This window comes from Oncorhynchus masou, chromosome 15 (genome assembly GCF_036934945.1).
Source record: "Oncorhynchus masou masou isolate Uvic2021 chromosome 15, UVic_Omas_1.1, whole genome shotgun sequence".
NCBI lineage: Eukaryota > Metazoa > Chordata > Actinopteri > Salmoniformes > Salmonidae > Oncorhynchus > Oncorhynchus masou.
The window spans coordinates 30,007,032-30,079,120 of record NC_088226.1 but is presented as its reverse complement, the minus strand read 5'-3'; the positions used below and the strand labels follow the sequence as shown (position 1 = coordinate 30,079,120).

The window sequence follows — 72,089 nt, the reverse complement described above, 5'->3', positions numbered from 1 at the left end:
ACCAAGACCTGGCCGTCCCTCTAAACTTTCAGCTCATACAAGGAGAAGACTGATCAGAGATGCAGCCAAGAGGCCCATGATCACTCTGGATGAACTGCAGAGATCTACAGCTGAGGTGGGAGACTCTGTCCATAGGACAACAATCAGTCGTATATTGCACAAATCTGGCCTTTATGGAAGAGTGGAAGAAGAAAGCCATTTCTTAAAGATATCCATAAAAAGTGTTGTTTAAAGTTTGCCACAAGCCACCTGGGAGACACACCAAACATGTGGAAGAAGGTGCTCTGGTCAGATGAAACCAAAATTGAACTTTTTGGCAACAATGCAAAACGTTATGTTTGGCGTAAAAGCAACACAGCTCATCACCATGAACACACCATCCCCACTGTCAAACATGGTGGTGGCAGCATCATGGTTTGGGCCTGCTTTTCTTCAGCAGGGACAGGGAAGATGGTTAAAATTGATGGGAAGATGGATGGAGCCAAATACAGGACCATTCTGGAAGAAAACCTGATGGAGTCTGCAAAAGACCCGAGACTGGGACGGAGATTTGTCTTCCAACAAGACAATGATCCAAAACATAAAGCAAAATCTACAATGGAATGGTTCAAAAATAAACATATCCAGGTGTTAGAATGGCCAAGTCAAAGTCCAGACCTGAATCCAATCGAGAATCTGTGGAAAGAACTGAAAACTGCTGTTCACAAATGCTCTCCATCCAACCTCACTGAGCTCAAGCTGTTTTGCAAGGAAGAATGGGAAAAAATGTCAGTCTCTCGATGTGCAAAACTGATAGAGACATACCCCAAGCGACTTACAGCTGTAATCGCAGCAAAAGGTGGCGCTACAAAGTATTAACTTAAGGGGGCTGAATAATTTTGCACGCCCAATTTTTCAGTTTTTGATTTGTTAAAAAAGTTTGAAATATCCAATAAATCGCATTCCACTTCAATATTGTATCCCACTTGTTGTTGATTCTTCACAAAAAAATACAGTTTTATATCTTTATGTTTGAAGCCTGAAATGTGGCAAAAGGTCGCAAAGTTCAAGGGGGCCGAATACTTTCGCAAGGCACTGTATGAGGGTGCCCGTGTTTAATGCTTTGGGGAGGTACCTGGTAGGTTCATTGATAATTTGTGTGAGATTGAGGGCATCAAGCTTAGATTGTAGGATGGCTGGGGTGTTAAGCATGTTCCAGTTTAGGTCGCCTAGCAGCACGAGCTCTGAAGATAGATGGGGGGCAATCAGTTCACATATGGTGTCCAGAGCACACCTGGGGGCAGAGGGTGGTCTATAGCAGGCGGCAACGGTGAGAGACTTGTTTTTAGAGATGTGGATTTTTAAAAGTAGTGGTTCAAATTGTTTGGGTACAGACCTGGATAGTAGGACAGAACTCTGCAGGCTATATTTGCAGTAGATTGCAACATCGCCCCCTTTGACAGTTCTATCTTGTCTGAAAATGTTGTAGTTTGGGATGAAAATTTCAGAATTTTTGGTGGTCTTCCTAAGCCAGGATTCAGACACAGCTAGAACATCCGGGTTGGCAGAGTGTGCTAAAGCAGTGAATAAAACAAACTTAGGGAGGAGGCTTCTAATGTTAACATGCATGAAACCAAGGCTATTACTGTTACAGAAGTCATCAAAAGAGAGCGCCTGGGGAATAGGAGTGGAGCTAGGCACTGCAGGGCCTGGATTCACCTCTACCTCGCCAGAGGAACAGAGGAGGAGTAGGATAAGGATACGGCTAAAAGCAATAAGAATTGGTCGTCTCGAACGTCTGGAACAGAGAGTAAAAGGAGGTTTCTGGGGGTGATAAAATAGCTTCAAGGTATAATGTACAGACAAAGGTATGGTAGGATGTGAATACAGTGGAGGTAAACATAGGTATTGGGTGATGAGGAGAGATATTGTCTCTAGAAGCACTATTGTAAGTGGCTGTTCCACTGGATGTCTGAAGGTGAATTCACCAATTTGTAAGTCGCTCTGGATAAGAGCGTCTGCTAAATGACTTAAATGTAAATGTAAATGTAGAATGTAGGTATCGTTAAAGTGATTATGCATATATGATGAACAGAGAGTTACAGAAGCGTAAAAAGAGGGGTTGGCGGGTGGTGGGACACAATGCAGATAGCCCGGTTAGCCAATGTGCGGGAGCACTGGTTGGTTGGGCCAATTTAGGTAGTATGTACATGAATGTATAGTTAAAGTGACTATGCATAAAAGATAAACAGAGAGTAGCAGCAGTGTAAAAGAGGGGTTGGGGGGACACACAATGCAAATAGTTCAGGTAACCATTCTTGGTCACCTTCCTGACCAAGGTCCTTCTTGCCCAGTTACTCAGTTTGGTCGGACAGCCACCTCTAGGCAGTCTGGGTCGTTCCATATTTGTTCAATTTCCCAATGATGAAGACCACTGTGCTCTTGGAAATTTTCAACACTCCAGAAATTGATTTTTTACACTTACCTTACTATGCCTCATCACAATTCTATGTCGGAGAATAAAAGACAGTTCCTTGGACTTCATGGTATAGTTTCTGCTCTGACATGTGTTGCGGGTTAAGAATCCTTGAGTTGGAACCAAAAGTAAAGGGAATACTTTTCTTCTGCTGAGCTAAGTAATATCAATTTCTATGCAGTCACACATTTATTATGCAGTAGATGATGCAATTAAAGTCAGGACACAAGAGGGCGCTCTAACTTTGGTGTTGGACTAGGAATCAAGGGACTTCTGAGCTGGCTTCCTTATTAAAACAGAGTCACTTGAAAAAGTGAAACATTCTCACATTCTACTGCTCTAAGATATCCATTCTGATGGTAGTAACATTTTGGGGGCTCATCTGACCAGAGTTGTGGATCGTGAAAAACCAAAGCGACAAGCATGTGGAGACCAGAGCAAGCTGCAGAAGTATAATGGCTCAAGTTAACATGCGTAAAAAGCTAGTGGGGGACATTCAAAAACTATCAGGTTTCAGGTATGACCCAGGTACAGACAGTGTCGAATAAACAAAATGGTATTTCTAGTACAGGGGTAGACAAATGACAGATCAAAGGCAGGCAGAGGTCAGTAATCCAGAGAGGGTGCAAAAGGTCCAGAACAGCAAGCAGTCTCAGGGTCAGGGCAGACAGGGGTCAATAATCCATTGGGGTGGGGCAAGGTATAGAATGGCAGACAGGCTCAAGGTCAGGGCAGGCAGAACGGTCAAAACCCGGGAAGGACTTGAAAACAGGAGCATGGGAACAAACGCTGGTAGGTTTCACGAAACAAAACAAACTGGCAACAGACAGAAAACACAAGTATAAATACACAGGGGATAATGGGGAAGATGGGCGACATCTGGAGGGTGTCTGGCATGACCAGATACTCATAGTGACTACTGGCCGTGTTGAAGGCAGTCTTCCGTCCCCTTCCCGTATCTGCACCAGGTGGTAGGCATTCCATAGGTCCAGCTTGGAGAACATGGTGGCCCCCTGGAGCTGCTTGAAGGCCAAGGAGATGAGAGGTAACGAGTAGCGGTTCTTCACCGTGATGTCGTTGAAACCCCGGTAGTCAATGCACGGGCACAGGATTCTTGTCCACAAAGAAGAACCCTGCGCAGGGAGGCAGAAATACCGATGAACCCTGCAACTAGGGACTCCTCAATGTAGGTCTCCATAACCTTGGTCTCCGGACCCGACAGTCGTCCCCAGGGAATTGTGGTGCCTGGGACAATGTCAATCCCGCAGTCATATGGTTGGTGCGGTGGTAGCGAAGTTGCCCGTGCCTTACTGAACACCTCCCGGAGGTCCTGGTACTCCGCGGGAATGGTGAAGAGGCCCTGGGCATCTTCCGAGCCCCCAGGATGACATCCCGGGGCAGGCTGTGCTGACTTCGGCAATGGGCGTGGCACCGGCAGTCCAGTCAATGAGGGGATTGTGTTGCTGGAGCCAAGAGAATCCCAATAACATGGGAACCTGGGGAGACTTAAAGAACAGTAACTGGATCATCTGGCACACGTAGGTTGATAGGGGTGGTATTGTGGGTGACCCGGACTATAGAGCTCAGGTCCAGTGCTCTAACGTCCATGGGAATGGAGTGGGGCTGAGTGGGGATATCCAGCTCGGAAGCCAGGGTAGCGTCCATAAAGCTCTCATCAGCCCCAGAGAGATTTCGACTGGTTCCCCCACAGCAACATGGCATGAAAAGGGATGCGAGTAAGAGGAGAGGAAAAGTTTTCCGTATGGCCCACCAGAGTTCTCGCTCCTACCAGTGAGCCTGGTCTTTTAGTGGACAGGTGGAGACAAAATTACCAGTAGTCCTGCAATACAGGCAGCTCTTAGTGTGAAGCCTGTATAGCCGTTTAGCTGGAGACAGCCTAGCTCTGCTTAGTTGCATGGGCTCGGGAACATGTGAATCGGTAATATTTAGAGGAACTAGTGCTCTCCCGGGAACGGAATCGTCGGGGACTTCCGAGATACCTCGGAGGAGAGGTGGAATCCTTGGACAGGCAAGTGAAATCAAATCTCCTCTCCTTTCTCTGTTCCCGTAGTCACCCCCCCGATCCGAATGGTCAAGGCGATGAGCGAGTTGAGATCCGTCGGTAGTTCCCAGGCTGCAAGCTTGTCCTTTACTTCCTCTGATACTCCGTGTAGGAACATGTCGAACAGCGCTTCCATGTTCCAAGCACTCTCATCTGCCAATGTGCGGAAATCCACCTCGTAGTTTGCCACACTATGGGAGTATTGACGTAGCTGGAGCAGCTTGCGAGCAGCCTCTTTCCCGGACAACGGAGATTCAAACACCTTCCAAACCTCCTCCAGACTCAGGCAGACGGTGGATTGTTGCTCCCACACCGCCGTGGCCCAGGCGAGTGCCCTCCCGGACATCAGCGTTATGACGTACACTATTCTTGAGTGGTCCAAGGGGTACAAAGAAGGCTGCAGCTCGAAAATGAGGGACCACTGGGAGAGAAAAGTCCGGCAGGTTCCAGAATCTCCAGCGTAGAGCTCCAGAGGAGCGGGGTTCTCGGGACGCTGGGGTAGGCTGGGAGATTACTGGTGTGACCCGCTGCCCAGTGTTCTGTCAGGGTATGGAGTCCATCCATAAGACCATGAAGTAACCCCTTGTGTCTTCCAAGGGTGGCTCCTTCCAGGGAGACAGCATTGTGGAGTTGGTCTGAGTCTGCTGGGTCAGTCATGGCCAATTTGTACTATCAGGTTTCAGGTATGACCCAGATGCAGACAGTGTCGAAGAAACAAAACGTGTATTTCTAATACAGGGGCAGGCAAACGACAGGTCAAATGCAGGCAGAGGTCAGGAATCCAGAGAGGGTGCAAAAGGTCCAGAACGGCAGACGGTCTCAGGGTCAGGGCAGGTAGGGGTCAATAATCCAGTGAGGTGGGGCAAGGTATAGAATGGTAGGCAGGCTCGGGGTAGGCAGAACAGAACAGAACAGTCAAAACCCAGGAAGGACTTGAAAACAGTAGCAAGAACAGATGGGAACAAGGGAACAAATGCTGGTAGGTTTCACGAAATGCTGGTAGGTTTCAAATAACCAATTCACGTGCTGATGTGAGTTACAGTAGCATTTGTAAGCAAATTAATGAGGGACCAAGAGCAAACAAGACCCCACAGCAATTTGCATATATGCTTATTGGGTTGAAACAGCGCATACAGTGCTGGCCACGAGGGTACAGACACACTAACATATGACAAACCATTGGCCAAGTGTGTGTTCATTCGCACTGTATATCAAGGGTTCAGTGCCAAACATGCAAACATCAGAAGTGATTTAAAAGCATATGTATCTTAAGGCTAAATATGATTTCTTCCTAGATCTAATCACTGAGTCAGCGAGGGAGGAGGCAGAAATTCAAAAGTGCATTTGAGGGTCTTACAAACAACGCTCAGTAGCTGCTAATGTATCACACCAAAGTGATGGGGATGAAAGTGTGACAGAACAAAACCCCAACCAAGGTCACATACAAGGAGATGTACAGGCAAACAGAGTAGCCATCCAAGAGTTACCTAGTCAAGTCCCAGCCATCGCAAAGAACCTGGAAAAAATGATCAGACCAAAAAGTGAGAGTGGACGGTATGCTGACTATGGTAGAAAACACGGCAGTGTCTCTGAAGGAGAATAAGGGTACATGTAACAACTGTGTGAGACAAGGTGTTACATTTAGATAAATCCACTTTGGAAAGGCTAGTCACCGAGCAGTGGCTTGACTGCTGAAAGGACAGAGACTGGGGAACTGGAGGAGGTCTCAGGGTGGGGACGACCAGTGACCTCAAACATGGGAATGTCCCCTCCTGGAGATATTTACTGACCAAACTGGCACTACAACAATGTCTAGTGACAGAGACTTATTCACACTTTATTCAGAAGATGGACAATTCAGTGATGGGCAAAAGACAGAATAATGGAGATATAGGTTGTGTGCCATAGTTAAAACTTGAAAGTGAACCTACGTGATGATACACCTGTACAGAATTCATACAACTCCATTCCAAAACCATCGTACAGGGAAGTGAAGGAGTATTTGCACGCACTACTTGAAAGAGGGTGGATAAGAAAGTCGAAGTCATTGATTTCAGAGGACTGAACAAGAAAACAATTCCCGACATACACCCACTGCCAAAAATTCAAGACTTGCTGGATAACTTGGGAGGTTTCTCATAGTTCTCTATTTTTGACCAAGACTCTGCAGAATACTTGTTGCAGAAGAGTCAAGACACCTCACAGCATTTAGTACACCATGGGTATGAATGGATCAGGATCCCATTAGGCTTGATGAATGCCCCAGTGGCATTTCAGACGTGCATGGAAGAGACACTTCAGGGAATTGGAGATGAATTCTGCTCACCCTATCTAGATGATGTGTTGTGTTACTCCAAATAATCTGAAGAGCATGTGGAAGACCTAAGAAAAGTCCTCAAACAGACGCGTGAACATGGAATCAAGCTTAGGCCTGCTAAGTGTGAGTTCTTCAAAAAGGAAGTGAGACACATTGGCCGCATGGTTTCCAGTGAGGGAGTATGTATCGATCCAAAGGACCTGGAGGCAGTGCAGGTGTTGAAAGAAATATCACCCAGCACAGTGGGAGAGGTGTGGCCTCTTCTCGAATTTCTAGGTTACTATAGGTCCTTCATATAAGATTTCTAGAGACTCGCAAAACCATTGTATGAGTTGCTCCAGACCGACAGAGAAAATACAGTGGAAAGCAAAATGTCCAAAAGAACATCAAAATCCAGAGGATAGCCAAAAACAAAATATTCAGGTCAATTGCCATCAAAGATGCCAATTAGAATGGACAGAAGCCCACCAGGCCATTGTAGACAGCGTAGTGGATGTAGTTACCCAATCCTATCCTTTCACCCTACATACAGACGCCTCCAAGGAGGGTCTTGGTGCAGTACTCTACCAGAGGCAGCAGGGAATGCTATGAATTTTAATGTTGTGGAAATTCCACACAGAGACACTCAAAGTCAATCTTCCTGAATCATTGTTTATTAACAGTTAACTGGAGAGGTTCCAACCAACTTGATGCACCATAGTACACCTTTATCAGGAGCTCTTCCTGGGCAGTCCCGTTAGATCTCTTATATACTGGTTACAGACACGTTACATAGGCATAGTTCATAGGTTTGGTTCCGGCATGTGTCTGGCACCGTCTCCTATCTTAACTTCTAGAACATATTCCGGGAGTTCTGCCCGATGGTCAGAACTCGTATCTTTACCAAGCACAGGCAGGAACCAAGGATTATTTATGACACTAAGACAATATTAACATTTTCAAGGCTATCTCTTCACAAGATACAATGTTCCATAAGTTATGGGTCGAGAACCTTGTCTCCAGCTGAAAATAATGCCCAAGAGGATGATCACGGCATCAAGGAAGTGATGAACTTCAAGTTAAAGGGGTGACAGCAAACAAACACAGAGAAAAGGCAACTGTGTGTGAGAGCCAAACACTTATGCATTTGTGGACAAAACTGCAGACTGAGGACGGAATCATATACAGAAGGGTTGGTGACAGGAAGCAGTTAGTCATCCCTTTAAAAAAAATCACTGTTTTGAAACACCTATATAATGACAATGGGGGATGTGGGTGGTGAGAGAGCGATTTTTACTCTCCATTTATATAACAGGAAGTTGAGGACGATGTCACAAAGAAATGTAGTTGCATCAAGCAGCAAATATCAAATGCGCCACAGAAAGCTCCAATGGGCAATTTCACAGCAAGTGCTCCCTTTGAGTTGGTCTCAGTGGACTTTTTGCACTTATAACTTATAATTGACCGGTTGTTTGGACTCAATCAGAGTGATGAACAGGTGTCACCCCCTGTCTAGGCTCAGAACTGGGCCACCAAAATGCAGGAAGCTTACCAAGTTGCATCTGAAAACATTAAAAAGTCCTCAGCTAGAGGCAAAAGACACTACAATCATGGTGCAAAGGCAGTGGCCCTCCAACCTCGAGACCGAGTGAAGATAATGTCAGAGAGAGGAGGGCCGGGTAAGAAGTGGGCCATACATAGGGAGGTAAGATAAGATTGGGGAAGGACCTGTCTACAAGGTGAAAAGGGAGAATGGTGCTAAGGGCATCAGAGCGTTCAATCGCAACATGCTGATGTTAGTGAACGACTTAACTGTAGAACATGAGACCTTGGATGAGAGGAAACAGCCTGCTATAAAAAGAACATCAAACACAGAACATGGAGGAGATGGGGATGACACTTCAGCAGACTCTGATGAGGAGGAAGACTTCTAGACTCCAGGAGTTAATCCAGTTGCAAGCGCAGAAGAACCAAGACCTAAGACAAAATCACTGCCAGAACAGGCCTATGCATTTCATCCCCATATTCAGGATACAGAAAGTAATCAGGATGAGAACATGGAGCAGGAAGAACCAAACAATGTGGATGGGGACAATGCTGAAGAGAGAGGACCATGTTGAAAGGAGAAATGACGCTCCCGAAACTGAAGTTGGGCCCAATCCAGACAATGGTTCCTCATGTATGAATGACCTCACTGATTCAATTCAGCAGTGCATAGAGGAAGGGATGGATGTCAGAAGATCCCAACGGATCCAAAAACCAAGGGGCATGCTAACCTATGACACACTTGGGCGGCCAACCAACCAACCAGGTGTGTAAACCTAACGTCCATGCCTCATACCAAACTCTACCACCCACTCTGCCAGTATGTATGCCTACTTACCAATGTCAGCAGTGTGGCCAATATTGATACCTGTACCGAAACCTATACAGAACACCAGACATACCCGCTCAGTTATAGACTTAATGAGTAATAGCAGGAGCCACTGTTTAAAGAGCAGGAGAGTGTAGCAGATTGAAAATTCTTGAGTTAGAATTAAAAGGGGATACTTTTTTTTATTTTGCTGGACTGAGTCTATCCATTTCTATGCAGTAGTAGATGCAATTACATTCAAGACACAAGAGGGAGCTCTAAGTTTGGTGTTGGACTAGGAATCAAGGGTGTTCTGAACTGGCTTCATTATTGAAACGAGTAACTTGGAAAAAGTTTAAACAGTCTCATGCACTTTTTCATCACATTTCAGATTACTATCCTACTGCTCTCAGATCTCCATCTGAGGATATTAACACATGCAGTGTCAACTGTGGGACCTTGTAAAAACAGGTGTGTTTATTTCTAAATAATGTCCAAGCAATTGAATTGGTCACAGGTAGACTCCAATCAAGTTGTAGTGACGTCTCAAGGATGATCAAAGTAAACTGAATGCACCTGAGCTCATAGTTTGTAAAATACTTATGTAAAATAGATTAGAAAATGTCTAAAAACATGCTTTCACTTTGTCATTGTGGGGTATTGTGTGTAGATTGAGAGAAAATCAAATTAATCCATTTTGAATTCAGGCTGTAACAAAATGTGGCTTTAAACAGAGAAATTTGACCAGTCAGTCAAATACACATGATAGTTGCTTTGATGATCAGAACGTGCTGTTGATCCATAAACAAGCGTTGGAAAACGTCCAACTACTTCAACGATTTTAATTGGCTAATGCACTTGTGCCAGGATATAATCAGTGCCACCTGTTGAAGTTAGCAGTGGGCTAGCATATGCCATATTATCTAATGGGACAAGGTACAATTAGCAATTTAGCGTTCTGTCATGTGCAAGTAAATCGCCAATTTTAATTGGCTGACACATTTTGAGCTGGAGAATTCATTTAACGAAATGGTTGACTTATGTTCGCAAGTATGGCCCCAGTATGTTCATGTCAAACTGTCAACAGAGTAGCTAGCAAGCAACAAGATATGCCAAATAACAGTCTAAAAACGACTGATGGCAAATACATCAGATTTGATCAGCCCTGCACCTTCAAACTAATGCCCTATATATATAGTCATTGATTATGGTTACATGCACACAACAATACGATTGTGTGGCTAGTCAGATTAATATAATTGTTTGATTAAAACGTTTACATGCTTTGCAAGAAGAATGGTTTCTCTAATAATCCTGTTTACACATCTAAAATCAGGCTACCTGATGGGTCTTTGATAAATGCAGACAATTGCCAATCAAAATAAATGTTGTAACACAATTAACATGTTATTTTAAGGAAGTCTAATTTTTTTTTCAAATTCGGACATTTAAAGTTTGTATGTGAAAACGACTTTAAGATGCACACTTTCAGTTGTTTTTGCCGGACATATTTCACACATGCTCAAAAGGGAGGCTCGCTCAGCTGGTGCTAGCACATGTGCAGATCAAATACACCGCTGGAACTCAGATTAAGGTGTTTAGATGTCCTAATAAGGAGAAGGATTGCTCAGAAAATTAATTGGTGTATGCTTTCTTCGATTATGATCGTACACTGATTAATTAAGATAGACTAAGATGTATACATGACTGATGCCATACTCTGCCTACTACCATAATCAGTTTAATATCAAATTATTAGTATGCATGTAAACATACTCATTGAACACTGGTCACCTCATATTATGTTGTTTACTCACTATGTATGTACAGTGGGGCAAAAAAGTATTTAGCCAGCCACCAAATTGTGCAAGTTCTCCCAACTTAAAAAGATGAGAGAGGCCTGTAGTTCCAGAAAATCCAGAAAATCAAATTGTAGGATTTTTAATGAGGGAGGATAACAGAAAAAGCAATAATATAAGAAGTAGACTGTACATGTTTGGTTTTGGGCTAAATGTATGCATTATGATTTGCCTCTGAACTGTATGTGAACCCCTCTGCAATCTACTGGCACTAACCATTAAAAACTAGGACTTCAACCAGGCTGTCCCTATGCTATTTGCTCTCTTTCTCTCTTAAACTGCTCTACATAATTCAGCAGGGAGGTGTGCAACTACCACACATTATACCCATTATATCAGTGTAGAAATTACGTAACCTACATAGGTATTACCATATCCCTTTCAATTCACATTCCTTGCAGAAAAAACTATTTGCAAACCTTTTAAAATATCCAGAAAGACTGGTCTTAGAAGGGTATTTATACTTTAAAATACCCATTTTATGTGAATGGATTTGAATGAAAGAATTCTGCCACTGTTTTAATGTCCTAGTTTCATATTTTTTTTCTTTACCTTCAACTCTATATATCCAAGTGAGCCTATCAGGACCTTGGGGATCAGATTTACCATTATACCCATTGATCAAATGTATAACAGACCGACACTGCTCAAAATAATTTATTTGTGATATCTACACTCAGTTTCCACTTTATTAGGTTCACCACCATATTCAAGAAAATAAATTGCACCTACATACACCAAGTTCAGTGGTCTTGGCCTTCTAGACACTAAAGCATGCAGAGAAGTATTCAGGTATTCTGTTACTGTTTGTTTGAACTTTAGAATGTGCAAAATGACAGCACAGTCTGTGATGGTCTTTTATAACTCAGAAAAGTTCCAAAACTGTTTTTTAATAATTCCAACACTCAGCTTGTACTGACTATAATACACTCCAACTGCACTTACAAACTTGAACAGTCGATCTCCTTTCCCAGTTTCATCAAGTATTAAACATTTGGCTGTAAGTGATGAAGAGTTGGATCTATTACCTCAGGAAAAAAAGCCTGAAAAAGGAAATACTGATACTAGGAAATACATTTTGGGAGGATTAGTGTACTTTGATGTAGGTTTGATGTACCTACTGTAGTTATTGTAATTCATGTTATATATATTTCTAAGTCCCACATGGAACCTTGGAACCTTTCTGTTTTTTTCTTGGCCACTAGGGGAAGGTGTTATTTTTATTCTACAGTACATTAGACTAACAGCAAATACAGAAAAAAGGAGGGACATTCTCGGAGTTACAGTAGTTTACAACAAGGTTGACTAGGTGTGTTCGAGGTAAACTTTTGCAGAAAGCAGAAATACAATCTTTGGAGAATCCTTTGCTATAGGGTGTGGGAAGGGGGCAAAGCACAGACAGTGAGATAACAATGTAGTATGCAACTGTGAGGGACAGTCTTTGAAGCACAACCTCGAGAACTATGGGTTCCAGAAAGCATCTTTAAATGTGTCAACAATGCATAAAAATGTGGTCCTCTTTTTTTCCAGTCAAAGCAAGACTGCTCAATGTGTGCTTTGCATCACCCAGAGAAAACGATGTCCTGACGAACTGGGTTTGTCTTTGTGTAATATAACAGTAGGCTATGAAAAATCATGTAGTTTCATCCTTCAAACTTTTTTTATCAGAGTTATCCTTGTGTTATTTATGCTCTAATGTTCTATTAATTATCATTACTCTATTTTATTATTCCACTATGAGAGATACTAGATACATACTATGACAGCAATTCATTGTAATAGTTGAACACGTTGCATCTGGCACGAGAGACGATTAAACTGATTTGAATTTCAAAGCCTACGATAATGGGAATGTTTGATATTACAACATTGACATGTGATAGCTTCTTTAGTAACACATTCATCTTTTGCAAATGTATTCCTTTATTACGATATGATTTATATTGCCTGGATACTCAATGATGATTAACGCCTCAGTTATGTGTGCTTCTATCAGGGTTGTGGTCAAATGCATGTGATTTAAAGTCAATTTAGCCATTGAAGAAAAATCCAATTCAATTTGAAAATGTTCCTAACTGCAAAAGCATGTAACAGAATTTGGGTATTCCAGAACTGTTATTTACATGTAAATAAGCATAACCCTGTTTTACAGTGCCTTGCGAAAGTATTCGGCTACCTTGAACTTTGCGACCTTTTGCCACATTTCAGGCTTCAAACATAAAGATATAAAACTGTATTTTTTTGTGAAGAATCAACAACAAGTGGGACACAATATTGAAGTGGAATGACATTTATTGGATATTTCAAACTTTTTTAACAAATCAAAAACTGAAAAATTGGGCGTGACCTAAGACAGGGAATTTTTAACTGACCTAAGACAGGGAATTTTTACTAGGATTAAATGTCAGGAATTGTGAAAAACTGAGTTTAAATGTATTTGGCTAAGGTGTATGTAAACTTTCGACTTCAACTGTACTTCTCTGCAGCTGCCACCACAACATTTATTTTCTATGGCTTACAGTTGATAACCATTGCTATGAACGCTAAGAAGCCAACATTATTGAAACATATATCACTCATTGGGCTATCCTTCTGTTCTGGCACAGCTCAACTTTTCACAGGGATCCTCTCAGAATCACTCACCCTTGATCCACACTCCTGTACTTTCTTCACTGCCTCAGCATACAACACCTTCTGCACTACTCTGACCTTGGCCACCTCAAACTGCCTCTCTCGCACGGGACACCTCCAATCCCCAGCAACACCCCTACAGTTGGCACACACAACTTTCAACCCAAAACTACACATTCCTCTGTCCCATGTCCTCCTACACACTGTGCATCTTCCTCCTACACAGTGCTGCGACATGCCCATAAACATGACTCCTATAACACCACAGTGGATTTGGCAGAAAAGCTCTAACAGCATAATTCATATATCCTAACATTACTTTGTCAGGTAAAGACTAAATCAAAGCTCAAAAGAACACCTCTATTTCACCAAGCTCTCCGCCGGGTCTGCATCGCACCAAACAGTGGGCTCCACAAACACCCGGAATTTTCAACTTCAATTGCTCCACCTCCACACTTAATTCTACCCCAGAAATCACTCCCTTCAATGGTGCCCTGTACCAAAGCGTAAAGTCTGATCTTAAGAAACACAAACAAACATTTCAAGTCCACTTCGGGTTACCTTCACCGACTCAATAGCACCCACCATATTCCACCCAACCTAAAAACGACCCATGGTTCAGCCAAAAGGCGTGGATCCACCCTCTTTAAAAATCTCTTTCCTACTGGACCAAACTTATTTCTATCATAACCTTGTCCATCGATGCAAGGCTTGGGCTCTGAGCTCATCAGCATACCTTCCACCTCTTCCATTTCACCTCGAACTGGTGTCTGGCTCACTCTGTTTGAACTTGATGTAACGGATGTGAAACGGCTAGCTTAGTTAGCGGTGCGCGCTAAATAGCGTTTCAATCGGTGACGTCACTTGCTCTGAGACCTTGAAGTAGTGGTTCCCCTTGCCCTGCAAGGGCCCGCGGCTTTTGTGGAGCGATGGGTAACGATGCTTCGTGGGTGACTGTTGTTGATGTGTGCAGAGGGTCCCTGGTTCGCTCCCGGGTATGGGCGAGGGGATGGTCTAAAGTTATACTGTTACATTGATGCTGTTGACTCGGATGACTGGTTGCTGCGGAAAAGGAGGAGGTCAAAAGGGGGGTGAGTGTAACGGATGTGAAACGGCTAGCTTAGTTAGCAGTGCGCGCTAAATAGCGTTTCAATAGGTGACGTCACTTGCTCTGAGACCTTGAAATAGTGGTTCCCCTTGCTCTGCAAGGACTGTGGCTTTTGTGGAGCGATGGGTAAAGATGCTTCGTGGGTGACTGTTGTTGATGTGTGCAGAGGGTCCCTGGTTCGCGCCCGGGTATGGGCGAGGGGACGGTCTAAAGTTATACTGTTACATTGACACCAATGTTCCTCGACATACCCTCTCCCTTGTTATTGCCATCATCAATGGATTCAGACCCATCCTTTGCCTACCTCAGTCTATTTAACCTCATCTCTGTTTCTCTCTAATCCTCCTCCATTAACCAATTACCCGACTTGAAAATATTTTCCACTTTTCCAAGTCATAATCTCTTTCTTGCTTCCTTGAGGGCCATGCTAAGCCTTGTACTCGACCTAAAGTCATCGACTATCTGCAGGTCCTTTCAGCCATTCCTTGTGCTTGAGTTTTGCCTCTGATCTAGCTGGTAGTTGTAGTCCAGAGCTGGAAAATTACTGGTTGGATAGAAGTTTCTCTGTAAAATACAAATAAACACTTAAGAAATACAGTGGGGCAAAAAAAGTATTTAGTCAGCCACCAATTGTGCAAGTTCTACCACTTAAAAAGATGAGAAAGGCCTGTCATTTTCATCATAGGCACACTTCAACTATGACAGACAAAATGAGAGAAAAAAAACAGAAAATCACATTGTAGGATTTTTTATGAATTTATTTGCAAATTATGGTGGAAAATAAGTATTTGGTAACCTACAAACAAGCAAGATTTCTGGCTCTCACAGATCTGTAACTTCTTCTTTGAGAGGCTCCTCTGTCCTCCACTCGTTACATGTATTAATGGCACCCGTTTGAACTTGTTATCAGTATAAAAGACATCTGTCCACAACCTCAAACAGTCACACTCCAAACTCCACTATGGCCAAGACCAAAAGAGCTGTCAAAGGGCACCAGAAACAAAATTGTAGACCTGCACCAGGCTGGGAAGACTGAATTTGCAATAGGTAAGCAGCTTGGTTTGAAGAAATCAACTGTGGGAGCAATTATTAGGAAATGAAAGACATACAAGACCATTGATAATCTCCCTCGGTCTGGGTCTCCACGCAAGATCTCACCCCGTGGGGTCAAAATGACAACAAGAACGGTGAGCAAAAATCCCAGAACCACACGGGGGGACGAAGTGAATGACCTGCAGAGAGCTGGGACCAAAGTAACAAAGCCTACCATCAGTAACACACTACGCCGCCAGGGACTCAAATCCTGCAGTGCCAGACATGTCCCCCTGCTTAAGCCAGTACATGCCCAGGCCCATCTGAAGTTTGCTAGAGAGCATTTGGATGATCCAGAAGAAGATTGGGAGAATGTCATATGGTCAGATGAAACCAAAATAATTTTTTTTGTAAAAACTCAACTCGTTGTGTTTGGAGGACAAAGAATGCTGAGTTGCATCCAAAGAACACCATACCTACTGTGAAGCATGGGGGTGGAAATATCATGCTTTGGGGCTGTTTTTCTGCAAAGGGACCAGGACGACTGATCCGTGTAAAGGAAAGAATGAATGGGGCCATGTATCGTGAGATTTTGAGTGAAAACCTTCTTCCATCAGCAAGGGCATTGAAGATGAAACGTGGCTGGGTCTTTCAGCATGACAATGATCCCAAACACACCACCCGGGCAACGAAGGAGTGGCTTCGTAAGAAGCATTTCAGGGTCCTGGAGTGGCCTAGCCAGTCTCCAGATCTCAACCCCATAGAAAATCTTTGGAGGGAGTTGAAAGTCTGTGTTGCCCAGCAACAGCCCCAAAACATCACTGCTCTCGAGGAGATCTGCATGGAGGAATGGGCCAAAATAAACCTTGTGAAGACTTACAGAAAACGTTTGACCTCTGTCATTGCCAACAAAGGGTATATAATAAAGTACTTTTGTTATTGACCAAATAGTTATTTTCCACCATAAGTTGCAAATAAATTCATTAAAAATCAATGTGATACAATGTGATTTTCTGGATTTTTTTTCTAATTTTGTCTGTCATAGTTGAAGTGTACCTATGATGAAAATTACAGGCCTCTCTCATCTTTTTAAGTGGGAGAACTTGCACAATTGGTGGCTGACTAAATACTTTTTTTGCCCCACTGTAAATGGTTGTGATCATTTACTCAATTATTATTTTTTTTTATTTCTTTTCTTTATTCAAATATAAAAGCTTTAATGAGGATATCTAGAGTGAGTGGGTCGAAAGCTTCAAGTCTTTCAGTGTCCACATCACTAAGGATCTATCATGGTCCACACACACCAACACTATCATGAAAAGTGGCACGACAATGCCCCCCCCCCCCTGAAAGGATTTGGCATGGGCCTGCAGATTCAGCCACAGCTGCACTATTGAGAGCATCTTGATTGGCTGCATAACTGCTTGGTATGGCAACTGCTTGGCATCTGACCGCAAGGTGCTATAGAGTGTGCATTTGTTCTGCCTGCAGCTATGGAACCCTGACCTGTTCACTGGACATGCTACCTTGTCCCAGACCTGCTGTTTGGACCCTCTCTCTACAGCACCTGCTGTCTCTAACTCTGAATGATCGGCTATGACTGACATTTACTCCTGAGGTGCTGACCTGTTGCACCCTCTACAACCACTGTGATTTTTATTATCTGACCCTGCAGGTCATCTATGAACGTTTGAACATCTTGGTTATGTTCTGTTATAAACTCCACACGGCACAGCCAGAAGAGGACTGGCCACCCCTCAGAGCCTGGTTCCCACCCTAGGTTTCTGCCTTGGTTCCTGCCTTTCTATGGGAGTGAAAGGCACTGTGCTTCTACATCTGCATTGCTTGCTGTTTGGGGTTTTAGGCTGGGTTTCTGTACAGCACTTTGTGACATCGGCTGATGTCAAAAGGGTTTTATAAATACATTTGATTGATTGATTGATAGTGCGTATGGCCCAGTACATCACTGGGGCCGTGCTCCCTGACATCCAGGACATCTATACCAGATGTTGTCAGAGGAAGACCCTATGACTCCAGGTCATAGACTGTTCTCTCTGCTACCGCACAGCAAGCAGAACAAGTAGGACCCTGAACAGTGTCTACCTCCAAGCCATAAGTTTGCTAAATAGTTAGTTAACTTAAATAGTTAACCAGATATCTGGACTATATGCATTGACCCTTTTTGCACTCATTGTGTATTTATTACTACGTGTTTTACTTTTTTATTATTTCTCTATTTTCTTTCCCTCTGCATTGTTGGGAAGGGCCCTAAGTAACGCATTTCACTGTTAGTCTACACTAGTTGATTTAATTTGATTCATACTGCTGAGAGGTCTAAATAATTTACTTTTGGATTATATAGCAAGCTATAAAGCTTTTCCTTGAAAAACTACTGTGAATGGTCCACACCCGTATGTGGCGCTAGAAAGATTTTCCTGATGTTTTACATTTTATTAAAAACCCTCATGACCCAGCCTCCACCGCTAAGCGTTCCTTCCGGTTTGTCCGCCATTACAGAAAGCAAGTAAGAATTTTTTGGAAGAATTACTATCAGCTGAAATCTTTACAAAATCAATGGCATCCTTCGTTTATCACCAATTATGATAGAACCAACATACGGTTTCGTTGTTACCAAAAGTATGGCGCCAATATTGTGTTGACAAACAATATAATTTAGCTGTAACGTCACCGGAAATGTATTGCGCTGACATGACTTTCCCCTACATATGAATCGTATCATATCGCCTTGTTGCTGGATTTTCTTAACGAGCCGTAATGACTGCAGTCAGATGACATGTATGTCTAATATAGACGGACTCTAGTCATTTTCCTCGACAGAAGTAAGCAACTACTAGATATCTACGTTAGTTGGCTATCTAGCTAACATTGGTAGCATTATGCCTGTTATAAGTGATGTTTGGTTTACGTTCGCTAACTTGCTTAATCAAGAGGCTTACGCCTCAATACGTTAAGACTGTTTGTTGAGCTAGCTTCTGCGCCGCTTTTAATATGTGGGTTACTATGAAGTATTTAGAGATGACCAACACCGTTTGTGTAATGTTACCACAAACAGTCAAACCCCGTTCATTCATTTATACAATATATCTTAGGGTGTGTTCTTAAATTCACTCCGGAGTGTCAGTGCGCACTGTGGTTCAATTGTCCGTTTCTAAATTAAAAGCGTTTCAATTTAAGTGCTTTTTGAGTGCACACTGGACGCTCTGTCCGAGAAGTAGGGTCGATCCGAGGGCAGTCAAGCACCCAAACTAACGTTGGCTAGCTACTTCGACACAAATAAGATAATCTCACTCTGACCATTTTACTCACGCTAGCAGAGCTGGTTAGGCTGTTTGGATGTTGCCTGTATCTGCTGCTGGAAACAATTTCATTTTTTTTTTTTTGCACATGTTTAATGACACATGCCATATTTAAATTGAGCGTTCATGAATTCAGCAGTTATTCTGCTCAGTCACACTCAGATGAGAGTGCTCTGAAATCAGAGTAGATAGCCAGCTGTTTGTAGTTTTCTGATTATCCCTGTTTTATTTAGCTCTGGTTTTCTTAGTCTAATAGATGGTCAAAAACCTGTAGAACGATATTATAGTTAGCTCACTCCCAGTATTTTTCTGTTGCTCAAGGCTCAAACTCCCATGATTCCATTTGGCAAAACCACTCCCACATCACTTATCTATTTTGATACCCATTCGCTTTTGCAGAAACAGCAGCTACAAGTGACACCACTGATAGACACATTTGAAATACAACAATATACGAACAATACAACAATAAAAGTAATACAAACAATACAAAAATTGTGTTGAAGTTGCCGCTCTGGCAACCATTGTGCCCTTTCCAAATAGACTGTTTTCGTAGTGAATTACTGTATTGGATGTTATTTTTGAAAACACTTTCAGATGCAGCAGGTTTAGCTACTTAGCTAGCTAGCATTGCTAATAGCACCAAAGATACAGCAGGTATCAAACATAAGAGATTAGAATTCTGTAGTGATTTGCCTGTTTATTTCTACTTTGCACATTCCTCCACTGCAAATCTACCATTCCAGTGTTTTACTTGCTATATTGTATTTACCTTGCCACCATGGCATTTTTTTTTTGCCTTTACCTCCCTTATCTCACCTCATTTGCTCACATTGTGTATATATACACTTATTTTTCTACTGTATTATTGACTAAGTTTGTTTTACTCCATGTGTAACTCTGTGTTGTATGTGTCAAACTGCTTTGCTTTTTCTTGGCCATGTTGCAATTGTAAATGAGAGCTTGTTCTCAACTTGCTTACCTGGTTAAATAAAGGTGAAATAAATAAATTAAGACAGTCACTAAGATTAAACTGGGCTATTGTAGCAAACACTATTTTGGTTGTAGCAGTTGGACTAGCTAGCATGCTAGCTCACAACGTCAGACAAAGTTAACTTATGGTTAGCATTCGTTAGGATCTCTTTTCAAATTATTTTTGAGTATAATGCAGTTGAGTAATTACAATGACATTAACATACATTCCAGCTTGATATTCATGCAAGTATTATAATACAACCCAAAGGTAATGTGAAATTCAGTGCCATTGGTTTTTCCCCACATTGTTACGTTACATTTTAGAATTAGGCTGTATTAAAATACATTTTTCACAATACCGCAAAGACAAAGCCAAAACGGGTTTACATTTTTGCAACTTTGTTACAAAAAACCCCAACAAATTACATAAGTATTCAGACCCTTTGCTATGAGACTCTAAATTCAGGTGCATCCTGTTTCCATTGAGCATCCTTGATGTTTCTACTAAAGGTCGACCGATTATGATTTTTCAACGCCGATACCGATTATTGGAGGACCAAAAAAAAGTCAATGCCGATTAATCAGACGGTTTTTTATATTTTTTTAAACATTTATTTGTAATAATGACAATTACAACAATACTGAATGACCACTTATTTTAACTTAATATAACACATCAATAAAATCAATTTAGCCTCAAATAAATAATGAAACGTGTTCAATTTAGTTTAAATAATGCAAAAACAAAGTTTTGGAAAAGAAAGTAAAAGTGCAATATGTGCCATGTAAGAAAGCTAACCTTTAAGTTAAGAAAGCTAACCTTGCTCAGAACATGAGAACATATGAAAGCTGGTGGTTCCTTTTAACATGAGTCTTCAATATTCCCGGGTAAGAAGTTTTAGGTTGTAGTTATAGGAATTATAGGACTATTTCTCTATACGATTTTTATTTCATATACCTTTGACTATTGGATGTTCTTATAGGCACTTTAGTATTGCCAGTGTAACAGTATAGCTTCCATCCCTCTTCTCGCCGCTAACTGGGCTCGAACCAGGAACACATCGTCAACAGCCACCCTCGAAGCAGCGTTAGCTATACAGAGCAAGGGGAACAACTACTCCCAAGTCTTGGAGCGAGTGACGTTTGAAATGCTATTAGCGCTCACCCCGCTAACTAGCTAGCCATTTCACATCGGTTACACCAGCCTAATCTCGGGAGTTGATAGGCCTGAAGTCATAAACAGCGCAATGCTTAAAGCATTGCGAAGAGCTGCTGACAAAACACACTAATGTGCTGTTTGAATGAATGCTTACGAGCATGCTGGTGCCTACCATTGCTCAGTCAGATTGCTCTATCAAATCATAGACTTAATTATAACATAAACAGAAATACGAGCTTTAGGTCATTAATATGGTCGAATCCGAAAACTATCATTTCGAAAACTAAACGTTTATTTTTTCAGTGAAATACGGAACCGTTCTGTATTTTATCTAACGGATGGCAGCCCTAAGTCTAAATATTGCTGTTACATTGCACAACCTTCAATGTTATGTCATAATTACGTAAAATTCTGGCAAATTAGTTCGCAAGAGCCAGGCGGCCCAAACTGTTGCATATACCCTGACTCTGCGTGCAATAAACACAAGAGAAGTGACACAATTTCACCTGGTTAATATTGCCTACTAACCTGGATTTCTTTTAGCTAAATATGCAGGTTTAAAAAATATATACTTCTGTGTATTGATTTTAAGAAAGGCATCGATGTTTATGGTTAGGTACACGTTGGAGCAACAACAGTCCTTTTTCGCGAATGCACACCGCATTGATTAGTGCAGGACACGCTAGATAAACTAGTAATATCATCAGCTATGTGTAGTTATAACTAGTGATTATGATTGATTGTTTTGTTTAAGATACATTTAATGCTATCTAGCAACTTACCATGGCTTCTTACTGCATTCGCGTAACAGGCGGGCTCCTCGTGAGGCAGGTGGTTAGAGCGTTGGACTAGTTAACCGTAAGGTTGCAAGATTGAATATCTGAGCTGACAAGGTAAAAATCTGTTGTTCTGCGCCTGAACAAGGCAGTTAACCCACCATACCTAGGCCATCATTGAAAATAAGTGTGTTCTTAACTGACTTGCCTAGTTAAATAAAAGTGCAAAAATGTTTTAGTTTAAAAAAAATCCTCATCCAAAAATACCGATTTCCAATTGTTATGAAAACTTGAAATCGGCCCTAATTAATCGGTCTACCTCAAGTTTCTACCACTTGATTGGACATGATTTGGAAAGGCACACACCTGTCTATATAAGGTCCCACATTTGACAGTACATGACAGAGCAAAAATCAAGCCATGAGGTGGAAGGATGAGTCTCTAGAGCTCTGAGACAGGATTGTGTCGAGGCACAGATATGCGGAAGTGTACTTCAACATTTCTGCAGCATTGAAGGTCCAAGAACACAGTGGCCTCCATTATTCTTAAATGGAAAAAGTTTGGAACCATCAAACTCTTCCTAGAGCTAGCCAAACTGAGTAAAAGAGAGCTCAAGAGTTCCTCTATGGAGATGGGATAACCTAGAAGGACAACCATCTCTTCAGCTCTCCACCAATCAGGCCTTTATGGTATATTGGCCAGATGGAAGCCACTTCTCAGCGATAGGGACTGAGAGACCTGCCAGGATCGAGGGAAAGAAGAACGGAGCAAAAATACTTGATGAAAACCTGCTCCGGACCTCAGACTGGGGCGAAGTTTCACCTTTCAACAGGACAACGACCCTAAGCACAGGTCCAAGACAACGCAGGACTGGCTTCAGGACAAGTCTCTGAATGTCCTTGAGTGACTCAGCCAGATCCCCGACTTGAACACTGAAATATCTCTGGAGAGACCTTAAAATCGCTGTGCAGTGATGCTCCCTATCCAACCTGACAGAGGATCTGCAGAGAAAAATGGGAGAAACTCTGCAAATACAGGTGCCCCAAGCTTGTAGCATCATACCCAAGAAAATCCTAGGCTATAATCACTGCCAAAGGTGCTTCAACAAAGTACTGAGTAAATCGTCTAAATCCTTATGTAAATGTGATATTTTGCAACTTTAAGACAAGGTCAATCAATCTGGAAAATGTCAAGAACTTTGAACATTTCTTCAAGTGCAACTGCAAAAACCACCAAGCGCTTTGATGAAACTGGCTCTCATGAGGAAAGGAAGTCCCAGAGTTACCTCTGCTGCAAAGGATGAGTTCATTAGAGTTACCAGCCTCAGAAATTGCAGCCCAAATAAATGCTTCAGAGTTCAAGTAACAGACACATCTCAACATCAACTGTTCAGAGGAGATTGCGTGAATCAGGCCTTCATGGTCGAATTGCTGCAAAGAAATCACCACTAAAGGACACCAATAAGAGGAAGAGACCTGCTTGGTCCAAGAAACACAAGCAATGGACATTAGACCGGTGGAAATTTGACCTTTTGGTTGGGAGTCCAAATTTGAGATTTTTGGTTCCAACCTATGTCTTTGAGATGCGGTGTGGGTGAACGAATGATCTTCGCATGTGTATTTCCCACCGTGAAGCATGGACAAGGTGTTATGGTGAGGGGGTGCTTTGCAGGTACACTTAATTAGCATGGCTACTACAGCATTATGCAGTGATGTGCCATCCAATCTGTTTTGTGCTTAGTGGGACGACATTTGTTTTTCAACAGAACAATGACCCAACACACCTACAGGTTGTGTAAGGGCTATTTGACCAAGAATTAGAGTGATTGAGTGCTGCGTCAGATGACCTGGCCTCCACAATCCCCCGACCTCAACCAAATTAAGATGGTTTGGGTTGAGTCGGACTGCAGAGTGAAGGAAAAGCAGCCAACAAATGTGGGTACTTTTGGAAAAGCATTCCAGGTGAAGCTGGTTGAAAGAATGCAAAGGGTGGCTAGTTTGAAGAATCTCAAATATTGAATAGATTTTGATGTTACATGATTCCATATGTGTTATTTCATAGTTTGTCTTCATTATTATTCTACAATGTAGAAAACAGTAAATCATAAGGAGAAAGGCTTTGAATTGAGTAGATGTTCTAAAACTTTTGACAGGTAGTGTTTGTAAAGGCGCTTTCAATTTTTTTAAATACATTCCCAAACATGTTTAAACCTGTTGTCGCTTTGTCATTATGGGGTATTGTGTGTTTATGAGGATTTTAGAATAAGCTGTAACATAACATGTAGGCAAGGGGTCTGTGTACTTTCCAAAGGTACTGTATAAGGATGATTTATGAAGCCAGGCTATTGTTTTTATTCAAATTAAAGTAGGTTTCCTCGCTCCTCAATTTTCTTAGACATTTAGGCTATGGTAAGGGCTGTTTCCTCGTCTCTGCTGCTTCTGCTGTATTCTACTCAACCCCAACATGCTGTCTTAACTTTGCTATTATGGACACAGCAACATAGGGAAAGGCACCAATTCTAGGTTGCTTCAGAACCATGGACAGCGAACATATCCAACGCAGGAGAAAGCGTATTTGTTATAAAATAGATTAGTGTTTCACCATTTTATTTTTTCACAATGTAAGCATATACAATTTCAGTATCACATGTCTTAGCGTGATGGACTGTGCTATCCCCATGGCCTCCGCAATGGATTTGTCCACTCAGACAGGTGTCTTATGCACCATGGGATTTTTTTTCTTTGTGACCTCTCGACTAAAGAAATCTTGGTCGACCAACAGCCTATCAACCAAACAATCGACTAAATAGGGTCAGTCCTATGTATATTTTAGTGGTGGCATAAAGACCGATATAAATATTTTGGTGAAATGCTACTGGTCGGCCTCTTAACGACAGTATCCATTTTAGGTATCAAGGTTAAGGTGAGTGTTTCGGCTAGAAGCATTTGATTTTTCAACCGCATACATTTTGTGGGATTTGTTTGCCGATAAACTTTTCACCCTGTAACAAAAGGAGATATGAAGTGAACTCTATACAAAATATTGTCAGCCAGCTAGATCCAAGATTCAAGTTCAATGTCTACTTTAACAGATTAATTCTTAATATCCACAATAGTATGTGGACACATGCTCGTTGAACATCTCATTCCAAAATCATGGGCATTAATATGGAGTTGGTCCCCCCATTTGCAGCTATAACAGCCTCCACTCTTCTGGGAAGGCTTTCCACTAGATGTTGGAACATTGCTGTGGGGACTTGCTTCCATTCAGCCATAAGAACATTAGTGAGATTGGACACTGATGTTGGGCGATTAGGCCTGGTTCGCAGTCAGCGTTCCAATTCATCCCAAAGGTGTTAAATGAGGTTGAGGTCAGGGCTCGCCCAGTCAAGTTCTTCCATAACGATCTCGTCAAACCATTTCTGTTTCTCGGGCCATTCAACTGCTAATGTTTGTCTAGGTAGATTGAATGGCTCCGTGCTCGATTTTTACACACCTGTCAGAAACGGATGTGAAGGAGTGTTTACATTGTGTATGATATAACGGCAACTTATAGTGCCATAAATGCAATGGCAGATTACTATGAATGAATTAACAGCAGTAGGAAATCCTCACTTGTACCCTAGTTTATAGAAAGACCCAGAAAGTATTCACACCCCTTTACCTTTTACACATTTTGTTAATACAACTGGAATTTAAAATGTATTAAATGTAGTGTTTCACTGGCCTACACATAATCCCCATAATGTCAAAGGGGATTTATATTTTTTACAAATTATTTAAAAATGAAAAGCTGAAATGTCTTTATGTATTCTTGCCATAAAGGGGTCGAATACTTAAGTTCAGGACTAACACTGTGCTTAACAAGTTGCATGGACTCGCTCTGTGTTTAACATGATTTTTGAATGACTACCTCATCTCTGTAACCCACACATACAATTCAGTCAAGCAGTGAATTTCAAACAAAGACCAGGGAGGTTTTCCAATAGCTTGCAAAAAATGTATAATGTTTTTTTTTTTAAGCGGACATTGAATATCCCTTTGAGCATGGAAAGGTTATTAATTACACTTTGGATGGTATCTCACCCAGTCACTACAAAAATACAGGTGTCCTTCCTAACTCAATTACTGGAGAGGAAGGAAACTGCTCTGGATTTCATCCTTAAGGCAAAAGGTGACTTTAAAACAGTTTTAATGGCTGTGATGGGAGAACTAGGTTGGATCAACATTGTAGTTACTCCACAATACTAACCTAAATGACAGTGTGAGAAGGAAGCCTGTACAGAATAAATATGTTCTGTTTATAATAAGGCACTAAAGTAAAACTGCAAAAAATGTCAAAGAAATTATCGCTTTGTATTCAGGACAATTCAAATACAACACATCACTGAGTACCACTTCATATTTTCAAGCATGGTGGTGGTAGCATGTTATGGTTATGCTGGTCATCAGCAAGGACTAGGGAGTTTTTTTTAATGGTAAGAATAAACTGGATAGAGCCAAACAGACATTTACCTTTCAACAACGGCAAAGACACACTGGAGTATCAATTTTGGCCGTGATTGGGAGTCCCATAGGGTGGCGCACAATTGGCCCAGTGTCATCTGGGTTTGGCCGGGGTAGGCAGTCATTGTAAATAAGAATTTGTTCTTAAATGACTTGCCTAGTTAAATGTTCCCGAGTGGCCTTTTTTTTTTTACTTTAAATGGCTGTGTAGCAAAAACATTTAACAATATTGTACAGTCCAGTGTGCAAAGCACTTAGACTCACAGCTGTAATTGCTGCCAAAAAGGTGCTTCTCAAAAGTATTTACTCTGGGTTGAATACTTATCTATTTTGTGTAGACATTGACCTTTAAAAAAATAATAAATCCACTTTAACACAACATAATGTGGAAAGAGTTAAGGGGGTGTGAATAGGGTGGCGTAATTGTCCTTTAAATGTTAATTGCAGTTGACAATACTGTGATGGCATTGTAGGAAAGCATTATTCTGGTAAGGCCAGACAAGGGATTGTATCCACAAAGCATCTTAGAAAAGGTCCTAGGAATCTTGTAAACCTGTTTTAAGACAACAACAAAAAACTCTGTAGGTTGTCGGATGATAAGACACTGCCTAGACGAACTTTGAACCAGGAGTAAAATGAACTCGCAAGTTTCTCAGCTGGTAATCACGTCAGTGTGAGGTACTGCAAAGGAAAGATTGACGCTCATTGGTTATTCCAATCATTTGCAAAATCAATCATGATGAGGTATCATCAAGCTGTGAATTCCAATAGCATGCTTCAGACAACCACTGTGAATGTGGCTGTACATCAAATGTCGCAATGGTGACATGTTTGATATAATTTTTGTCTGACAATCACTTTGCCTACTCTTACTTAATGCCTAATATGTTGGCTTGAATAACTTTATCGAATTCTGATGGTTAAAGCGGAATTTTAACAATTACCGTTATATCAACACACTCGTCACTCCCGTTTAACAACTAAATCTCTTCGGCACAATAGGCATCAAGTCTCTTGCCGATAATGTCGCATAGTGTTTTCATCAACACAATTAAAGTTAACATAAGCCCTAGATGCCTTACATTTTCCCAACTTAGGCATCTTTTTTATCGACGTGATGTTGCGTTCCAAAGGGATAACATGATGTAGGTAATTAAATAATCAGGCCTCGTGAAACGTTAAGATTTAGATTATTTATTGATCATAGACATATAATATTATTTGAACAACTCCAAAGCAATTGCATGTGGTGCAGGCACCACTGACTGACTGTTCTTTCTTTCCACAGACATGGCTATCAGGTATCCTATGGCCGTGGGCCTTAGTAAAGGCCACCCTGTAACCAAGAATGTGACTGCACCGAAACATGCACGTAGGCGAGGGGTGAGTTCATCTGAATGGATAGAAACATGACAACCACAGTGCTGTATTGGTAGAGTCTCAGGTCACTATGTCCTCTGGTAAAGGGTCTGGACCCTTTGCCACAGGTTGTTTGCTTGTCCTAGAACTGCTGGGTGCTGGTTCAAGTTTGTGTTCTAATCCCATTGCTGCCACCAGTGTAGTGATTGAGGGCCGGGGTTCAGGATTCACTTCGTCTGTCTCTACATTAGCAACATGCATATACATATGTTCTGAAACAAAGTAGATGACCACATCAAATGTTGGAACCTGTTATGAGATAATGGGCCCAGTGGTCCACAATATGGCTGAAACATAGGCCACAGTTACTGTTAGTTCTAATGCATGCATCTAACTCAGTCTCTTCGCTGATTTTGTGTTTCAGCGTCTGACCAAGCACAGCAAGTTTGTGCGTGACATGATCCGTGAGGTGTGCGGCTTCGCCCCCTACGAGAGACGCGCCATGGAGTTGCTGAAAGTTTCCAAGGACAAGCGTGCCCTCAAGTTCATCAAGAAGAGGGTATGTATGATTCCCCTGCTACTAAACTGGTTGTGTGTATGCGTTGGTATTGGCAGTATGGATGCATTTGTTGACGTCAGCTTTCTGCAGCTGCTCTCTTGTGACAGTTTGAGAACAAATAAGTACATTTTTCAAACCAAACAGATTTTGTATTAGACATTTGTTTGGGAATGTCTAGCATTTTGTGCAGCTGTCAAGTGGGCAGCTTTCTGAAATGTGATGGACTGTTTCCTTTGTGGAGAATTTATTGGTAAGATTAATCAAAACTATTGGATCAGTAGAATTATTCTCCTATAGTTTGTCCAACCATTCTTGTATTATTGGACTTCTAGCCCCATATTTGCTGATTACTGAATTTGTCGCTGACATAACTGTCCCAGAAACATGCTGCAGTGTTAATTTCATCCTGAGCATGGTAGTTAACCTGCTGTGAAAGTTGCAGATGCATTTGTTGGGTTTCTCCTATTGCACATTCTAATGTGTGTTTGCTCCACAGATTGGAACTCACATCCGCGCCAAGAGAAAGAGGGAAGAGCTCAGCAACGTTCTGGCTGCCATGAGGAAAGCCGCTGCCAAGAAGGATTAGGCGGTTCTTGCAAATAAATAGTTGTATTTCAAAAATGGAGAGTTGTTCCTTGTTTCATTATGACTAAGTCAAACTATGCTTAGCAATGGACTTGAACTGATTTTCTCAATTTATCTTTGAGCATATGCCTTGTAGGCTGCATGTCTCTTCAAGTTTACTAGGGTGAGATGCCTGCAGACATTGGAGTGGAGCTCTTCAGATGTCTCTGGGCACGTCTGTGTCTAAATAAGACATTTACTTGAGTGTCTAATCGCCTGGGTAGTGTACTTTCTAGTAGTACAGTTGCATGCATTGTTAGACATGCCAAAGGTGATGGGATAGCCAATAATAAACAGTTACCGGCAGCCTGTTCTTTCTGCAGAAATTGGCAACGATATGTTATGAAACCACTGGGCACAAAGGATTGTGTTCAAAATGACTAAAGTTTGTTTCACCAGATTAAATGCAATTTACATCTTTGGTAAATAAAATAATACCTAAGTCTTTGCTGCATAGCAGCAACATGACTAACAGTGGTAATTTGGGTGTCTTCATATTACTGTTGTAAAGCTGGCAGCGCAACACGTCCCCTTCTGAGGCCTAAAGTACTTCAACACATCAGGGGATTGAACATTGCTGATAGAAGTGCAACTTAGAGCTGATCCTTGCCTATTCTATATGAGACAGTACCTGTTCTACATACATTACTATCAAGCGTTCTTTGTTTTACCCCCCTGAACAGACCCCTGTTCCCTGTCTGGTCCAACTGATCAGCTGTACAACTCAAGAACAGCTGTCGGGCGTTAAACAGCAAGTGAATGTACTTAACAAATCACTCATCAGAAAATCTGGTTTCATAGTTCAGGATGCCCTAAAGCCCATTACTGTGAATGTAGACCATTATCCATCCCTTGGAGCTGCTCAGGTGCCAGTCTCAGCTTAATATGATTTGCTGTTCATTGTTGTGGAAAGACAATGCGGTACATCTTGATGTAATGAACCTCCAGGCCCTCTGATGAAGTCCTTGTTCTCAAGCTGGAAAAATCATGCAGGTCACACCTCGTCTGGTGAGAGAAGGGAGGAATGTTTAAGCGGATTCATTATGACACTGCTAATAGAAAAACATTCAGAACACAAACTGCCATGCAGTGCTTTCGGAAAGTATTCAGATCCCTTGACTTTTTTGCCATTATGATACAGCCTTATTCTAAAATGTATTGAATTGTTTTTTTCCCCAATCAATCTACACCTCATAATGACAAAGCAAAAACTAGTTTTTAGAATTGTTTGTAAATGTATTAAATAATACATCTAATCTTATTTGTCACATCAGCCGAATACAACAGGTGAAATGCTTACTTACAAGCCATTAACCACCAAATAGTTAAAGTATTTACTAAATAAACTAAAGTTTAAAAAAATCGAATCAATCAAAAAGTAACAAGAAATGTACATAACAATAACGAGGGTATATACAGGGGGTACCGGTTAGTCAAGGTAATTTGTAAAGTGACTATGCATAGATAAAACAGAGTAGCAGCAGTGTAGGGGGTGTAAATAGTCCGGGTGGCCATTTGAATAGTTGTTCAGCAGTCTTATGACTTGGGGTAGAAGCTGTTAAGGAGTCTTTTAGTCCTAGGCGCTCTGGTACCGTTGCGGTGCGGTAGCAGAGAGAACAGTCTATGACTAACTGGAGTCTATGACCATTTTTTGGGCCTTCCCCTGACACCGCCTAGTATATAAGTCCTGGATGTCAGGAAGCTTGGCACCAGTGGTGTACTAGGCCGTACACACTACCCTCTGTAGCGCCTTACGGTCAAATGCCGAGCAGCTGTAAAACTTTTTGAGGATCTAGTCAGTGTGGTGTGTGTGTGTGTGTGTAACCTTTATTGAACTAGGCAAGTCAGTTAATAACAAATTCTTATTTACAAAGACGGCCTACCCCAGCCAAACCCGGACGACGCTGGGCCAATTGTACGCCGCCCTATGGGACTCCCAATCACGGCCGGATGTGATTCAGCCTGGATTCGAACCAGGGACTGTAGTGATCCCTCTTGCACTGAGATACAGTGCCTTAGACTGCTGCATCCATGTGTGTGTATTAACTATTTAACTGTATTTGAATGCTTAAAAGGCTGCTAAAATGTGCAGTTTTGGCACACAACACAATGCCACAGATGTCACGGCCAGGTGGCTGCTGCCCTTTATACATAGACTTGAAATCACTGGCAACTTTAATAATGGAACACTTGTCACTTTAATAATGTATACATATTTTGCATTACTCATCTCATCTACTGAATTCTATCCTATTCTCCTGTATCTTATTCTACTGTCACGGCCCCTCTGCATTGCAGGGGCGGTTCCTCCTGCAGGCAGAGAAGGGTCATTAGTGATTGGAGCCACCTGGGCTCAGGGTATTTAAACTGCTTCACTAACCACTCATCTCTCTCTCTCTCTCTCTGCTCCTCCAGGTATGATCCTGTTGTCTTTGTTCCTTTGTAATTTATGTAGTTTTCACTCAGTCATATTCACACGCAGATTCACGCATCCCTGCACTTTACATACACCCAACATTATGATACTTTCACACCTCATTCCTTTTTCTTTGTTTAAAGTTAAAGTTAATAGTTTTTGGTTTATAATAAATAACCTTTTTGATTGGCCTATACTTGTTTGTGTCCCCTCATTTTTGCCACAGGCTATGAGCCGGCCTGTGACACTACTTAGTTTATGACTAAGATACATTGCTCGTCCAAATATTTATATATTCTTAGTTCCATTCCTTTACTTTAGATTTGTGTGTATTGTTGTGAAATTGTTAGATATTACTGCACTGTTAGAGCTAGAAACACAAGCATTTCGTTACACCTGCCATAACATCTGCTAAACACGTGTATGTGACAAATACATTTGATTTCATTTGATCCAGTCGTGTAAGACCACTGGAACTCGGTCTGTGACATGTTTGAGAGGTTGGTGGAGCAGTGGTGGGCAGTGACAGACGTGCTGTCCAACCGGACTGTCACCAAGCTGCATGAGACCAGGACTCTCGAGCTCCCAGAAAACCACTGGTAAATAATGACAGAGATCAAGTATGTCTTGGTAACCCTAAAATGAGCAACCACCGCCATGTCATCTGAAAGGTGTCCCATCACATTCAGGCTCCTGCAAACACATCCCCTCTGCAGAAAGGATAACAGTCCCTCGGAAAACACATGCAGGTAATGTATATTAAAATTAGGCTATATTGTATGTAGGTTAATACAGTGTTGTTAAAATTAGCATATATTGTAGGATAATAGTAGCCAAATGTTGTTTCTGTCATTGTCTTATTGAGAGTATTAGAATAAACAAAACCATTCATTTTTTGCATATTTATGAAAAATCTTTTTGAAGAATAGGATATGCAAAATTGTATAATATTTATTTCAAAATGCCTTTAATATCAAATTTAAATAAATGTTTTAATTTAGAAAATGAAATTAAAGGTTTAACATTTGGCTGCTTCTCAATGAAAACGTCTGTTCCTCGTACGCATGCAATTCACACAGGAGTAGGTTATCAGTGGAACCATGATTTTATTTAGTCAAGTTAATCTGCCAGGGTGCTAAAAAAAGAGTAAAAATGTGCATTTGAATTTACAAAATGTCTGATCAATTTTATTCAAATCGTCAAAGACAATTCTCACACAATACAACAAAATTCTATGTTGATAAATCAAATGCATCAAAACCATAGCTTTAATGAAATGTAGGCCCTATTAAAGCCTCTAAATATAGGTTATCAAGTCACAAAGCCGTTTAAAATGCCGACATCAGCGAATGCAATGCCGAACCTGGGCCGGGATTCATCACCTTGGAATTGACAGCGCCACAAATGCAGCGCCAAAGATTATCCGAAACAGGCATAGTCAGCGGAGCTCCGTGGTGCATGGAATGAATGGAAAGCGCCTCCATCTTTTATTTTCTATAGGTCATGTCATTTTACTCTGTGGGAAAAAAAAAACAGTTAATGAGGGTCGGTTAGTCGGCAGCAAAATTGACAAATGTGCATTCCTTTTGTCTCCATCTTTCAATGTAAACTGTAAATGATTTTGCCTGTAATGTTATTTTAATTGCATGTTCGAACCCCAGGAAGACTAAAATCAAATCAAATCGTATTTGTCTCATGCACCAAATACAATTGATGTATACCTTACTGCCTACTTACAAGCCCTTAACCAGCAATGCAGTTTAAAGAAAATAGAGTTAAGAAAATATTACTAAATAAACTAAAGTAAAAAATGCTTTAAAAAGTAACATTAAAATAACAATAATGAGGCTTTATACTGGGGGTACTGATACCAAGTCAAGGCCTTCCTCTGACACGCCTCGTATTAAGGTCCTGGATGACAGGAATCTTGACGCCAGTGATGTACTGGGCTGTTACACACTACCCTCTGTAGTGCCTTACGGTCAGATGCCTAGCAGTTGCAATACCAGGCAGTGATGCAACCAGTCAACTTTTTGAGGATCTGGGGACCCAATCTTTTCAGTCTCCTGATGGGGAAAGGGAGTTGTACTGCCCTTTTTATGACTTTCTTGGTGTGTTTGGACCATGATAACTTTTGGTGATGTAGACACCAAGGAATTTGAAACTTTTGACCTGCTCCACTACAGCCCATTCGATGTGAACGGTGGCGTGTTCGGTTGCAAAGGGAGGTGTTTAGTCCCAGGTCCTTAGCTTAATGATGAGCTTTGTGGGCACTATGGTGTTGAACGCTAAGCTGTAGTCAATGAATAGCATTCTCACATAAGTGTTCCTTTTGTCCAGGTGGGAAAAGGAAGTGTGGAGTGCGATTGAGTTTGTCATCTGTGGATCTGTTGGGGCGTTATGCAAATTGGAGTGGGTCTAGGGTTTCTGGGATAAGGGTGTTGATGTGAGCCATGACCAGCCTTTCAAAGCACTTCATGGCTACACATGTGAGTGCTACGGGGAAGTAGTCATTTAGGCAGGTTACCTTCACTTTCTTTGGTACAGGGACTATGCTGGTCTGGTTGAAACATAGGTATTAGGTATTACAGACTCGGCCAGCTGGTCTGCACATTTTTATTTCACCTTTATTTAACCAGGTAGGCTAGTTGAGAACAAGTTCTCATTGACACATTGGCCAAGATAAAGCAAAGCAGTTCGACACATACAACAACACAGAGTTACACATGGAATAAACAAACATACAGTCAATAATACAGTAGAAAAGGTCTATATACAGTGTGTGCAAATAAGGTAAGATAAGGGAGGTAAGGCAATAAATAGGCCATGATGGCAAAGTAATTACAATATACCAATTAAACACTGGAGTGATTGATGTGCAGAAGATGAATGTGCAAGTAGAGATACTGGGGTGTAAAGGAGCAAGATAAATAAATAAATACATTAAGGGGATGAGATAGCTGATCTGTAAATAGCCCATCCACCTATGTACAGGTGCAGTGATCTGTGAGCTGTTCTGACAGCTGGTGCTTAAAGCTAGTGAGGGAGAAAAGAGTCTCCAGCTTCAGTGAATTTTGCAGTTCGTTGGCAGCAGAGAACTGGAAGGAAAGGAGATCAAAGGAGGATTTGGCTTTGGGGGTGACCAATGAGATATACCTGCTGGAGCGCGTGCTACCGGTGGTGCTGCTATGGTGACCCGTGTGCTAAGGTAAGGCGGGGCTTTACCTAGCAAAGACTTGTAGATGACCTGGAGCCAGTGGGTTTGGAGACTAGTATGAAGAGAGGGCCAGCCAACGAGAGCGTACAGGTCGCAGTGGTGGGTAGTATATGGGGCGTTGGTGACAAAAAGGATGACACTGTGATAGACCGCATTCCAACTTGTTGAATAGTGTTGGAGGCTATTTTGTAAATGACATCGCCGAAGTCGAGGATCAGTAGGATGGTCAGTTTTACGATGGTATGTTTGGCAGCATGAGTGAAGGATGCTTTGTTACGAAATAGGAAGCCGATTCTAGATTTAATTTTGGATTGGAGATGCTTAATGTGTGTCTGGAAGGAGAATTTACAGTCTAACCAGACACCTAGGTATTTGTAGTTGTCCACATATTCTAAGTCCGAACCGTCCAGAGTAGTGATGCTGGATGGGCGGGCAGCGATCGGTTGAAGAGCATGCATTTAGTTTTACTTGCATTTAAGAGCAGTTGGAGGTCATGGAAGGAGAGTTATGGCATTGAAGCTCGTCTGGAGGTTAGTTAACACAGTGTCCAAGGAAGGGACAGAAGTATACAGAATGGTGTCATCTGTGTAGAGGTGGATCAGAGAATCACCAGCAGCAAGACCGACATCATTGATGTATACAGAGAAGAGAGTTCGCCCAAGAATTGAACCCTGTGGCACCCCCATAGAGACTGCCAGAGGTCCGGACAACAGGCCCTCCGATTTGACACATTGAACTCTATCAGAGAAGTAGTTGGTGAATCAGGCAAGGCAGTCATTTGGGACACCAAAGCTGTTAAGTCTGCCGATAAGAATGTGGTGATTGAGCGTGGCTGAGGTGTACCCATGACCAGCTTTGAAACCAGATTGCAAAGCGGAGAAGGTACAGTGGGATTTGAAATGGTCAGTAATCTGTTTGTTAACTTGGCTTTCGAAGACCTTAGATAGGCAGAGTAGGATAGATATAGTTCTGTAGCAGTTTGGGTCTAGAGTGTCTCCCCCTTTGAAGAGGGAGATGATCGCGGCAGATTTGCAATCTTTAGGATTCTCAGACGATACGAAAGAGAGGTTGAACAGGCTAGTAATTGGGGTTGCAACAATTTCGGCAGATAATTTTACAAAGAGAGGGTCCAGATAGTCTGTCCCGGCTGATTTGTAGGGGTCCAGATTTTGCAGCTCTTTCAGAACATCAGCTATCTGGATTTGGGTGAAGGAGAAATGGGGGAGGCTTGGGCGAGTTGCTGTGGGGGGTGCAGGGCAGTTGACCGGGGTAGGGGTAGCCAGGTGGAAAGCATGGCCAGCTGTAGAAAAATGCTTTTTGAAATTCTCAATTATGGTGGATTGATCAGTGGTGACAGTGTTTCCTAGCCTCAGTGCAGTGGCCATCTGGGAGGAGGTGCTCTTATTCTCCTTGGACTTTACAGTGTCCCAGAACTTTTTTGAGTTTGTGCTACAAGATGCAAATTTCTGGATGAAAATGCTAGCCTTAGCTTTCCTAACTGCCTGTGTATATTGGTTCCTAACTTCCCTGAAAAGTTGCATATCAAGGGGGCTATTCGATGCTAATGCAGTACGCTACTGGAAGTTTTTCTGCTGGTCAAGGGCAGTCAGGCCTGGAGTGAACCAAGGTCTATATCTGTTCCTGGTTCTACATTTTTTGAACGGGGCATGCTTGTTTAAGATTGTGAGGAAGGCACTTTTAAAGAATAACCAGGCATCCTCTACTGACGGGATGAGGTCAATATCCTTCCAAGTTACCCGGGCCAGGTCGATGAGAAAGGACATGCTCTTTGAGTACACGTCCTGGTAATCTGTCTGGCCCCGCGGCCTTGTGAATGTTGACATGTTTAAAGGTCTTGCTCACATCAGATATGGAGAGCGTGATCACGAAGTCATCCAGAACAGCTGGTGCTCTCATGCATGCTTCAGTGTTGCTTTCCTCGAAGCGAGCATAAAAGGCATTTAGCCCGTCTGTTACGTTCATGTCACTTGGCAGCTCGCGGCTGGGTTTCCTCCTTGTAGTCCGCAATAGTTTGCAAGCCCAGCCACATCCGACGAGTGTCAGAGCCGGTGTGGTAGGACTCAATCTTAGCCCTGTATTGACGCTTTGCCTGTTGGTTGATTGTTTGTCTGAGGGCATAGCGGGATTTCTTGTAAGTGTCCAGATTAGTGTCCCGCTTCTTGAAACGCCAGCTGTAACCTTTAGCTCAGAGCGGATGTTGCAATCCATGGCTTCTGGTTGGGATATGTACAGTCTCTGTGGGGACAACGACATCGATGCCCTTATTGATGAAGCCGGTGACTGAGGTGGTATACTCCTCAATGCCATTGTATGAATCCTGGAATATATTTCAGTCTGTGCTAGCAAAACCGTCCTGTAGCGTAGCATCCACGTCAACTGACCACTTCCGTATTGAGAAAGTCACTGGTACTTCCTGCTTTAGTTTTTGCTTGTAAGCAAGAATCAGGAGGATAGAATTATGGTCAAATTATTGAACTGGATTGCGAGGGAGAGCTTTGTACGCGTCTCTGTGTGTGGTGTAAAGGTGGTGTAGAGTTTTTTCTCTGGATGTGACATGCTGGTAGAAAGGAGGTAAAACATATTTAAGTTTGCCTGCATTAAAGTCCACGGCCACTAGGAGCGCTGCTTCTGGATGAGCATTTTCTTGTTTGGGAGACAAGTGTTCAGTTAAGACAGACACGCCTCTATAGGTCAATTAGAAAATGGACACACGTCTGTTGACCAATAAGGAGTGGCAGACAGCAAAGTGGCACTGATGACCTCAGACAGAGACAACCTCAATCAGTATTGACTGGGTCATTGTATGTGTGCGGTTTATTCATCAAGTATTTATGTAGGCAACTCAGTTGAAGCAACCTCTGAAGACTATCTAAAACCATACCTTGTTGCTGAACGGAGAGCAACACTATACAACCATTGAACCCAGTCTTGGGTATGATAGCTTTCACACAGACATATCTACTAACACTATAGCTGAAATTACAGCACAACTTCCTTAAGAGTCCTCTTCCCTGAAACTCACACACAATACAACGCATTGTGCTTAACAGTAAAAGAGAAATTGAGAAGGAAAGAGAAAAGGAAGGAGAGAGAAAGACTGCTTTGCCTGTGTGGGTGGCTTCCTGGGTGACTGGGTAGAACTGTACTGAGATATCAGGGTGTGTGTTTCCCTCAGCTGGGCTGCTGCAATTGTTATCACACTGCCTATCAGTAAACAGGCTCAGAGAGCTGGCATGGGTGTGTGTGTCTGGAGGGCAGACAGACCCAAGTCCTTTTTCCTGCACAGTAACATGTTGTTTAGAGCCTCTAGCTCAGGGCCGATGATTTTTCATATAATATTTAGCTGATGCCAGGAAGGTTAGGGAGTACAAGGGGGGTTAGGGAGAAAGGCCAGGGAGGGTAGAGAGAGAGGCAGGGGTTACAGCAACAACAAAAAATACCATCTCAGATTGAATGTCTGCGGGGCCAAGTTAACCTCCCCTTTCATGTAAAAAAAGTATGCTTTTTGGGAAAAGGATAATTGTTATTATGTTTTAATATAAAATGTAACCTGTTTTCTCCACAATTTCGTGGTATCCAATTGGTAATTACAGTCTTGTCTCATTGCTGCAAATCCCGTACAGACTCGGGAGAGGCGAAGGTCGAGAGCCATGTGTCCTCCAAAACACAACCAAGACATAATGCCCACTTAACCCGGAAGCCAGCGGCACCAATGTGTTGGAAGAAGAACCGTGCACCTGGCAACCATACACTGCACCCGGCCCGCCACAAGAGTCACTAGTGCACAATGGGAGGAGGACATCCCTGCCGGCCAAACCCTCCTCTAACCCAGACGACGCTGGGCCAATTGTGCGCCGTCTCATGGGTCTCCCAGCCGTGGCCGGCTTCGACAAAGCCTGGACTCAAACCCAGAATCTCTAGTGACACAGCTAGCACTGTGATGCAGTGCCTTAGACCACTGCACCACTCGGGAGGCCAGACGATAATTTTGTACATGTATTGAACTGCGAGTTTGACCAATTCCAGTCCTCTTGCTTAGGGGTTCCAGGGTCCTCGCCAGGATAATTTCTATGTAGATGGACTTTTGGAAAGGACATTCTACTCCAAATTGTATGAAAATAAAATTATGCCGACATATAATTTCCACCTCCAGAAATTAATCCAATAACATATTGGTAAAAATTATGTTATTTTAACATATTGGACCATACATATAACCTATGCATGGTCTATATCAGGAACTCAGTTGGGGTCTCAACTTACTGCTGAGTAAGAATAGCAGAATACACGAGGTGCAATTTCAAAATTTGGTTGTGCATCAGCAGTTTGCCTCGTGTTATGTCAGTCACTGACAGCCCATGTCAGCAAAAATGTTTAAGATTGTTAAGTTATTTTTTATTTATCCCTTATTTTACCAGGTAAGACACAGGGGTTAACACCCCTACTCTTATGATAAGTGTCATGGGATCTTTAGTGACTACAGAGAGTCAGGACACCCGTTCAACGTCCCAAACCGAAAGAAGGCACCCTATACAGGGCAATGTCCCCAATCACTGCCCTGGGGCATTGGGATATTTTTTGGACCAGAGAAAAGAACACCTCCTACAGGCCCTCCATCACCACTTCCAGCAGCATCTGGTCTCCCATCCAGGGACCGACCAGGACCAATCCTGCTTAGCTTCAAAGGCAAGCCAGCACTGGGATGCAGGGTGGTATGCTGCTATCTAAACTTGCAGTAATCATGGTCGAATGATTACTGCAAGGGGGGCCCCATTGACTTTGTTAGTCACTCTCACTTTGATATCATATTAAAAACTGGGAAAAAATTATACGCCCTATGGCAAAATGTGTAGAATTGCAGGAAATTACCAGTAAAACTGCTAATTATTCTCTCCGCCCCAGAGAAAAATTAGTAGAATTGCATGAAATTAGTTATGAAATCTCTAAATCTTTGATCCACCCATGGCAAAATGTGTCGAATTGCAGCAAACTTTCTTTAAAACTAACATTTACGGACGATGACACAATTCGACTTACGGTGATTCTGATTCTTTGTAGCCCCCAAGAGAGTATAGGGAAGTGTGAACTTCCAAAATGGCAGATCAGGGCCAACCACTCTTTTTAGGTTATAGCTTAGTGAATTTGGTTTTGTTCACTTGGTAGGTCACCAGACAACTACAAAAGCTTTCATTGGGAACCACCATTGAGTTGTAGGGTTGGGCCATGTAAGCCATGTGCAGGTATGGATAGCACAGCGATTCACATGGATCTAGGGTATAAGTGTGTGTATGTGTGTGATTGCGTGTGTGTATACTTGTGATTGTGTGTGTATGCGTTAAGGGCGGCAGGTAGTCTAGTGGTTAGAGCGTTGGGCCAAAAGGTTGCTGAATCGAATCCCCAAGCTGACAAGGTAAAAATCTGTCGTTCTGCCCCACTGTTCTCCGGTAGGCTGGCATTGTAAATAAGTATTCTTAACTGACTTGCCAGGTAAAAGAAAAACATCGCCACCCACCTCGATTGTCTTGCGCCAGGCGTTCCTTCTTCACGTTGAGGGTCGACTCCCTCAGTCTCTCCAGATCCTGTTGGTACATCTCCCTCTGTCTCTCCAGCTCCTCTCTCTTCTCCTCCAGCCTCCTGCACTCCTCCTCTCTCTGCCTCAGACTGTCCTCTGCGGCCTCTGCCTGCAACCGGTGGCGCTCCCGCTCGCTCTCCCAACGAGCCTGGGTAGAAACAAGATTAAACCTGACTGAATGCAGACTGGAATAATACTGCATTAAGTAAAAGTCACAGGGTGAGTTTGAGGTCGTCTTGTTTTGGCGGGAATTATCATGATCGTATTAATGTGGTTCCCTTTTACTAGTATTATGAGATTTAATTATCTACATAGTGCAATTGTAATGAAGACAAACTGGAGGGCGACCATAAATCTAATTTCGACTGTGTCCCACCTGCTCCTGTCGGTGCAGTAATTGCAACTTGTGGAAGCTGGCCAGCTCCTCCCTCTGCAGGGCCAGAATCCTTTGTTTCTCCTGCTCCAGGAGCACGTTGCCACGGTGACAGCCGGGGAAGGAGGCACGCTCAGTGAGGGAGCTGCGCTGCAGCTTGATGTGGCGGTCTTGCTGGGTGATGATGGCCTAAATCAAATCAAAATCAAATCAAATTTATTTGTCACATACACATGGTTAGCAGATGTTAATGCGAGTGTAGCGAAATGCTTGTGCTTCTCGTTCCGACAATGCAGTAATAACCAATGAGTAATCTTACCTAACAATTCCAAAACTACTACCTTATACACACAAATGTAAAGGGATAAAGAATATGTACATAAAGATATATGAATGAGTGATGGTACAGAGCGGCGTAGGCAAGATGCAGTAGATGGTATTGAGTACAGTATTTACATATGACATGAGTAATGTAGGGTATGTAAACAAAGTGGCATAGTTTAAAGTGGCTAGTGATACATGTATTACATAAAGATGCAGTAGATGATATAGAGTACAGTATATACATATGATATGAATAATGTAGGGTATGTAAACATTATATTAAGTAGCATTGTTTGAAGTGGCTAGTGATATATTTTTCCATCAATTTCCATCAATTCCCATTATTAAAGTGGCTGGAGTTGAGTCTGTGTGTTGGCAGCAGCCACTCAATGTTAGTGGTGGCTGTTTAACAGTCTGATGGCATTGAGATAGAAGCTGTTTTTCAGGTCTCTCTGTCCCTGATTTGATGCACCTGTACTGACCTCGCCTTCTGGATGATAGCGGGGTAAACAGGCAGTGGCTTGTTGTCCTTGATGATCTTTATGGCCTTCCTGTGACATCGGGTGGTGTAGGTGTCCTGGAGGGCAGGTAGTTTGCCCCCGGTGATGTGTTGTGCAGACCTCACTACCCTCTGAAGAGCCTTACGGTTGTGGGCGGAACAGTTGCCGTACCAGGCGGTGATACAGCCCGACAGGATGCTCTCGATTGTGCATCTGTAGAAGTTTGTGAGTGCTTTTGGTGACAAGCCGAATTTCTTCAGCCTCCTGAGGTTGAAGAGGTGCTGCTGCGCCTTCTTCACAATGCTGTCTGTGTGGGTGGACCAATTCAGTTTGTCTGTGATGTGTACGCCGAGGAATTTAAAACTTACTACCCTCTCCACTGCTGTCCCATCAATGTGGATAGGGGGGTGCTCCCTCTGCTGTTTCCTGAAGTCCACAATCATCTCCTTAGTTTTGTTGACGTTGAGTGTGAGGTTATTTTCCTGACACCACACTCCGAGGGCCCTCACCTCCTCCCTGTAGGCCGTCTCGTCGTTGCTGGTAATCACTACCACTGTAGTGTCGTCCGCAAACTTGATGATTGAGTTGGAGGCATGCATGGCATCGTCTGTGGACCTATTTGGGCGGTAAGCAAATTGGAGTGGGTCTAGGGTGTCAGGTAGGGTGGAGGTGATATGGTCCTTGACTCGTCTCTCAAAGCACTTCATGATGACGGAAGTAAGTGCTACGGGTCGGTAGTCGTTTAGCTCAGTTACCTTAGCTTTCTTGGGAACAGGAACAATGGTGGCCCTCTTGAAGCATGTGGGAACAGCAGGCTGGGATAAGGATTGATTGAATATGTCCGTAAACACACCAGCCAGCTGGTCTGCGCATGCTCTGAGGGCGCGGCTGGGGATACCATCTGGGCCTGCAGCCTTGTGAGGGTTTGTGCAGAAATTCTTTGGTTGTGCAAACCCACAGTTTCATCAGTTGTCCGGGTGGCTTATCCGACAGCCGGATGTGGAGATCCTGGGCTAAGGTGGTTACACGTGGTCTGTGTGAGGCTGGTTGGACTTACTGCTAAATTCTCTAAAATGACATTGGATGCAGCTTATGGTGAGAAATTAACATTTAATTTACTGGCAACAGCTCTGCTGGACATTCCTGAAGTCAGTATGCCAATTGCACTCTCCCCCAAAACTTGAGACATCTGTGGCATTGTGTTGTGTGACTAAACTGCACATTTTAGAATGGTATTTTATTGTCCCCAGCACAAGGTGCACCTGTGTAATGATCATGCTGTTTAATCAGCTTCTTGATATGCCACACATGTCAGGTGGATGGATTACTCTTTCATTACTAAGTAATGATAGCGTAAAGTAGCTTTTGTTCTGTCCCCATTTGGAATACTGGGTCATCTAATCTATTTAACTGGAAATACTGGTACAGTTCGCTACCTAACTAACAGTTCAGGTTGAGTAGCCCTGAAAAACATTTCTGAACGACCTGGTGTGATGCTCTTACCACTGTTTACTCAACATAAGCTACACTGCTGGCCCTGTTGTGGGGACAGTCTGTCCTTTCAAGACATTTTCTCATCCAATTTCTCTGTGTTTGTTAACGTGAGTGAGTGTGTGTGACCAACCGGTGGCTGCTCCAGGGCCTGGCTGGCCTGAATCTCCTTAAGCTGGGTGTCAGAGCAGGCTCTCTGGCTCCTGTCTCTGGCCTTGTCCCCTCCACTGTAGTTCTTCTTCTTCACACTGCCTTCTAACACACACACACACACACACACACACACACACACACACACACACACACACACACACACACACACACACACACACACACACACACACACACACACACACACACACACACACACACACACACACACAATTAGGGCTGGGACGATACCAGTATTGCAATACTCGTTAGTATCGTGGATAGGAAACGAAACACAAAGCGGACTTAACTTCTTTAAGAAAACAGCCCTAATGTTGGAAACAAACATCCTAATGATGACATCCCAAGTCACATTTAAGCTATAGCACACAATGTTTTCTGGTATTGCATCAGCCCTAATGGGAATACAATGGTGATAGAGCACATGTAGACCAGGGCAGGCAGGTGGAGGGGACTTACTCTTGTTGAGGATGGTGGGGCTGCTGTCGTAGCCCTCGAAGGTGTCTGCTCTCCTGGGCATAGCCCCGGACCCTAACCCCTCCTCTGGACGTGGCGCTAGCTCTGTCACACCAGACAACAACAGGTTCTGAAGGTTCTCCACTGGAGAGCGCGAGCGAGATGGAGGCAGGTAGAAAGAAATATTAATAATAATGTGTTAAGAAAGAACAAGAGTAGTGAGGATGGAGCTAACCCTACTATTTTTTACAGTTGCAATCCATATTTTTGTTTTTGTTGGAGGGGGTGCCTGTTTTGCATGTTATTTTGGCATTAATACGTGTCACATATCAGTTTGCAAACAACGTACATTTTTGGGGGGGTTAATACAGCTGCACAAATGCTCCCAAAATGCAGGTGTTTCAGCCTAGCTCAGTGCTTTCTGTGGTGATGGGGCAAGCAGTGGAAAATACGGAGCGTAGGGGTTGGTAATGTCCTCTAGTTGTGCTATGATTGGCTCAGTGTTCTGTCACTCATGGGGATACTACGTCACCGACAAATCTAAGGGTAGAGCTCGAAAATTCAAGCACCTTGGGTCCTGCCATAGAGTTACATTAGAAGTGCCCAAACACGAAGTACGTAACACAAACTGTACGTAACACAAACTAATCTAATCAGTCTGAATGATTTGGGAATTACATTAATAATTTGTTGTCTTGTGTTGGATCAAAAACCTATACACTATAACAAAAGCCAGTGTATTGTATTCTGTACTGCATGTGTTGTGTCTGTTGTACCTTCAGTGATGGCTCCCTTGAGCAGCGTCTCCCCCTGGTGGAGGTCTGAGGCGTCACCACGCAGCAGTAGATGGGAGCGTGAGGCGATATCCTCAAGACCAGCCACGGACTCTGCCATGTCTGCAAACAGCTGCAGCTTCTCTGTCAGACCTGCCACGATCTGGCCATCCTTCTGGCTCAGACTATCTGGGAGAGGAGAGAGGGACATAAGAATAGAGTTCTCAATGATCAGATTCTCCCAAATAAATGGAATACAAGGAAGAGAAACATTGAGCAAATGTGAATGTTGTTGACTGGTGCATGAGCAAAGCCTTATGGCCTAGCATCGACATTACACTACTTTACAAAGATAGGTGGTCTGTCTGTCGTTCTGTCATTAGTTACCTTGGAACTCTTTGAATTTGGCGGCTCGAGCCTTCTCCTCCTCACTGAAGAGCCTCTCTGTGTGTCGACAACTAAGAGAGAGAGAGAAGAGAGAGGAGAGTGAAGGAGAATAGAGAGGAAAGGATAGTTAGCAAAAGAAAGAGCGAGGAAGAGTGACAGCAAGAGGGAGCGAGAGAGAATGAAAAAGAGGAGCAAGACACAGACATACACTGAGAGTAAAAAATATTAGGAACACCTTTCTAATATTGAGTATCCCTTTGCCCACAGAACAGCCTCAATTCGTTGGAGCATGGACTACAAATTGCTGAAAGTGTTCCACATGGATGATGGCCCATGGTGACTCCAATGCCTCCCACAGTTGTGTCAAGTTAGCTGGATGTCCTTTGGGTGGGGGATCCTTCTTGATACTCACAGGAAAATGTTGAGTGTGAAAAACCCAGCAGCGTTGCAGTTCTTGACACAAACCGGTGTGCCTGGCACCTACTACAATGTTCAAATGCATTTACAGTTGAAGTCGGAAGTTTACATACACCAAATACATTTAAATTCAGTTTTTCACAATTCCTGACATTTAATCCTAGTAAAAAGTCCCTGTCTTAGGTCAGTTAGGATCACCACTTAATTTTAAGAATGCGAAATGTCAGTATAATAGTAGAGAGAATTATTTATTTCAGCTTTATTTCTTTCATCACATTCCCAGTGGGTCAGAAGTTTACATACACACAATTTGTATTTGGTAGCATTGCCTTTAAATTGTATAACTTGGGTCAAACGTTTTAGGTAGCCTTTGGTTGAATTTTGGCCCATTACTCCTGACAGAGCTGGTGGACTTGAGTCAGGTTTGTAGGCCTCCTTGCTCGCACACGCTTTTCAGTTCTGCCCACAAATTTTCTTTTGGATTGAGGTCAGGTCTTTGTGATGGCCACTCCAATACCTTGACTTTGTTGTCCTTAAGCCATTTTGCCACAACTTTGGAAGTATGCTTGGGGTCTTTGTCCATTTGGAAGACCCATTTGCGACCAAGATTTAACTTCCTGACTGATGTCTTGAGATGTTGCTTCAACATATCCACATAAATTTTCTGCCTCATGATGCCATCTATTTTGTGAAGTGCACCAGTCCCTCATGCAGCAAAGCACACCCACAACATGATGTTGCCACCCCCGTGCTTCACGGTTGGGATGGTGATCTTCGGCTAGCAAGCCTCCCCCTTTTTCCTCCAAACATAATGATGGTCATTATGGCCAAACAGTTCTATTTTTGTTTCATCAGACCAGAGGACATTTCTCCTAAAAGTACGATCTTTGTCCCCATGCGCAGTTGCAAACCGTAGACCGGCTTTTGTTATGGCCGCTGGTTATGTCAATATAGGACTCGTTTTACTGTGGATATAGATACTTTTGTACCTGTTTCCTCCAGCATCTTCACAAGGTCCCTTGCTGTTGTTCCAGGATTGATTTGCACTTTTCGCACCAAAGAACGTTCATCTCTAGGAGACAGAACGTGTCTCCTTCCTGAGCGGTATGACGGCTGCGTGGTCCCATGGTGTTTATACTTGCGTACTATTGTTTGTACAGATGAACGTGGTACCTTCATGCTCCCAAGGATGAAAGAGACTTGTGGAGGTCTACAATTCTTTTTCTGAAGTTTTGGCTCATGTATTTAGATTTTCCCATGATGTCAAGCAAAGAGGAACTACGTTTGAAGGTAGGCCTTGAAATACATCCACAGGTACACCTCCAATTGACTCGAATTATGCCATTTAGCCTATCAGAAGCTCCTAAAGCCATGACATAATTCTCTGGAATTTTCCAAGCTGTTTAAAGGCACAGTCAACTTAGTGTATGTAACTTCTGACCCACTGGAGTTGTGATATAAGTGAAATAATCTGTCTTTAAACAATTGTTGGAAAAATTACTTGTGTCATGCACAAAGTAGATGTCCTAGCCGACTTGCCAAAACTATAGTTTGTTAACAAGAAATTTGTGGAGTGGTTGAAAAACGAGTTTTAATGACTCTGTACTGTACATGTTTCAAGCAGACCCCCATCCCTGTGCCCAAGAAAGCGAAGGGGACCTGCCTAAATGACTAACGCCCCATAGCACTCATATCGTTAACCATGAAGTGCTTTGAAATGCTGGTCATGGCTCACATCAACACCATAATCCCGGAAACCCTAGACCCACTCCAATTTGCATACCACCCCAACAGATACACAGATGACACAATCTGAATATCACTCCACACTGCTTTTTGCCACCTGGACAAAAGGAACACCTATGGGAGAATTCTGTTCATTGACTACAGCTCAGTATTCAACGCCATAGTACCCACAAATCTCGTCACTAAGCTAAGGACCCTGAGACTAAACACCGCCCTCTGAACACCCCTCAATGGTGTGTGCTTAGTCCCATCCTGTACTCCCTGTTTACCCACGACTGCGTAGCCAAGCACTACTCCAACACCATCATTAAGTTTTCTGACGACACAACAGTGGTAGGCCTGATTACCGACAATGATGAGAAAGCCTATAGGGAGGAGGTCAGAGACCTGGCAGTGTGGTTTCAGGACAACAATCTCTCCCTTATCATAAGCAAGACAATGGAGCTGCATTGTTGGTAAGGTCTAAAGCGGTTTTATTCGGTGCAAGTGACAAAATTTGATATGATCCTGATGTCAATGGCCACTGACACGCTGGAGAAGTGTGCTCTTAACCATCTGAATCCCTGTTTAAACTGTGCTGGGCAGACGGCAGACACTGGTGTCAAATTCGAACGGTTCGAATGGTGGGGTTATTGAATTTAAAAAATATATATGTACCCCCTTTTTCTCCCCAATTTCGTGGTATCCAATTATTAGTAGCTACTATCTTGTCTCATCGCTACAACTCCCGTACGGGCTCGGGAGAGACGAAGGTCGAAAGTCATGCATCCTCCGAAACACAACCCAACCAAGCCGCACTGCTTCTTCACACAGCGTGCATCCAACCCGGAAGCCAGCCGCACCAATGTGTCGGAGGAAACACCGTGCACCTGGCGACCTTGGTTGGCGTGCACTGCGGCCCACCACAGGAGTCTCTGGTGCGGGATGAGACAATCCCTACCGGCCAAACCCTCCCTAACCCGGCCAATTGTGCGTCACCCCACGGACCTCCCGGTCGCGGCCGGTTGCAACAGAGCCTGGGCGCGAACCCAGAGTCTCTGGCAGCACAGCTAGCGCTGCAGTACAGCGCCCTTAACCACTGCGCCACCCGGGAGGACCACACAATTGAGAGAGATACTCTGAAGAGCTCCTGGGGCCCATTGTCATGCCAGTCATCCACTGCCATCACCTCATGTTTCAGCTTAATAACGCACAGACCAGTGTCGTAAGGATCTGTACACAATTTTTGGCAGCTGAAAATGTCCCAGTTCTTCCATGGCCTGCATACTCACCAGACATGTCACTCATTGAGCACGTTTGAGATGCTCTGGATTGACGTGTTTGACAGTGTTTTTCAGTTCCCGCCAACATCCAGCAACTGAAGAGGAGTGGGACAAAATTCCACAGGCCACAATCAACAGTCTGATCAACTCTGCAAAGGAGATGTGTCTCGCTGCATGAGGCAGAAATGGTGGTCACACCAGATACTGACTGGTTTTCTGATCTGTGACCAACAGATAAGTATCTGTATTCCCAGTCATGTGAAATCCATAGATTATGGCCTAATGAATTTATTTCAATTGGCAGATTTCCTTATATGAACTGTAACTCAGTACAATCTTTGAAATTGTTGCACGTTGCATTTATTTTTTCTGTTCAGTATAATCCCCTTTTCACACAACTCTGCCAACCTGATCCGAACCGTACTGACAGATATATATATATATTTTTACACTGTGCTTTGTTTGTAGTATATAATAACACATAGTCCTTGTGCTGTGCCTTGTTAGTTTAGTGATAAAAGAACCAGAACTGGGAAACCTTACTTTGACCATCATTCCTGCATTCTTATAGGTGCACCATAGTGCCAATATCACTCCTCAACCGAGCTTAAGATACAGTCCATCCTAGTCCTTTTCTTTAACCTGTGTGTGTGTACCTTTCCACTGCCTGGCGGAGGTGTGTCATCCAGGTTTTGCGCTCCTCCTTGGAGGCAGTGTGGATCTCGTACATCTCAGGCTCATTGGGGGAGGCACAGATTAGGAACATGGCCTTCTCCTCATGGGCCACCTCCCTCACAATCAACTTCTGGAGGGAGATCACTGATGGCTTGTTGTCCTGGGGGAGATACGGAAGGCAGCCAGAAGTCAAATTGAAAGAAAATAAGACCAGAAAGCAAAATGGAGACACTATTCATAGTTCTAGACCAGGGATTGGTATCTCCAGTCCTCGGGAGACTGATTTGGTATCACACTTCTGACCCAGCTAAAGGAAAAGGGAATACCTAGTCAGTTATACAACTGAATGCCTTCAACTGAAATGTGTCTACGCATTTAACACAACCCCTCAGAGAGGTGCGGAGGGCTGCCTTTAATCGACATCCACGTCTTCGGGGAACAGTGGGTTAACTGCCTTGCAGTTGGGCAGAACGACAGATTTTTACCTTGTCAGCTTGGGGATTGAGCCGAACACACCTGACTCCAATAATAAACTATTCATGATCTTCAGTTTAGAATGCAATTAGTTTAATCAGCTGTGTTTGCTAGGGATGGGGGGTGAAGTATGACACCACTCTGTCCCGCAAAGACTGGAGTTGCCCATCCATCTTTCTAGACAGATATACAGACGACTGCTGTATCTATACTGAACAAAATTATAAATGCAACATGTAAAGTGTTGATCCCATGTTTCATGAGGTGATATAAAATATCCTAGGAATGTTTCATATCCACAAAAAGTTTATTTATTTATTTATTTAAATAAAATGCACATTTGTTTACATCCATGTTAGTCAGCATTTCTCCTTTGCCAAGATAATCCATCCACCTGACATTTGTGGCATATCAACAAGCTGACTAAACAGCATGATCATTACACAGGTGCAGCTTGTGCTGGGGACAATAGAAGGCCACTCTAAAATGTGCAGTTTTGTCATACAGCACAATGCCACAGATGTCTTAAGTTGAGGGAGCATGCAATCAGCATTCTGACTGCAGGAATGTCCACCAGAGCTGTTGCCAGAGATTGAACTTCTTAAGGCCAGGCATCCCGCTAATGGGACAACTTCCGGTGAAACTGGAGGGCGCGCAATTCAAATAAATTATGGATATTAAACATTTAGGTACATACAAGTGTCTTATCGGTTGAAAGCTTAAATTCTTGTTAATCTACCTGCACTGTCCAATTTGCAGTAGACTTTTGAGCGAAAGCATGCGATTGTTTGAGGACGGCGCCTCACATCAAAATATTTTCCAACCGGCACAGGTTCCATATATATTCACAAATAGCGACTAAATATTCACTTACTTTTTTGAAAATCTTCCTCTGATTTGTCATCCAAAGGGTCCCAGCTATAACATGTAGTGTCGTTTTGATAGGTAAAATCCTTCTTTATATCCCAAAAAGTCTGTTTAGTTGGCGCCATCGATTTGAGTAATCCAGTCATTCAACATGCCCAAATAGGAATCTGAAAATCTACCCCTAAACTTTGTTTCAACAAGTCAAAATATGTTTCTATTTAATCCATAGATACCATAAATGTAATGTAACTAAACTATAATATTTCATACGGAAAGAAGTATGTTCAATAGGAAAATGGTATTAGCAGGTGTGTGTCCTCTTCATCACAAATGCACATACTGTGTTCCTTTTAGTAAAACTCATTATTCTTACTCGTTTTGGAAGAAACAAGCCTGAAACCATGAACAAATACTACTGACATCTATTGGAAGCCATGGGAATTGCATACTGGGAGATTTAATTATTTCCCTATACTATCCATTGTAAGAGCATGGGCTCTCAAAAAAAAAAAAAGACCAGCCACCCGGACTGCTAAGGAAACTGTAGGTTTGCACAACCAAATAAATTCTTCACAAACTGTCTTAGGGAAGCTCATCTGCGTGCTTGTCGTACTCACCAGGGTCTTGACTGAGTGCAGTTTGGTATCGTAACCGACTTCAGTGAGCAAATGCTCACCTTCAATGGCCACTGTCTGGATTGATGTATACGTTAGCGTGTTACAGTTCTAGCCAATATCCAGCAACTTCGCACAGCCATTGAAGAAGAGTGGGACGACATTCCACAGACCACAATCAACAGCCTAATCAGCTCTATGCGAAGGAGATGTGTCGCACTGCATGAGACAAATGGTGGTCACACCAGATACTGACTGGTTTTCTGATCTGTGACCAACAGATGCATATCGGTATTCCCAGTCATGTGAAATCCATAGAATTTACTTCACATTGACTGATTTCCTTATATGAACTGCAACTCAGTAAAACCTTTGACATTGTTGCGTTTATTTTTGTTCAGTATAAATTTCTGTTGAGTTAGTATGCCAGATTTGTCAGTGTTTTCCAGAGTGGCAAAGCTCAAGTTAGTTATGTTACATGGTGGAATTAACTGACAAAAATGATTCTCACCACAGTAGAGAAGACATATCTCTGGTCTTTCTCTTGAAGTAACAACAGAACATCTGACAGCAGCACAGCAAGAATATCTGAAATGAAAGGAGTTTCATTTTTAGACCTGTGTGAGATCAATGCAGACAGAAGAGGTCACTTCAGACTACGGAGATGCAGCCTGAGGAGAGGTAATCCTGTTACCTTTGAGTCTGCCAGAGGCAGCCTTGTGGTTGACGGTCCCATCGTGCAGCAGCCTGCATCTGCCCAGGGCCAGGTCCTCTCCGTGGAACACATGGCCATCTTTGATCTTGCCCAGAGACTTGGGCTCCATCTTGTGGGCGATGTCTCGGAGACGCGAGGCCTTCTGATGGAGGTTGACCTGGGCATCAACGTGGACGATGCAGTCTTTGATCAGACCCAGAGACCTCGTCAGCTCCTCATGTTCCTCTGTGCCCACTGGAGGGAGGAAAGAAAAGACCCAGGTCAACTTCAGAAACACTGGGTCGATTGCAACAAACGGGCAAAACTTAACATGGTTGAGGCTGTTCTGAGGGCAGAAGGCGGTGCAACTCAATATTAGGAAGGTGTTCCTAATGTTTTTTTTTACTGTCAGTATGTGTGTGTGTTGCTCCCCTCTCTCTCTATACTATTTCTCTGTTTTCCACACACAGGCTCTTTGGGGGTGGGGGGCACGTGGTGCAACTGTATTTGGAAGGTGTTCCTAATGTTTGGTATACTCAGTGCTAAAAATCATCTCCTCATGAACCATGCGTCAGATTCACTCCAGATTTTGTATTCTGACTTATGCTCGCACATAAAAGAAGATACTGTAGTTCCTAAATACTTGCTTTGTTATCCCACTGATAGTGTCCTGTCATCCTGTGATCCACGTTCATTGCTGCTCGCAGCTATATTTGTATTACTTATTGTTAATAAGTGTGATTATCAATGCACTATCACCTTTTAACCCACTCCTATCCGCAGAGGCTCCCCAGAGGAGGAAGTGGAGGACCATCCTCCTGAGTGAATCTCAGAAATTAAAAGTAAAACGTTTCAAAAGTTCTCCTTTTTCGAAGAAAACTATACTGAATATATTCACGTCACCAAATAATTGATTAAAATGTACTGTTTTGCAACGAAGTTCTAAAGTAGCCTCACCAGCACTCTGTAAGGAAGCACCATGGTATAGCCGGAGGACAGCTAGTTTCCGTCCTCCTCTTGGTACACTGCTTCAATACAAAACTGAAGAGGCTCGTGGTTCTCAGCCACTTCTATAGACTTTAAGTAATTATCCTCTTCAGGATCGGACCCGTGTTTTCAATTTTAGCCTAAAATTACATAGCCAAATCTAACTGCCTATAACTCAGGCCCTGAAGCAAGGTTATGAATATTATTGGTACCATTTGAAAGGAAACATTTTGAAATTTGTGGAAATGTGAAAGGAATGTAGGAGAACACAATAGATCTGGTAAAAGATAATACAAGAAAAAAAATGTTATTTATTTTTTATTTTGTACCATTTTTTAAATGCAAGATAAAGACCATCATTATTCCAGTGCAGCTGCAATTTAGGTTTTGGCCACTAGATGGAGGCAGGGTATGTGCAAAGTTTTAGACTGAACCATTGCATTTCTGTTCAAAATGTAGAAACGCATTGAATAACAGATTCACTACATGGAACAACAGTCCCATATCTGAGAGCTATAGTTTTTTTTACACATGTATTTATCCCCTTACTTTTGGCACTAAACTATCTCCATATACTTCCGGTTCGTTTAAAAAATATATATTTTTACTGGTAGCGGGGACCTTCAGACGAGGCTTGTGGCCGTCCTAGAGCAAAACGAAGAACGCCATCCTGTACTTTGTAGGCCAAACCGTTTGGACACTACAGGCGTTTTTGTGAGAAGACCAGATTTTTGGGATGTCTCATGGTCTGACAAACACCGCTCTAGCACTGCCAAACAATACAAAAAGAACGTAGTTTAAATGGATGGATTAAAAAAAAAAATAATAATAATACATTATATATATATATATATATATATATATATATATGTTTAATTGAATTCACACTGGGGTAAGGAAATCGTAGTCTAAGAGTTATGGAGCGGAAAATCCGTGGTCCGTGATGGTTGCAACTGAGATCAGCTGTGCGGGTGATATTTTTTTATTTATTGAAGGTTTAATGAGAGATTACCTTGTTAGTACGCTGGCCAATGTTCATTGCAATAGGCCATCTCTGAATGTTTGGGAGAAATAATGTTATTCTTTCTATTCCAACAGTCTTTCAAGTTCCTGTCACAAAGACCTTAACAAAAAGTTGGGCCTCAACCTTCAAGAGCTAGCAGAGGGGAAAGACATGAGTTAAGCGCACGGAAAAGGAACGCAATTCCCTTTATGCACTTTTCTCTCTATGACCTTGAACTTAAGCATGAGAACAGCATGCTTATTCACCTGCTATTCGAATGGGTAAGAGATCGAATGAAGGTGTGGCGGTGGTGTCTATAGATATGCTGTATTCTGACCTTGACTTAATTCCACCACCTTTACAAGTGAAGAAACCATGAATAATAAGGTTTAGTGAACCTACCAGTTATTCATTTTTTCCCCAATAGAAATAACATCATTCTGCATGCACTGTAATTTATAAATGAAGAAGAGCTATTGATAGGCACTAGTTAAATGAGTAATACATTTGGAGAAGGATTGTAAATACACATAGGAATTGTTTTAGATGAGTTTTCCTTATGATCCCTGGAGATGAATGTGAAACAAGTCATATGGAAGCAAACTGAAAGCTTAGATTTTGCATAATTCCATGTCGTTTACCTTTCATTCCTCTGTCACATCCGTGTAAGTTGTTCTTGAGGGTCGCTAGCATTAGTGGCTCATATTAGGCTAACGAAACGTTGTGCAATAATTTGGGACATGTAGCCTATTTGAATCATTATGGAACTGAGACCACACGTAGCAGGTCAAACCTGGAGCGTGGTCCACAACAACTGTACCGTTGCCATACAGTTCCATGATAAGTGAGAGAATTAGGTTAGATTTATAGGACTATTGTTCAACCCCTAATGTACACCCCCCCCCATCCAATATTTTAATGGATTGAACTTAAAATTGACAACTTTTAGGTTTGATCAAATCACTATTTTATTTATTTATTAATATTTTGTGTGTAAAGGCTCTAAACCTATTTTATGATTCATACATACAGTTGAAGTCGTGAGAATACATACACCTTAGCCAAATACATTTAGACTCAGTTTTTCACAATTCCTGACATTTAATCCAAGTAAATGTTCCATGTCTTAGGTGAGTTAGGATCACCACTTTATTTTAAGAATGTGAAATCAGCTTTATTTCTTTCATCACATTCCTAGTGGTTCAGAAGTTTACATACACTCATTAAGCATTTGGCAGCATTGCCTTTAAATTGTTCAACTTGGGTCAAACGTTTCAGGTAGCCTTACACAAGTTTCCCACAATAAGTTGGGTGAATTTTGGCCCATTCCTCCTGACAGTGCTGGTGTAACTGAGTGAGGTTTGTAGGCCTCCTTGCTCGCACACGCATTTTCAGTTCTGCCCATAAATTGTCTATAGGATTGAGGTCAGGGCTTTGTGATGGCCACTCCAATACCTTGACTTTGTTGTCCTTAAGCCATTTTGCCACAACTTTTGAAGTATGCTTGGGGTCATTGTCCATTTGGAAGGCCCATTTGCGACCAAGCTTTAACTTCCTGACTGATGTCTTGAGATGTTGCTTCAATATATCCACATAATTTTCCTGCCTCATGATGCCATCTATTTTGTGAAGTTCACCAGTCCCTCCTGCAGCAAAGCACCCCCACAACATGATTTATTTTGATTTTCCCATGATGTCAAGCAAAGAGGCACTGACTTTGAAGGTACGCCTTGAAATACATCCACAGGTACACCTCCAATTGACTCAAATGATGTCAATTAGCGTATCAGAAGCTTCTAGCATTCTTTCATTGACCCATATATTCTGAACTAGTTCTCTCGCTGTATTCTATTGAGTCCGTTGACAAAATTCTAATTCAAGCTACACCATATTTAAAGGGATGGCTTAAAACAACTGTACTGAAAACCACAAGAAAATCTGTTGGCCAGCAAGTGTGTGTGTGTGTGTGGGGGGAGGGTTCAGCGGTTGAATTAAATGTATTCAGAGCGCAAGGTAGCCACACCTGCAGAGCATGTTACATGACTGAATAAGGTGAGTCTGAATACCAAATACTGAGAAGTGGGTAGGAAAGACATAAATTCCTAAATCAGGATCGGGTCTCCTTACCTTCTGTGTTCTGGACAATGCGTTCCACCAGCACTGGGTACTTCGTGATGCGCTGTGTCACCAGGAGAATACACTCTGTCACTCCTAATCTTCTCACAATTGACAAATTGTTGATTTTCTGGAAGAAAAAGCTACATATTTTATACACAGTTCATAGACCATGTAGTGTAATCTATAAATATTTCTGGTTACACACAATAGCTGAATGTGGAAAAAGTCTCATATCTTCTTAAATGGCCCACTGTCATTAATGTTCCTTTAAGTTAGCACATGGTGGATTGGACAGGATTTGTCAATGTCTCTATTATTGTAGAACCAAAAACTTACCCGTATGAGGTTTTGGAACTTCTTGTTGTGCAGCTGCTCCTTGTAGTAGCTGACAGCCTCTGTGTGGCGGCTACAGAAATCCCCATAGCTCTCCTTCATCCGCTCCCCTATCTCACCTGAAAACTGGAGCGGAGACAAGGATGAGAACAGTCTCAGTATTGTTAGTCTTCCCGGGCTCCTCTGATCTACTTTCACTGACAAGGGGCTCGAACCCCCATCCCCAGGGTAGCAAATGCAATCCGGAGTTGGCAGCTCAGACTTTGTTTACACAGGCAGACAATTCAGATATTTTGCCACCAATTGGTCTTTGACAAATGATCAGACAACTTGCACATAATTGGGAAAAATATCAGAATTGGATACATGTGTCAACATAGCCTTTGACCACTACACCAGACTCCGGCACTTTCTGACAGGTTCACTGAGTGTACAAAACATTAGGAACACCTTCCTAATATTAAAATGCACCCCCTTTTGCCCTTAGAACACCCTCAATTTGTTGGGGCATAGACTAGAGGTGTTGAAAGCGTTCCACAGGGATGTTGACTCCAATGCTTCCCACAGTTGTGTGAAGTTGACTGGATGTCCTTAGGGCAGTGGACTATTATTGATACACACAGGTATCCTGTGTAGCAGTGCAGACGTGTTTTGTTCGTCCTCTCGTGTACCTTTTTGTCTTTTTTTGTATATATTTCAATTTTATTTTCAATCTCTTCTCCATTTTAGTTCAATTATACCTTCCGGTAACCTGCCTCACCCAATGTGATACGGAACTGCTATTATTTGTAATTTTTAGACATAGCAAGAACCACAGTCATCAGAAGCTAACCAGCTAATTAGTTACAAGCTATTTAGTCATAGTTAGCCACTGCTAACGGCCTTTACCTTCTGCACAGGTACCAGCCCTTTTTTTTTAGCTTGGATTATACTCGCCGCCTACCAGTAACGGACTGTCTCTCCACGACAACGCCGGATTCCTGCCATAATCCCTGGACCATTCTCCTGATCTTCACAGCTAGCTAGCACCCACCGAGTTACCCAGTACCGAAGCTATCCCTGAGGCCCACCTCCCGGCCTACTCAATTGTTCACCTGGACTCCACCCATACACGGCTAGAACACACTACTCCACCGGATCCTTGCCGTAAGCTCTGGACTTTGGCACCAGATCACCGCTGCTACCGAGTGGCTTAGTGGCTAACGCTAGCACCAGTTAGCCGTGAGCCAGGCGCATCTCCCAGATAGAAAACTAAATTACTACGACTACAATACCTCTTTCGCCACCTGGCTTGGATCCTTAGTCGACATGGCGCCCCGCCGCACCACCACAAAAGGTCTGCCGACGAATACTCCATCCGCTGTGTCTTCAACCGGCCTCTGTCGGAGGAGACGCTTCTACTAGCCCTGGCCTGCTAACTTTAAACGCTGCGTCGCCTGCGTGCTAGCGTATTAACAACTACTCCGCAGCCTCCCTGTTTCAACTATTGCTGCCCCCTGGACCCTATGATGACTTGGCTACATAGCTGATGCCCGCTGGACTGTCCATTAATCACGGTACTCCATTCTGTTTATATATTGATTTATTCTTTTTTACCTGCCGGCCCCAGCCACAAACTCAGGCTCTGTGTGTAGTTAACCAACCCTCTGCCCATTCATCGCCATTTTACCTGTTGTTGTTTTAGCTGATTAGCTGTTGTTGTTGTCTTAGCTAGCTCTCCAAATCAACACCTGTGATTACTTTATTACTTTTGATAGTCTTTAGCCGTACCCTCATCCTACTCCTCCTCTGTTCCTCGGGTGATGTGGAGGTAAACCCATGCCCCGCGTGTCCCCAGGCACCCTCATTTGTTGACTTCTGTGATTGAAAAAACATTGGTTTCATGCATGTCAACATCAGAAGCCTCCTCCCTAAGTTTGTTTTACTCACTGCTTTAGCACACTCTGCCAACCCTGATGTCCTTGCCTGAATCCTGTCTTAGGAAGGCCACCAACAATTCTGAGATTTCCATACCCAGCTACGACATTTTCCGTCAAGATAGAACTGCCAAAGGGGGAGGAGTTGCAATCTACTGCAGAGAGAGCCAAAGTTCTGTCCTACTTTCCAGGTCTATACCCAAACAGTTTGAACTTCTAATTTAAAAAATTTACCTCTCCAGAAATAAGTCTCTCACTGTTGCCGCCTGCTATCGACTCCCCTCCGCTCCCTGCTGTGCCCTGGACACCATTTGTGAATTGATCGCCCCCCATCTAGATTCAGAGTTCGTTCTGTTAGGTGACCTAAACTGGGATATGCTTAACACCCGGCAGTCCTACAATCTAAGCTAGATGCCCTCAATCTCACACAAATCATCAAGGAACTTACCAGGTACAACCTTATAGGGGAAGTATTACAATATTTAATTAGGAACTCTGTTGGAACAGATATCATTAATTAAAGGACAAATTCTGGGACGAGTTGCCCTGTTGGAGCAGGGACATCTCTGACTAGGTTCTTTGTAGGAGCAGGGATTACCTGGTAAGAGATGGGTGAGTTTTCACTGTGTGTGAAGAAGACCTTGTCTTAGTGACAAGAAGGGCTCTACTGTGTGTGGAGAAAACCCCTGTTTTATAAGTGGTATTCCCAGGCAAATGAGCATTAGTTGGCAAAGTACTTAATATGAATTGATATTCCATGGTTTGCAATCATCAGATGTAAATGCATGAGTTATGTGTTTCCAGGACAGAAAAAGTAGCCACCCTTTGTCTTGATGACAGCTTTGCACACTCTTGGAATTCTCTCAACTATCTTCACCGGGAATGCTTTTCCAACTGTCTTGAAGGAGATCCCACATATGCTGAGCACTTGTTGGCTGCTTTTCCTTCACTCTGCGGTCCGACTCATCCCAAACCATCTCAGTTTGGTTGAGGTCGGGATTGTGGAGGCCAGGTCATCTGACTCCATCACTCTCCTCCTTGGTAAATAGCCCTTACACAGCCTGGAGGTGTGTTGGGTCATTGTCCTGTTGAAAACAAATGATAGTCTCACAAAGATATGGCGGTTGGAACCAAAAATCTCAAATTTTGAGATAATGTCCATTGCCAGTCTAATGTCTTGGCCCAAGCAAGCCTTCTTCTTCTTATTTGTGTCCTTTGATAGTGGTTTCTTTGCAGCAATTTGACCATGAAGGCCTGATTCACACAGTCTCCTCTGAACAGTTGATGTTGAGATGTGTCTGTTACTTGAACTCTGAATAATTTATTTGGGCTGCAATTTCTGAGGCTGGTAACTCTAATGAACTTATCCTCTGCAGCAGAGGTAACTCGGTCTTCCATTCCTGTGGCGATCCTTATGAGAGCCTGTTGCATCATACCACTTGATGGTTTTTGTGACTGGATTGACTGGCCTTCACGTCTTAAATTAGTGATGGACTGTTGTTTCTCTTTGCTTATTTGAGATGTTCTTGCCATAATATGAACTTAGCCGTATTAGGTAAAAGACCATCTTCTGTATACCCCCACCTACCTTGTCACAACACAATTGATTGGCTCAAACGCATTAAGAAATAAAGTAATGCCACAAATGAACTTTTAAGAAGGCACACCTGTTAATTGAATTGCATTCCAGGTGACTACCTCATGAAACTGGTTGAGAGAATACCAAGCATGTGCAAAGCTGTCATCAAGGCAAAGGGTGGCTACTTGGAAGAATCTCAAATATAAACAAATCAAAATACATTTTAACACTTTTGTTACTACATGATTCCATATGTGTTTTTTCATAGTTTTGATGTTTTCACTATTATTCTACAATGTAGAAAATAGTAAACATAAGAAAACCCCTCAAATGAGCAGGTGTTCTAAAACTTTTGACCGGTAGTGTACTTGGGGAAATAATTGGTTATGTGCATAAAACACATACAGCATTTTCTATAGGGGAAAATACTATATGGGTACAGAATTCTAAATTACATAAAGACATAAACAAATATTTTGATGGCGAAGAAATGCCCCCTTTTGAGTTAACCCATAATGTATTTTAAGAAAGGAAGAAGTTCCTAACTAAATATTATTTGATTTGTGTTTGTATAGACAGAGTTTCACAATGGGAGCCAAGAGCAGCAGCGAAGAAACTTGTCTGCCTGACACGCTGACCGGACCGGTGAAGGTAATGGTGGATAAGTGGGGCAGGGACATTCTGGAACAGGTACCGCTTCTGGCACAAGCTAGCAGTCTTTCCCTAGAAAGGTACATTAAGTGAAGTTCTGCTAGCAGAATGTAGAAAGAAGTTACAGGACTTCGAAGAAACCAAGAAAGGTAAGGCAAGTAGAATAGTCTGGGATGATTTTAGGAAATGGGAAAGAGAAGCAGAGGAAGGGCAGACAAGAAAATTAAAGGAATAATGGTGAATGACAATGACTTTCCACCTCTGTATCCACTGCACCAGCACCCGCCCTGGTTGTCCAAAAGCAGCCTGCTTAGCCGCCTCACCTACGGCAGCTCTACCCCAAAAACAAGACCTGATACAACTGTCAGACCCCTAAGAGGCAGCCCCGGAGCAGTAGGAACCTGTTCTACACACCACCTACAATGACTCCCATTTCACAAGAGGACTACAGGCATAGATTGGAGAACTGTTTCCGCAAACACAGTGGCATCAGAACAGCAACCGACGACTACAACAGTCTCTTGAAGGCTGCCCTAATGAATGGACTTTTGCCAGCCCTTGGTAAACAGGTTAAGATGACCTGCATTGGCTGGGAAACTACTACCCTACAGACGGTCATTGAAAACTGTAAACACGCTGAGAGGCAGCAACTGTCTCAAGATAAGACGAAACAGAGAATGGAAAAGGTGGAATGCACAGCTGGCATTCTCAAAGACAGGGCCAGCAGGCTCAGGGACGACCTCCAAAAATATTGACAGAGAGGAAAAGGAAGAGGTAGAAGAGGAGGGGGAGATGGTGCGGATGGGCCAGACGACAGCAACCATAATGCTATACTTGTGGAAAGAGTGGACATTTTGCAAAAGACTGCAAGAACGAATCGGGTCTGGGAGGTAACTGGAGAACAGGACCGCCACCGAAAACGATCCTTTTACAACCCACACAGAGACTGACGCGAGGATGAGACAGTTGACTAGACGTCGACCGATTATGATTTTTTTAACGCTGATACCGATTTATTGGCAGACTCAAAAAAAGACAATACCGATTTTTTATAATAATGACAATTACAACAATACTGAATGAACTTTTATTTTAACTTAATATAATACATAAATAAAATCAATTTAGTCTCAAATAAATGATGAAACCTGTTCAATTTGGTTTAAATAATGCAAAAACAAAGTGTTGGAGAAGAAATTAAAAGTGTAATAAGTGCCATGTAAAGAAAAGCTAATGTTTAAGCTCCTTGCTCAGAACATGAGAACATATGAAAGCTGGTGGTTACTTTGAACATGAGTCTTCCCAGTTAAGAAGTTTTAGGTTGTAGTTATTATAGGAATTATAGGACTATTTCTCTCTATACCATTTGTATTTCATATACCTTTTGACTATTGGATGTTCTCATAGGCACTATAGTATTGCCAGCCTAATTTCGGGAGTTCATAGGCTTGAAGTCATAAACAGCGCTGCACTTCAAGTATTGCAAAAAGCTGCTGGAAAACGCAGGAAAGTGCTGTTTGAATGAATGCTTACAAGCTTGCTGCTGCCTACCACCGCTCAGTCAGACTGCTCTATCAAATATCAAATCATAGACTTAGTTATAATATAATAAACACACAGCCTTAGGTCATTAATATGGTCAAATCCGGAAACTAGAATTTCGAAAACAAAACGTTTATTCTTTCAGTGAAATACGGAACCGTTACGTATTTTATCTAACGGGTGGCATCAATATGTTTAAATATTGCTGTTACATTGCACAACCTTCAATGTTATGTCATAATTATGTAAAATTCCGGCAAATTAATTCCGGTCCTTGTTAGGAAGAAATAGTCTTCACGCAGTTTGCAACGAGCCAGGCGACCCAAACTGCTGCATATACCCTGACTCTGCTTGCACAGAACGCAAGAGAAGTGACACTATTTCTCTAGTTTAAAGAAATTAATGTTAGCAGGCAATATTAACTAAATATGAAGGTTCAAAAAATATATGTTTATTGATTTTAATGATGTTTATGGTTAGGTACACATTGCTTTTTTCCGTGAATCCGCTTCATCACCCGTTTGTCGAAGTAGGCTGTGATTCGATGATAAATTAACAGGGACCGTATTGATTATATGCAAAGCAGGACAAGCTAGATAACTACACATGGTTGATGATATTACTAGTTTAACTAGTGATTATATTAAGATTGTTTTTTATAAGTTTGATGCTAGCTAGCAACTTACCCTGACTCCTTGCTGCACTCGCGTAACAGGTGTTCAGCCTGCCACGCAGTCTCCTCGTGGATTACAATGTAATCGGCGTCCAAAAATGCCGATTTACAGATTGTTCTGAAAACTTGAAATCGGCCCTAATTAATCGTCCATGCCAATTAATCGGTCGACCTCTACAGTTGACACCCCTGGACAGCATTTAAAGATTATTTCAAGACCCCGTAAGGAGCCAATGGTTCGTCTCTTCGTCAATGGTGAGTCAATTGCATTTCTAGTAGAGATTGGCGCTGCAATGTCTGTCTTAGTTTTAGAATTTATGTCCAATCCTCCTATGCCAAATGAATCACTCTTGTTTCTGAGTAACTTGGTCATGCAGCCAAAGACAAAGGGCCATCTGAGAGTGACCAGTTTTTGGTCCATCCTGTTCCTTTCATATCTTTCAAGGGCACAGCTGTGTGGAGATATTAAGAGAACAGAGGCTAGCTTGAGCAGCAGCACCTAGATATCAGCTAGAAAGGAGTAACAAAATTGCGCGTAATGTTCCCATCATGCTCTCAAACACCTGCTAAACTGCCATGTCGACAAACGTTATAAAAGCTGAGACCCAACTCTTGTTCGTTGGGCTCTTAACGCTGCACCATTGGGTGGATTGTTAATTGCTCCAGATGAGCAAATCTTGTAATAAAGTTGTTGTTTGAATAATCTAGTCTTTCTCTTCCTTTAGATTAGAATTTCCAGTCAAGGTAATGGGATACAGCATCTGAATGTATTTTTCTTTACCTGCAAATACAAGTCACTGTATTAGAGAAAGTGTGTGTAACACTGTGTGTGTGTGTGGTGTCTCTCTACCTGTGTGGTGAGGATGTCAGCGAGTCTCTGTATGTTGTAGTTCTTGTTGCTGCTGAGCTGCGTGGCGTCTCTGCGCCGCTCTTTGAGGCGGGACAGGAAGTGTGTGTGTAGCTCCAGTAGGCTCTCCAGGCGCGGGAACAGACAGTCCAGACACCGCACATCCATCTGAAGGTGCTCTTTCAGCTCCCTCACGTACACACGCAACATGATCTTCAGGGTCCGTACGTGATGCATCTCTGTCTGCATCAACTCTGTTGGGATAAATAGACAGAATGACTGCTTTTCATCCACCGGACTCCTTTACTGATTGTAGAGCCAGACAGAGATGGATGGAACAATTGACATTCAAAAAGAGTTGAGCTTCTCCCTTCTCATAATTCACATTCTAATCCTAAACTTAACCACAGATATAACTAGAAAAACACATCGAAAGCCTACATAAAACACGACAAATATAACAAGATGAATAAGATATCAAAAGACAACAAAGATAGTGTATGACAAACTGACCGTAGATGACGTCCTGTCTCTTGACCATCTCCTTGGTGTGTTTCTTCAGGTACTGTTGGTCCACAGCCAGGCTCCATGACTCCACATCCAAGTCCTGGGCATCTGACTCCAGATCAGCTTGAACCGCAGAGTAGTATGCATCTGGGGGAGGGAAGGGGCATGAAACAGGTTGAGGTTGAGGCTGGCTGCCGCAGTATGACTGTATTCTTGTGTAGCACAACTCCAATGTATTTCTAATGCATTCAATAGGTGATGTTCGTTAAAGTCACATCACATGATTTAGCAATATGTGCAATTAAATGCTAAAATAATAATCCTACGCTATGACCACTAACACATACTGATCTCCCGTAGTTGGGGTGGATGACTGTTTCTGTCTTGCCACTATAGCAGCACTAGCTACATCACTGCTTGACAACATGGGATAATCATGCAGTCTATTCCACATACTCCAGCTTAATGAAACTGGGCGAGGTCCCATCTCTCTCCCAACAGCCCACGCTCTCTATATGCCAGCCACATAACCCGTCTCATAGCCTAGGATAACGATAGGGTTGCACAACCTTCATCCTGGAGAGCTACCCTCCTGAAGGCTTTCTCTCCAACCCTAATCTAGCACACCTGATCTACTAATTGGCTGCTCAATAGGACTTTGATTAGCTGAATCGTGTTAGTTACAACAGGGTTGGAGCAAAAGCCTGCACACTCAGTAGTGGTTGTCCACCGCGGCTGTACGGTACTCACTCTCATGTATCTAAGCTCTAAAGAGCAGCTCCCTCCCTAACCCACTCACCCTCTACGATGATGGAGTCGGTAGTGGAAGGGGTCAGGGACACCGCATACTCGTTGAAGCGCTTTATCCCGAAGCGGAGGCTGTCCATCTCGTCCATGTCCCCTGGGAGGGATCTGAAAGAGGAGCGCCACAGGTCCAGAGTGACATACATACTAAGAGACTACAAGACTAGCATTTCGCTACACTCGCATTAACATCTGCTAACCATGTGTATGTGACAAATAAAATTTTATTTGATTTGACTACTATACACTAACACTACAGACACAGCTACAATACAGAGGTCCTGAATGACATACAGGACTGAGATGTTACAACAAGACACACTAACACCAACACCCACCCCACCTGGCATAGGAGAAAGATACAGCTACACTACACTAAAATGGCATACATACTGTACATGCTGAGATACTACACAGACACCACTCAACCACAGGAGGCAAAGACACAGCTACACTACAGCTAGACTGTCATGTATGCTGAGGGAGACTATACTATCACAGATGGCAAAGACATAGCTACACTACAGCTCGTCTGTCATGTATGCTGAGAGAGACTATACTACCACAGATGGCAAAGACACAGCTACACACCTCCCGCAACCTGCCTGCCTACCTGCAAGATGCCCTGTCTACGACAGCACTATGATAGCACTGGCTGTTTTAAGCTCTGTCTCAACTCAAATCAAAGAACTGCAAAATCCACTTGACAGTTAGCTGCAGCATGTCACCTATTAATAACACATCACAGACATGTATAAAGAATTAAAGCCAAAACCAGCTTTTTAGCTGGAAGGAAATAATGTATAAATAGCCTAGATTTACATGCACCACAACCACCAGAAAGGTGCAATTTATTTGCTTAAAAACTAACATTAAATTCACAATTTAAATTATACAGAGCAGTGGTATAGAGTCTATACAGACAATATAGGGCATTGGTATAATCTATAACTACAGTCTATTATGACAATGGTATAGCCTACATAGTGGCGGTTAATACACTGCTATTGACCAGCGGCTAGCTTATGTAGCCTGCTAACTGATTGGTCAGGTGGCTAGCTGTTAGTACTAACCCAGAGCTGCTGTTGTGGCTGTGGGTGAGGTTGAGGCTGGCTGCAGCAGTGTGACTGTTGCTGGAGGAAGAGCTGCTGGAGGCAGTAGGCTGAGCACTGGTTCTCCGTGGGCTGAGGGTCATGTCTGGGACTTTCGGCGAGCCGGAGGGGCCCTCAGGGGCCAGCGAGGACTTGTCCCGCTCCCTCAGGGCTGGTGAAAGACGAGAGAAGGATGAGAGATGGCAAAAGCGTTGCTTGCCCCAGTAACGCTGCAGCCAGACGCGAGGCAGAGAACCCTGCAGGAAGCGACAGGTGAGGTGGTCTCTGTGCATCAGCACCCGGAACCCCAGACGGCCAGGCAGACCCCAGGAGGGCCCCCAGACATTGACCCTACTCCGGGCAGGTCTGGCCCGACCAACCCCCTTGTTAACCTCTAGCTCCATAGTGTCAGTCTGTCTCGCAGGAGTAGAGGTGATGCTGCTGCTCGCACTATAGTCACGGAGACAAATACACACATGGCTTTATATGCCCACCCGACTCCTGATTAAGTACATTCTAGAGATCACACATGCCCCTTTCCTTTTCGCTCTCTCGTTTTTTTCTATATCTCTCTCGCTCTCTCTTCCCTTCCCCTCTCCCTCCTCCACCTCTCTGTTTCCAGTGGGGGCAGGGCTGGGGTGGGCTGTGTGATAATAGGCAGAGATCAACAAGTAGGAGGGGAGATGAGAACACAGGTGTCTGTCAGTCCTGCTGCTCTTCAGATGACTACCGCTACTGAGGATGAGCAGCGTAGGCTCAACCCTCACCCACCAGACTGCTGCTACTGAGGATGAGCAGTGTAGCTTCAGCCATCACCCACTAGACTGCTGCTACTGAGGATGAGTAGTGTAGCTTCAGCCCTCATCCACCAGACTGCTGCTACTGAGGATGAGCAGTGTAGCTTCAGCCATCACCCACCAGACTGCTGCTACTGAGGATGAGCAGTGTAGCTTCAGCCCTCACCCACCAGACTGCTGCTACTGAGGATGATGAGCAGTGTAGCTTCAGCTCTCATCCACCAGACTGCTGCAACTGAGGATGAGCAGTTTAACATCTGGGTGATTCTCATGAAACTGGCTCTTGACAAAAAATAAACATTTTCCAACATAATTCCTCTTGGATCACTAAGATTAGGATCCGCATGTATCTACTTCATAATTATTATGAGGTATATTAGTCAGATATTATGCATTTTACCAACATTTCCACAACTAGCAACGCAAAAATTATAATTACCACAGTTTTTGAAGTCCAAAAAAGTTATGAACAAATAAATGTATTTTTTTTTTAATTGCTCACCGAATGAAAAAGCCTGAGTTGCACATAACACTGAAACAAATATACACTGAACCAAAATATAAATGCAACATGAAACAATTTCAAAGATTTCACTGAGTTACAGTTCATATAAAGACATCAGTCAATTGACATAAATTAATTAGACCCTAATCTATGGATTTCACATGACTTACAGAAATACAGAAATGAATCTGTTGGTCACAGATACCTTAAAAAAAAGGTAGGAGCATGTATCAGAAAACCACTCAGTATCTGGTGTGATCCCCATTTGCCTAATACAGTGCGACTCATCTCCTTCACATAGAGTTGATCAGCCTGTGGAATGTTGATTGTGGCCCACTCTCATTCAATGGATGTGCGAAGTTCCTGGATATCCAGAGCATTCCAAACATACTCAATGGTTGACGTGGTTTACACGTGGTCTGTGGTTGTGAGGCCGGTTGGAAATACTGCCAAATTCTCTAAAATGACAGAGAAATTAACATTAAATTCTGGCAACAGCTCTGGTGGACATTCCTGTAGTCAGCATGCCAATTACATGGTCCTTCAACTTGAGGCATCTGAGGCATTGTGTTGTGTGACAAAACTGCACATTTTAGAATGTCCTTTTATTGTCCTCAGCACAACGTGCACCTGTGTAATGATCATGCTGTTAGGTGGATGGATTATCTTGGCAAAGAAGAAATGCTCACTAACAAGGATGTACAAAATGCTAAGCTTTTCGTGCATCCTCATTCTGAAGGCATACAGTACATTCGGAAAGAATTCAGACCACCTTCTGAACCAACGTTCTTCTCCCCAGATTGCTCTGTTTGGCCAGGCGGCCAGCTCCAGGAGAGTTTTGATGGTTCCAAACTTCTTCCATTTAAGAATGATGGGGGTCACTGTTCGTGGGGACCTTCAATACTGCATAAATGTTTTGGTACCATTCCCTAGATATGTGCCTCGACACAATCCTGTCTCTGAGCTCTACTGGCAATTCTTTTCAACATACATCTGTAAAATGATAGTTTGCAGCAATAGTGAAGTGGGCAGGGCAGTACGGATTTCTTCTCTTCTATCTGCAAGCAGTCTGAACATCAGACAGGATGGCATTGTGTCCCTCAATCCGTGCAATGGCTACTGCTATAGGTTTCAGGAGTTTCAGGCTGCTTACCACTCTCTCCCAAAAAACATCAAGCAGGAGGAATCTCTTCATGGGGCTGTCCATATCGGCCGACTGTAATATGGGCATTTCTTGGAGAAACTCCTTCCCCTCCAGGAGACTGTCAAACGTGATGACAACACCACCCCAATGGGTGTTGCTGGGCAGTTTCAATGTGGTGCTCTTATTCTTCTCACTTTGCTTGGTGAGGTAGATTGCTGGTATAACTTGAGGATCCTTCATATACCTAACCATTGCCTTGGCTCTCTTGTACTGTATCCATTGTTTTCAGTGCCATGATGTCCTTGATGAGCAGATTCAATGCATGAGCAGCACAGCCAATGGGTGTGATGTGAGGGTAGGACTCCTCCACTTTAGACCAAGCAACCTTCATGTTGTCTGTCACCATTGCAAATACCTTCTGTGGTCCAAGGTCATTGATGCCTGCCTTCAGCTCATCTGCAATGTAGAGACCGGTGTGTCTGTTGTCCCTTGTAGAATACTGTCTGTGCTCTTGTAGAATACTGGTTGAGGGGTGGAGATGATGTAGTTAATTATTCCTTGCCCACAAACTTTCGACCACCCATCAGAGATGATTGCAATACAATCTGTTTCTCTATGTTTTGCTTGACCTTCATTTGAACTCTGTTGAACTCTGCATCCATCAAATTAGTAGATAAAGCATATCATGTTGGAAGGATGTATGCTGGGCGAAGAACATTCAGAAATCTCTTCCAATACACATTGCCTGTGAGCATCAGAGGTGAACCAGTTGCATACACAGCTCGAGTAAGACATTTCTCTGACTACTTTCCTCCATTGAGTCAAAAAAGCTTCTGATTCCAGGAGGACCATGAGCTGTTGCTATCGATAAGGTGCCTGATTCATCATTTTCACCTCGAATAGAAGTAGAGGGACTTCTGTCAGAGGTTGCTTGTTGCAAGCACTGAGGGAACTTTATGCACTTGGCCAGATAATTCTGCATCTTTTTTTGCATTCTTCACATTGGATTTGGCAGAGTATTTTTAAATGTACACAGCTTTTCATTCTACATTAGCTGCAGTGAAATGTCTTCACATATCAAATAGTGCCCGTGACATTTTCCTATAAATATTATTTAAAAGAATTAGTAATAAAATAACAAATACAATTCCATGTACAGATAAATAGTCAAGTAGTTAGATTAAACAACTCGTTTGTAAGATAAATGTTTTAAAATTAAACATGTATGGAAACAGGTGAATTAACACTCTTCAGTTAGCAGGTTCAAGCAAGCTAAAACCCACATGGTAGCACAAACTAACTATCAGAAAGTGTTGACAAGTTAGAAATTATTTAAACACACTTTGCTGTAGGCTACTATTTCCTAGTTACCAAAAAAACATGTATGTCATGTTCACCCCACCCAGTATTGTAATCAAAACTTGAACAGCAACTTGAAAAAGTGTGGCGGTAATGAGAAACATGTCCACAGACACTGTGCTTTCACATAATAAATATTATAGTTTAATGTAAACTTCAACTAGCATTCCATTTTTATGATTTATGGACAAACTACAGAAACAACAACACAACAAAGGTTGTGTCATTTAAACTAGACACTGAGGCAGCAGTGTCCCAACTAGGCTGTATAGCTATAGCAGAGATGGCCCTATGCTCTCTACAAACAAAAAACTGTACGGGCCCAGTAATAAGATATTACCAGTGGTAGGGCAGTTGGTGATTAAACTGGAGAGTAAAGACAAAAGTGCCATCCAGCCTGTCTTCGTCATTGACTCTCTAGCCAGACTGTTGCTGGGGCTGCCAGCAATTGAAGCATTGCAACTCATTGAGAGAGTGAGCGAACTGGAGGACCCAGGTGACGGTTTCAAAAATAACTTCTCAAAAGTGTTTTCTGGTCTAGGAAGGATAGAAGGTGACTACAAAATACGCCTGAAAGAGAATGTTGTCCCCTATGCCCTTACCACACTGCGCCGTGTGCCTATCCCTTTATTGGCCAGAGTAAAGGAAGAGTTGGGGAGGATGGAAGAAATTGGGGCGGTGTCTAAAATAGAGCGTCCCACAGACTGGTGTGCAGGGATGGTAGTGGTCCAAAAGCCAATGGGGACATAAGGATCTGTGTGGACATGACTAACTTGAATGAGGCACTCTGCAGAGAGACACCTCTTACCATCAGTGGAGCAGTCACTGGCTCAATTGGATGGCTCACAAGTCTTCACAAAGCATCATTCTTTGGGCTAGCGGTCCTCACACAGATGCAGGACAACATGGAGTGGCGTTCAATAGCATACATCTCCCGAAGCTTATCTGACACAGAGCAAAGGTATGCTCAAGTGGAGAAGGAGGCGTTGGCTATCACATGGGCATGTGAAAGGCTCAGCCAATACCTTAATGGCATGCAGTTTACAGCAGAGACCACTGTTGGCTCTGTTAGGGACAAAAGCACTGGACGACTTGCCTGCCAGAGTTCTGCGCTTCCGCCTCAGATTATTGAGGTTCACCTACAATATGGTGTATGTGCCAGGGAAGGCACTGATCACAGCAGATGCACTCTCCAGGGCCCCAATTAAACGTCCATTATCAGAGGAGGAGCAATGTCAAGAGGGTGAGGTACAGGTGTCCATTAATGCAATAACGGACAGCCTACCTGCATCTCAGACCAAACTGCAACGAGACCACATCTGCCGACAGATAGTGCAGCAGTGCAAAAAGGGATGGCCCAGGCAGGAGGAACTGCCTCAGCTGCTGAAGCCCTATTGGGTGCTCCATTACAGTGACTTCCACTGTAATGGAGACCTTCTCATGAAAGGACAACAGATAGTTAGCCCAGAGACTCTACAACCAGAAATGCTAGACAGAGTGCACGAGTGTAACATGCAGACTGAGGGCTCAACAGTCGGTGTGGTGGCTTGGTCTGAGTACTCAGATTGCCAAGATGGTGGCCCAGTGTGAGGTCTGTACAAAATGTCAACCTTGTCATCCGGAGCCAATGATGGCAACGGAGCTGCCAAAACGGCCATGGCAAAAGGCAGGGGCAGATATGTTCTATTGGAAAAATAACACTTATCTGCTAGTGGTAGATTACTACTCAAGATGCATTGAAATAACAAAAACACCCATAACCACATCAGCTTGTGTTATCAATGGATTAAAGTCAATATTTTCCAGGCAAGGGGTCGCTGAGGTCCTGGTTACAGATAACGCTCCCCAGTTCTCTGCAAGCTCCTTTTGCCGCAGAATACACACGTGACCAGTAGCCCCTACCATGCACAGAGTAATGGTCAGGCAGAGAGAGCTGTGAAAACAGTCAAGGGACTGCTGAAAAAAGAACAAGGATCCATACAGGGCTCTGTTAGCTTACAGAGTTACACCACTGCATCATGGGTCGTCGCCTGCCGAGCTCCTGATGGGCAGGAGGCTGCGTTCCCCATTGTCTGTCTCGCCGGCTCAGCTTAAACCCCGATGGCCTAACAGGAAGGCCTTCGCTGAGAGGGACAAATGGCTGAAACAAATGCAGACTGGAGACTTTAATCGGATACACCGTACTACGGCGAGGCCAGAGTTGACTGAAGGTCAATGTGTGTGGATTACAAACTCAAAGACACCAGCAATAGTGCTTAGGAAAGCGGATGCCCCACACTCCTATGTGGTGGACACAGTCTCGGAAGAGATACGAAGGAACAAAACACACCTCAGAGATCTTCCAGATCTCCCAGCCACACAGACTGAGGCCACAGAAAATGCACAAAAAAAAGGGTGAAGGAGAGAGAATGCTCACAGAGTCACAAGTGTGTCCAAAAAGGGATGTGAAGCCACCAGAGTGGCTGAAATACTATGTTACGTGAAGAGAAAACATACTGTTGGGGACCATACCCAGCAAAAAGAGACTGTACCTAAGATAACGTTCATACTGTGTGATTTAATGCTTTCATACTGTTTCAGGATGGGAAGTAGCATGTTAGAGAATAATACTGGTTTCCAAATTGCATTTCAGTTATGCTTCAGTGGTTATGCATGTTGAGTTCTTGTTCATGGGGGGAGAGGGGAAGATGTAGTAGGATGTCCCTTGGGGGTA

At 42.9% G+C, this 72,089-nt stretch overlaps 2 protein-coding genes across 2 annotated transcripts; one reads left to right on the top strand and one right to left on the bottom strand.

Moving 5' to 3' along the window:
- The first annotated feature begins 18,258 nt into the window (after window positions 1-18,258).
- On the top strand, window positions 18,259-29,069 carry LOC135556132 (large ribosomal subunit protein eL36). Its single transcript, XM_064989065.1, has 4 exons — window positions 18,259-18,320; window positions 27,817-27,911; window positions 28,312-28,446; window positions 28,943-29,069. The coding sequence occupies exons 2-4, from the start codon at window positions 27,819-27,821 to the stop codon at window positions 29,030-29,032; spliced, it is 318 nt and encodes a 105-aa protein (XP_064845137.1). The 5' UTR covers window positions 18,259-18,320; window positions 27,817-27,818; the 3' UTR covers window positions 29,033-29,069.
- A 3,499-nt stretch (window positions 29,070-32,568) lies between these two features.
- On the bottom strand, window positions 32,569-65,747 carry LOC135555077 (rho guanine nucleotide exchange factor 18-like). Its single transcript, XM_064987447.1, has 16 exons — window positions 65,554-65,747; window positions 64,476-64,588; window positions 63,683-63,823; window positions 63,173-63,423; window positions 55,965-56,087; window positions 55,638-55,755; window positions 51,509-51,775; window positions 51,338-51,417; window positions 48,853-49,031; window positions 44,772-44,842; window positions 44,388-44,573; window positions 43,615-43,755; window positions 43,118-43,239; window positions 40,673-40,858; window positions 40,237-40,444; window positions 32,569-33,002 (listed from the first exon to the last, which is right to left on the bottom strand). Exons 1-16 carry the CDS (start codon window positions 65,673-65,675, stop codon window positions 32,998-33,000), a joined length of 2,313 nt encoding a protein of 770 aa, XP_064843519.1. The 5' UTR covers window positions 65,676-65,747; the 3' UTR covers window positions 32,569-32,997.
- Between the last annotated feature and the right edge of the window lie 6,342 nt (window positions 65,748-72,089).

Excerpts from the sequence above, each read along its gene's own strand:
- LOC135556132 (XM_064989065.1), top strand. The coding sequence starts at position 27,819 with ATGGCTATCAGGTATCCTATGGCCGTGGGCCTTAGTAAAGGCCACCCT. Across the intron at positions 27,912-28,311 it reads AACATGCACGTAGGCGAGGG|CGTCTGACCAAGCACAGCAA; the intron begins GTGAGTTCATCT and ends TTTGTGTTTCAG. Across the intron at positions 28,447-28,942 it reads TCAAGTTCATCAAGAAGAGG|ATTGGAACTCACATCCGCGC; the intron begins GTATGTATGATT and ends TTTGCTCCACAG.
- LOC135555077 (XM_064987447.1), bottom strand. The coding sequence starts at position 65,675 with ATGACCCTCAGCCCACGGAGAACCAGTGCTCAGCCTACTGCCTCCAGC. Across the intron at positions 64,589-65,553 it reads AGCCACAACAGCAGCTCTGG|ATCCCTCCCAGGGGACATGG; the intron begins GTTAGTACTAAC and ends CTCCTCTTTCAG. Across the intron at positions 49,032-51,337 it reads GATATGTCTTCTCTACTGTG|GACAACAAGCCATCAGTGAT; the intron begins GTGAGAATCATT and ends TATCTCCCCCAG.